The sequence below is a fragment of the Papaver somniferum genome, unplaced genomic scaffold (assembly GCF_003573695.1).
Source record: "Papaver somniferum cultivar HN1 unplaced genomic scaffold, ASM357369v1 unplaced-scaffold_158, whole genome shotgun sequence".
Lineage (NCBI taxonomy): Eukaryota > Viridiplantae > Streptophyta > Magnoliopsida > Ranunculales > Papaveraceae > Papaver > Papaver somniferum.
The window spans coordinates 1,454,580-1,526,668 of NW_020625264.1; the positions used below are offsets into that span (position 1 = coordinate 1,454,580).

At 36.8% G+C, this 72,089-nt stretch overlaps 5 protein-coding genes across 5 annotated transcripts; all 5 read right to left on the reverse strand.

Moving 5' to 3' along the window:
- Positions 1-8,762: 8,762 nt before the first annotated feature.
- Positions 8,763-13,363, reverse strand: LOC113337083 (receptor-like protein 52). Its single transcript, XM_026582771.1, has 5 exons — positions 13,250-13,363; positions 12,913-13,110; positions 12,430-12,829; positions 10,958-11,085; positions 8,763-10,496 (listed from the first exon to the last, which is right to left on the reverse strand). The coding sequence occupies exons 1-5, from the start codon at positions 13,361-13,363 to the stop codon at positions 8,763-8,765; spliced, it is 2,574 nt and encodes an 857-aa protein (XP_026438556.1).
- A 3,862-nt stretch (positions 13,364-17,225) lies between these two features.
- Positions 17,226-19,235, reverse strand: LOC113337084 (receptor-like protein 52). Its single transcript, XM_026582772.1, has one exon. It carries the CDS (start codon positions 19,233-19,235, stop codon positions 17,226-17,228), a length of 2,010 nt encoding a protein of 669 aa, XP_026438557.1.
- Positions 19,236-26,486: 7,251 nt separating this feature from the next.
- LOC113337085 (receptor-like protein 52) lies at positions 26,487-28,802 on the reverse strand. The gene has a single exon (XM_026582773.1). The coding sequence runs from the start codon at positions 28,800-28,802 to the stop codon at positions 26,487-26,489; it is 2,316 nt and encodes a 771-aa protein (XP_026438558.1).
- A 12,152-nt stretch (positions 28,803-40,954) lies between these two features.
- On the reverse strand, positions 40,955-45,192 carry LOC113337086 (receptor-like protein kinase 5). The gene is made up of 3 exons (XM_026582774.1): positions 44,230-45,192; positions 41,241-41,437; positions 40,955-41,111 (listed from the first exon to the last, which is right to left on the reverse strand). The coding sequence occupies exons 1-3, from the start codon at positions 45,190-45,192 to the stop codon at positions 40,955-40,957; spliced, it is 1,317 nt and encodes a 438-aa protein (XP_026438559.1).
- Positions 45,193-67,722: 22,530 nt separating this feature from the next.
- Positions 67,723-70,083, reverse strand: LOC113337088 (receptor-like protein 35). The gene has a single exon (XM_026582775.1). The coding sequence runs from the start codon at positions 70,081-70,083 to the stop codon at positions 67,723-67,725; it is 2,361 nt and encodes a 786-aa protein (XP_026438560.1).
- Positions 70,084-72,089: the final 2,006 nt, after the last annotated feature.

Genomic DNA, 72,089 nt, shown 5'->3' on the forward strand with positions numbered 1-72,089 from the left:
AAGACTCGTACGCAATACAAGCAACAGTCGGCCTGCCCGAGCAGAGAGCGCTTCAGCCTTGTTATGTTGCGACCAAAATGCCTTGCCCCAGCCGCAAGCACACACTACATTCTACTCAAGACTCGACTATCTCTCGAGCATCACCAGACCACTACGTGGAAAAAGTCTTGCCTTGCACATGAGAAAATTTTTTGTAGGTCATTATAGCTGGGGGCGTCTTTCTAATGTTTCTACTCACGCTTGGGGGCGAGTTACGTCATAGACGATCGACGCGAAGGAAAAAAAATTCTTAACCCCCAACAAGTTGGAGGTTAAGAGGGGGCGATGTTTTTACCGTCAATAAATTGACGGGAAACCTGTTAATCAAGACCCGGTTAGCCCGTAAAGGAAGATTCCATAAGCCTTGTATCTCAAGTTGCTTGCATATTAAGTTCCCACCATAATTAGGGTTACAAAAACTCTATAAATATATGTACCCTAAACCCAAAAGAGATATACAATTTTAGGTTAGCTAACCTGGAAAAAAACCTTGTATTCCAGAACCACGTTAAATTCTTGTTTCTCTATCATTTTTATCTCTTTTAGAATCTAATATCCATTGTCATCATCAAATCATCGTGTTTATTGTCTAAAAATAATTTTGGGTACAAACAATAGTCTCACACCTTAATAAGGAAACTCTAAACTTGGAGAAAACTCCTCCAAACTGCCATACAAGGTTTTTTAAACCAAACAAACCTTTTAGACAATCTATTCCCGAAATAGCCTTTTAACCACGGTTTCTGCACCATAGATCACTGTTTTTTGCTGCAAAACTGTTACTAAAATTCTCTTTTCAGCCATATAGTTTTGTATACGGAACAAAACCCCAACAACCACCACCTTTTGTGACGTGAAAAAAACAACCATCTTCACTCCAACAAAGCTTGAATGTTTCCCACATTATACAAGGCCATCCTCGCGGACATCATCATAAGAACGAATCAAAATTGTCTTATACTTTGAGTTTGAACACCACCTAAGACAAATTTCTTATTTGCACTTGCACCATGGGAATCGCTATTTGTCTATCTTCTAACATCAACACAAACAACTTCTTGATATAATTTATACAAGTTTCTGCATGAATTGTATCAAACTACTTCGTCGCCATGATCACTCATTATTCCACTTTCGTAGAATACTTCTTCTTCGACACATGTCTAACACTTGATATTTTTGATCTGAGCCACCAAACAATTCCAGACGGACTTTACCAACTCCAAGAACCAACAATCTTGAGTCATCCTCCATGTAGACAAAACATGCTACAATCTTCATATGTCGTATATGAACGATTGTCACTTATCATCACCATGATTCAAAACATTCTCCTAACAATAATTTTGCAGACGCCATTTGAACCCACGATCGATCTTCTCTTGCAAAGAAAACACTTTCAGCATGAATCATAGTCACATCAAGCAAAGGTGTCGAGTCTTTCTTCATGTCTTCATGTTCTTTATTCGACCTTGATTTACTCAGTATCTTCATGATCTATATCCTTCTGCTATGAACTAAGACTTTATCTTCTTTGAAACCTTTTGTTCTAATTACCGAATCACAACTATGTTTATCCACCTGCACGCACCACTTGTCGGGAAACCGAGGTTGCGTTCATCTCGAACCGTCACGTTTCCATTGAAGTAAATTCCATGAAACTTCCTACTTTAGATAACTTAGCTCGAATCCTTATCTTACATATTTAGATTAGCATGACTGGATGATGCTCGCACAAATATATGATCAATATAATAATGTACAATCACACACGACACAAAGATTACGTGGTTCACCTACCCTTTTTAGGCTACATCCACGGCCAAAACTACCCCGAGAATCTTTCATTATCATAACAAGTTATTACATCGGCAGACATCATATAATCAACTAGTTATGTAATCAACTAGCGCTAAATGTTAGAAACAACAAGACATATTACGAAAAGTTTACCTCTTCCTTTGTCCTTCTTATTCCATAAACCTCCACCGCCATGGTTGCTTCGACTTTAGACAAGAATATGAAGAACATCATGAATTCTAGCTTCTCCCATATGAACCCTAGAAACCCTATATTTCTCCCATTTTCAATCTTTCTACAAGTCTCTCTTCTCACATAGATTTAGCCCCATCACCAACCATGTTAGGATACAACGGTTGTGACCCGATCTCTCTCATAAATAGAGGATTCTACAAGAGAATGATTTCTCCTCACCTTATAACTCCTCTTATATAATAGTTACATCCTTGCTCCCCAAATCTTAGAGAACTTATAAGAATAGTCTCACACCTTAATTAGGAAACCCTAAACTTGGAAAACACTCCTCCAAACTGTCATACAAGTTTTCTAAACCAAATAAACCTTATAGACAATCTTTTCCCGAAATATCCTTTTAGCCACGGTTTCTGAACCATAGATCAATGTTTTCTGCTGCAAAACTGTTACCAAAAGTTTCTTTCTAGCCATATAGTTTTGTATACGTAACAAAACCCCAACAGATTCAACCAATAAGAAAACAAGGAAGATGAGAAACTTACTACTACTAGGATTTGAACAATCCCTAAAATCCCTTTGAAGAGATATAGGATGCGGTGGATAAATCTTCGCCAACCAAACCAGTTCTTAGCTAGAACACCCTTCTTCTTCAAGTTTACAAAATCTTCACCAAGCTCCTCTAATGGTGGAAACTTCTTTTCTTTTCTCTTTCCCATTGTTTTTCTCACGTCAGCAAACTTTGTTTTGCTCGCCGCACCTTCCTTTTCCACGAACAAGAGATATATACTTATCTCTGTTTCCTTTTCCTAACATAACTAGGTAGATGCTAGGAAGCTCCCCCTAATGGTTAAGGGGCTCAACTGAATTGTTGGGTCCATAAGGCGTGAAAACCCAAAAATCTCCCCCTCACGAATTATGGAGAGGTACATGTTACCATCGAATCTTCATTATTGTTGAAACGTACATGCTTGTACTTCGATAGTGACTTTGTCATCATATCAGAATCGTTTTCATCTATATGGATCTTCTCAACTAACTCCTCCTGCTTACCAAATTTCATCAGCTTCACCTGGCTTGGCTCACCCATCTTTTCTCTCTTGTTTTCACTAACAAGGATATGAAAAGAAAAACTCTTTTTCTCTCTCAACGGAGATTATACACTCTTCATCAAAGAAACTCTAATGGTGGTTTCCCTCTCAATCATCACCAAGCACTCTCATGGTGGCTCACTTACTATCCCAAAGGAGGTTACACTCTTTTCTCTTGTTCGACCAAGAGAAGCTTATCTTCTTCACTATAAACTGTTATCAGCCGCGCCATACTTAGACTGTTACACTTAACACGTGTTATAAATTTATGTTACAAGATTTCTGTCACAAACTGTGACTGTTCATTGGTAGCCTCGGTCACGCTTCTGTCTATCCGTTGTTGTGAATTAGTGACGCTTCTGTCACAACTATAACATCCTTCAGTCACGCTTTTTGTAACAGTTTTTTAGCAACTGCGATTGTTCTTCTGTAGCACTTCTATACACTAAGATAGATTCTTCTCTCTCGTAATTGGATTAGCGTAAACATGTCATGGATGTTGCATCGAAGTAGCTCCGGTTGCTTATTAATGTCGTTTGCTGAAAAAATTTTGGTTAAAAACTTTGTTTAAATTGGAAATAATAGTCTGAGTGAACGTGTTTCGAATAGGTTACTGGGCCATTTGAGTATCAAGGGGTGCAGATTTTCAAGTCTTCGAACAACTCCACTCAAATCTCATCTCATGTTAATACTCCTATATTAATTTTTACCATGTTTAGTGGACTGAACTTGTATTTATACCCCATTCCCTTTCTAAGCAAGAGGAGGTGGATGCAATAAGCTAATTACTATGAAAATAATTTTCCAACTGAATCAAGAATGCAGCAAGATACAAGTTTCGCGGAACAGATTTTTTGCCGCAAAGGGACTTAAATTAAAAAAAAAACAGTGAAATTCTGTGTAACACCCCAAGGTACGCGGAAATTCAAAAATAGGTAAGTGTTAGTAAAAGAGGAAAAAAAATGAACATAAAAATACCCTTATATCTGGAATGAAGACGTACGGGACTACACAATATAGTAAGAACACCTTTTGGAATGCACTAATAGTACCTTCGAAATATTAACTAATTATCTATACTCATTTTCACTAGTCAACACTATCCAATTAACACTCAGCAGTGCATTTTTGAGTGCCCAGTGGGAGTTCTCTCCCATCCTTGACTGGTCAATAGTAGGCAGTCGACCATTAACAACATGATGTGGTCAGTCATATGGATTCTATGAGTCATCGTCAAACTAAAACCGTTGTCAAAAACCTATTGCGGAGGGTAAAAATAATATAATACCCTTACCAAAAATCCAACAATATCATTTTTGGATTTTTGACCCGGAACAGCATCGTGCCCAGAATATCACCCATTTTTTAGTCGTTTCCTGACCAACGGCTCTGCACGAACGAATCCCATAATCAAATCTGAATTACATACATAAACAAATTAAGATTCACAAGTGTCTGCTCGTGAATTTTTGTCCATGTCGGGTTTTGACTGCCCCTCATTTGACTGATACAAATCCTAATTAACCTACTATTAATACTAAGAATAATAATAATATCGGAAATTGGGTCAAATGTTCAATTATTCTTAAAACATAATTCAAATGGATGTGTAAAAAATTAATATGGTGACACCAAAAAAATTAATATGGATGAAACTGGTTTCATCCTGGTTTAAACTTAAAAAATAGTGAGGATAAAACTGGATGCATCCTGATGTAAAGTAAAAATAAGAAAAAATATTTGAAAATAGGTAGGATGATACTGTTTGTATCCTGGATATTTTTACAATTTCGTCCATTTAAATAGTATCAAATCTTAAATTGTTGTAAACTAAAATGAGACTTAAAAAATAGAGAGAAAGAAGAAGAAGAATTCTCATTAGTTGTGTGTATTAGATTACAATAGAATGCTCTCTATTTGTAGGGAAAAGAATATGAGCATTTACAATGACATTAAGGCATGCACCCATTTACTACCTATTACTACTAGTGGTGGTGGCAGTGGCGGTGGTTACAAAGTAAAGAGGGAAGAGAGGAGGTGAAAGGTTGATGGTGTAGGTGTGGTGTAAATACACAAATATGTTATTCCATAACACTCCCCCTTGGATGACACCGCACTACTTAGATTGTCGCGTTAAAACCTTGCTAGAAAAACCCGGTGGGAAAAACCTATGCGCAGGAAAAAGAGTACGAAAGTGATGTGGACAAGCATATGTTGCCTCGTTAAAACCTTGACAAGGAAAACCCAGTGGGAAAAAACCTTGACGAAAGAAAAAGAGTACAACGCTATAAGTCCAATAAAATACCTATTGAAAAGACGCTCCCCCTGATGGATACTTCGGAAAATCTTGCTTACAAATTTTTAAGACGACGGATTCCAATCTTGTGAAACAATTTCTTGAATGTTGAAGTAGGTAATGCTTTGGTGAATAAGTCTACTAGATTGTTACTTGAACATACTTGTTTAATATCAATCTCATCATTCTTCTGTAGATCATGTGTGGAGAAAAATTTCGGAGAAATATGCTTCCTTCTATCACCTTTAATGAAACCTTCCTTTAGTTGTGCAATGCAAGCAGTGTTGTCTTCGTATAATACTGTTGGTAAGTCTTTAATTGAACTAAGTCCACATGATTCTTGAATGTGATGTATTACTGACCTTAACCAAACGCATTCATGACTTGCTTCATGGATTGCAAATTTCTTGGAGACGATTTGTATAAATAGTTGATGTAGTTTCTTCAACAAAGTGACAAGATATGAATACCTTATCATACGTGAAAAAAATCGTATTTGTGAGAAGGAAATCCAAATGCTTAGGAGATGATTAAATTGATTTGGTTTAATTAAATGTGGGCATCCACTAAACAACCAAAATTGATACAACTCCCCTTCGGATGACCATCATGTTGAATTAAATTGCTTTACTAAAACCTTGCCAGTAAAACCCGATGGGAAAAATTTGGGAAGGAGTTTAAGTTGATACAACTCCCCTTCGGATGACCATCATGTTGAATTAAATTGCTTTACTAAAACCTTGCCAGTAAAACCCAATGGGAAAAATTTGGGCGAAGGAAAAAAAGAGCATAAATATCAACATTTTGAAAGAAAATTAAACGTCAATGAGATGTTGCCTCGTTAAAACCTTGTTAGGAAAACCACATGGGATAAAACCTGAAACGAAGGGAAAAGAGTACAAATTTTGACGTAAATATGGATGCTTACTCAACTATATGAGTTTTACAAAAGAAAAGCATCAAAATAATAACTCTAGTATATTTCAAAGACGAGTTTAAGCTAGCATAATTCTAACTGCAGATTGATGAAAATAAAAATGAAATAGAACTTATGCTGCTAAAGGGTGGATTTTAATGTTAAAGTTGATAGCATCAACTAATCCGGATTTTTGGTTTTGTACCAAATTTCTAAAAACACAAAGGCTTGTTAAACCAGATATAATCGAGTCAGGTGGCTGCCTGGATATAATTTGTATCCTACAAGGATTAGAAATTAGAACATATTCTCCGAATGCAATACGAGTCATTTAAAGACTACCACTCCAAATGCATTGTTCAGGGAGAAAAGAATATTATTGAATCAATCGTATGGTTTGAGTAAAAATAAAATCCTCAAATCCTTTTTAATACGATTAATTTCTCTTAATAACGCATCACGACTACACCAACCTGTAATTTTAAGAATTCGGGCTTGCACGTTTATGGTGTTAAATCTTGGATCCATAAATTGCGTTATTCAAGAGATTTCAATTTAACATAATTTGAATTTTGTGCATACCAATCCCATATGTCGATATTTCTCTGCAAAAGGGTTGACAAACAACCATCATTTCTTATTTCAGTAGCTACTATGAATAATCGACAATCATATTAACTTACTGTGATCCCACATAATTATCAAATTAATGTATATATTCAAAAATTCAAATAATTACTGGTACCAGCCAGTGGGAATTACAATCTCCCCGTCTTCCAATGAGGAAATATGAACTAAGAGAATGTGGATCATAATTTGATAGACTCATTTTGAGCACTATTTGTAGTCTCTTGTAGAGCGTTACCTATCGGTTAGATGTGACTGGACATTCCTCTTCAAGAGGCAAAAGCTTATACAAAAAGCTATAAGACATATTTTCGCGCCTATTTAATAGCATCCTTTTTCAATTTGATCATAATGGGATAGAAACGTCTGGCAATGTATAGTCTCCCCCTGATTATGGCGAAATATGATCATCTCATATACGAAAACAAGTTCGCAGAGTATTGTCCGTTTAAATCGAGGACATATACTCCTTATGAAATATGTTGTTCGACATTTAAAAAAAATGTAGTCTTAATAGACATACATATTTATCATCAACTATGGATTTTTATGATTACAACCAAAAACATATAACATATGCAAATAAAATCTCCAAAAATTTCGTAACCTTAAGGTCCAACGAAATAATGATTTAGAAGGAAATTATGGACATATTCTTTATCAAAAGAAAATCATACCAAGATCAATATAGTCTCCAAAAAGACTAATAATATAAGTTAACTAGCCGGGTGCGCACCCTTTGTTCTTTCATGTCCAACCATATTCCATTTACAAGTGGAATGGTTTCCTTATTTATTGGTACTTGAAACTGTTTATATACCATAGTAACGATATATCATTTCTGGAATCGATAAGGAAAACCAATTTTGTTTGGCTTAAAATGTTTCTTTAAAAAATAAAAATAAAGAAACATCATCGTTATATTCTTTGAAAAAAAAATAATCCATTATGTGGTCGAAATTTTTTTTATTAAATATGCCAATTTATTTTTCCATCTTATAAGAATGATGGAGAAAATTATCACCAATTGGTTTATACGATCTATCAATCTCTCATATCGACAAAATAAAAAACAATTGTCATTTTAATTATCGCTAAGTCAAAATCCACTTTGTGGTTAGACGAATGGTTTTTTATAGGTGACTAGAAACCAAAATGTCAAATGATCTTCCACCAATGAGCGAAGATACCGAAAAAAAATGGTCGTAGATTTTTCAACCATGCACGTGATTAGTTACCGGATAGGTTTGCGATAACACCAAATTTTGGTGCTTACAGTTTTATAGCAACTGTGCACCATCTTTCGATGGATTTTTATTTTTTCTTTCTCTTTATAAAAAATACAGAAGAAAAGAAACCATGTCTCTTTAGAATTAATCAATAAATTTAATACAATTGCACCCAAAAATTAAAATTTGGTGCGGCGAAGATATGAAATCCATAATTCACTAGTTATATGAATGATAATTACACGTTCTCTTGATCCCTGTGTGAAATGTTAATGCCTTGGTCAAATGTTTAACATTGGCTGTTTGTATAAATGCCTGAATGAAAAATTACTATTTACTGAATTCTCTTTTACTTTCGTTGTGTACGTTTATCTTGTTATGGTCGCCATCATTCCGTATAGTGGAAAATGGATGGAGAATCAGTCCAGTAGAAATCAAATATTTTACCGTCAAGCCAACATAATTATAGATTTTTGAAGCAGAATGTACCAAATTCATTTAACAATTTACTATTAGACCTCAATATTGGAAGTTAAAACTTGAGAAGAAAAGAGATCATATTATTATTACCACTAGGAAGAGGCAAAAACTATTATCCAAACAGCAACAGAATCAATAAATCTCCAATATGGAAACCACCACCTCTCTTTCTTCATAAGCAAAATAAAGAACAGACTCCAAAATCCAACTACAAATCCCAAGGCAACAATAGCATACAACAACAAGCTGTCTTTTACATCTTCTACACCATTGGCATCCCTGGTACTATTATCTTGATCACCTTCGCAAACCTTTACTAGTGGAGATCCACACAATAAATCATTTCCAGTGAAAGCCGAACCATCCAAACTCAATGTATCAAAGTGATTTTGTTCAGGAATTCTACCACTCAGGTTATTGTAAAATAAGTTTATAACTTCGAGAAGGTCGATTGTTACCAAAGATTGTGGTATATTTCCGGACAGTTTATTAGAACTCAAATCTAAAGACTCTAACATCGACATGTTTCCAATACTTTCTGGGATGTAATCAGATAAATGATTATAGGACAAATTAAGAGAAGTAAGCACTCTTAACAAGCCAATATTTTCAGGAATATTTCCATCTAGGTTATTGCAAGATAAATCGATACTTTTCCTATCTTTATATAGTTTCTCAATTTGTATCATCACCCCTTTGATTACCATCTTCAATCCAGCATTACGATCATCATCTTTGTCGTACTCTGAATTCGTTGTTAATCCGCTGTGATACCCAAAAATTTTAGGAATATTACCCGAGAACTTGTTAAGAGATAAGTGTAATATTTTAAGATCTTGTAAATTAAAAATACTTTCAGGGATTGACCCATTGAATTTGTTTGACCTTAGAAAAAGGATCCGAAGGGTCTGGAGTGAACCAAGAGCTGATATATTACCTATGAAGTTGTTGTTGGCTAAGTTGAGAAGTCTTAACTGCTTACTCCCCATATTAGGAAGTTCCCCCGAAAATGAATTATCGTTTAGCCCAACAACAAGCAAAAATGGACAATTCGTAAATGTTTTTGGAAGTTCTCCCGTAAATTTATTTAAAAACCCAGAAATTTGAAATAGATTACCGCTAAAGCATAAATTATCTGGTAAATTTCCAGAAAGTTTGTTCTCAGACACAAAAAGATACTTAAGATTGGAATGTAAGCCAAGTTCCTGGGGAAGTACACCAGATAAGTTGTTCTGAGACAATCGAATATCATCAAGTAATGGAAGTAAAGCAATACCTGTTGGTATTTCTCCTGTTAATAGATTCGAAGACATGTATAAGTGTTTCAAATTCTTCAATTTACCAATGCCTTCCGGAATGGAACCTGTTAACTTATTATTCGAAAGGTTGAATTCTTCCATATTTAAACATTCGATTTCTCTCGGAATTTTACCAGATAATTTGTTAGCAGATAAATTCAAATACGTCAAGTTCTTTACCAAAAACAAATTCTCGGGAATTTTTCCAGTCAAATTGTTCTCCCCAAGATGCAGAAAATTCAGATTTGGAAAGTCGCCGATCCAATGCGGAATTTCGCCATATAAATTCATCTTGAACATTGACAATGTATTCAACATAATCAATTTATTTAATTCAGTCGGAATTTTTGACCGCAAAAAATCGTTAGAAGACATTAGAAGAGCTTCCAGATTTGATAAGTTTCCGATTTCTGTTGGGAAACCACCATTACATAGATTATCTGAAAGATCTAACTCCCGTAAGAACTGTAAACATCCAATTTCTGGTGGGATACCACCCTTAAATAGATTATCTGAAAGATCTAACTCCTGTAAACAGGGACGGACCCAGAAATCATCGTAGAGTAGGGCTAGAATATTAGTTGTTAATGTCGGCCACGGCAAATTTTTTTGAACAAGTTAAATAAACAATGGGTTTAAATTTGTCTATAAAATACTAGATATATGGACAAATATAAAATTAAAATCCGTCAATTTTAATTACAAAAAGTGATTGTAGAAAGAAATTTATGGTTTAGAAGAAAAATGAGAAAATATATGGATGCGATAAAGAAATTTTTATGTTTTAAACAAGATTTTTGGACTAAAAATTGATTGTACTACAACTACAAGGATTAAATATAAATAGAGGAGGGCAAATTATTAATATGGGAGGGTTAATTACTAATTATAGAAAAAATTACTTATACAAAAAGAAATTTCAACCTAAATATAGGGACGGGCTATAGCCCGGGTTAGCCCCTTACTAGGCCCGTCCCTGGTTGTCAAACCATACATAGAGTTGTTTTCTGAGAGGAGAAACCATAATGCGCATTTACAATCGTCAACCAATTGTAACCAGCTTCCGGATACTTCTTGAATGGGAATAAATGCAATTCACAAATTTTCCTGTTCAATCCTGCAGCATTTGATTTCCAACGCAACTATATTATCAGTATCACAGATATGTAGTATTAGTAGAATACAAGTAGGCTAATATGCTCATGTAGGCAGAATATTAATGACAGTTGTAGAAATAACCAAATGAAAGGCCACTCAAACACCAATCAGGTGTTACATTCAAATAGCTAAAAGAAAAGTTAGATAGATGAAAATAACATCAAGAGATTGGCATTAGCAGATGGAAAAGATAAACAAACATCATTTTTCTAACATCAAGAGATTGGCATTAGCAGAAATCCTCTTAGGGTTTTCAAGGAAGAAGAATGAGGCCCTAAAACGACTACTCTTTTGCTTACACCTCTTTTACATCGGACTGTATTGGAAGTTGGAACTAAATGGGTTATGAGGGATGGATATTGTTATGAATAGGGGAGAAATTCTTATTCATGTGGGCATAAAATTAAATGTATAAGCCTAAACTTGGTGTTCAAGATATGGAAACCCTAAACTTAAACACGAAGGACATCTTAGTAAATAAATTTGGTTAAGTCATTAAAAACATATCAGGAAAACTCAAAAGAAAAAAACCTGAAATTTCATAAGCATGTAAAGACTCAGACAGTGTTGGACACACATATGCTGTCTCGTTAAAACCTTGATATGGAAAACCCAGTGGGACAAAACCTTAACGATGCAACCGATCTTTATTCACGTGAGGAATGCCACTCTCTTGCTGTTTAACTATGCTGATTTGTATCACAAAACGAGGCCAAGAGATTTATTTTGAGTGTCTATAAGCGTGTAATAACATCTTCACATCAATATGTCATTTCAGATTTAACGTCTAATATCCTTCAAACCTTGTGCTAAATTTTTCTTATGATCGTGCATTTCAATTATGTAAAATTTTGCTGACTGCGCCTGCTTATTTTAGTCGGTAATCTAGCATGGGATCCAAGTTTAATTATGAACCAACATAATTCTGAGTCTTCAATGTAGAATCTGGTAATCCCTCATAACTACTTGGATGGATTTAATGTCATTCCTCAACTCTGGGCTTAGCCTTTAGATAAGTTGCTCGAAACTCTGCATGAATTGATAAAGTCTTAACTAAAACTTCTTTGGAAATGAGCATACATACTTCCATAGAGTTAACACTAGGAATAGATAAAATCCAACCTAAATGAGCTTCAAAAAGACTTACAATAGTATCAGACTTGACAAAAAGAGGAGACTACATGTATAATTATAATCAGTTATTTCAGAAAATGATTGGTTATTTTATAAGCAACAGAATCAACGAATCTCCAATACTAAGACCACCATTTTTTCCTTTTTATAAGCAAAATAATAAACAAACCCCAAAATCCAAATCCAACACCAATTGCAACAACACCATAGATCAGTAATTTCTCTTTTGCTTCTTCTTGATTGTCTTCGTCAACTTCGTCTAAAGGATTGGTATTACGGTGATCATCCTCACATTCATTCTCTGTAGGAAATCCACATAATAAATTGTTCCCGACAAAAGCAGAACCATCCAAACTTAATATATCAAAATGTATTTTTCTTGGAATCTTTCCACTCAAGTTGTTGTAAGATAAGTCAAGAACCCCAAGAGAGTCGATTGTTGTCAAAGATTGTGGGATATCATTGGAGAAACGATTATGCGACAAATTAAGCGAGAAAATTGTTGATAATAATCCAATCTGTCTAGGAATATTTCCTTCAAATTGTTGCATGATAAATCGATCGCAGAGCTGTTGTCGTATATATTCTTAATTTTCATGTTCATCCCTTTGTTTGTTATCTGCAATCTAACACCACCATACTCAACTCTTACCATCAACCGTGCAATTACCATCTCCAGATGAATGTTAACATCGTCTGACTTGCTTATTAATCTCCTCCGGTTTCCTATATTCTTCGGAATATGGCCTGAGAAGTTGTTGAGCGATAAATCTAATATTTGCAGTTTTTGTAAATCAAAAATGTCATCCGGAATTGAACCACTCAACTTATTTGACCTTATTGAAAGGATCTGAAGAGAAAGAAGATTCGGACCAGGACAGGAGATTCACAGTAATAACAAGTTAATTCTGCCCACACTTTTGCAGTCCGAGGTGGAAGATCCGGCTTTTTCCTCCTGTTGGATGGTATTACTTGGAAAAAACAGGTACTTGAGAGGAGATATCATAATGCTCATTGATTGAACTGAAAGTAAGTTCAGTTCTCTTCTTCCATCCACCAGATTCCCATACAAAACAGCTTTTAGATCCATAAGAAGAAGCCATTATTTGTGGACTTTGTTGTTTCCTTCCCACTGATTGATTAAATAAGCTGATCTTTAGCTCCTTTTGTTCAGCAGACTCAAAAACCTTTTTGTTCCTTTTTGTTCCTTATAGCGAAAAAGATAAGAGATTTAAATACAAGAAGAAAACTTAATTCCCCTTGATTCGAGTTCAGATCTAAGAAGAAGAAAAAGTAGAAGGGCGGCTAGAAACCCTCTTCTTAGAGCAACTGCAATGGTGCGATCAAACCCAAAGATCAAAGAGTAAAAAAAAAAAAAAATTTGGGTTTAGTCTGTCGTGTTACGCAGTGGTAGACGACTAAATTTGGTGGAGCGGAGGTATAAAATCTGCCCGATGAAACGAGATCGAATAAAAAAAAAATTATGGGGCGGAGGTATAAAATCCGCCCCACTAAAGAGGATTTTTTTTTTGTATGGGGCGGAGGTTTTTGAGTCCGCCCCACTCAAAACAAATTATAAACAAATTATGGGTCGAGGCATCAGCTCTCAGACACATCCGAGACCACGATATCTTTAAATTTCTATTTGAGAGCATCATACGTCGCTTTGGAATCCCGGTTGCTATTGTCTCAAATAATGGAGCACAATTCCGAGGAAGAAACATTGATACCATCTTTAATTGCTTCAAGATAAGAAAGAACAAATCCACCCCCATCTACCCTGAAAGCAATGGTCAGGCCGAGGCCACTAACACGACCATTGCAAACATGCTGAAAAAGAAGCTAGATGGACATGGGGCAATCTGGTGCGAACAATTACATAATGTTTTATGGGTCTGTCGGACCACTCGAAGGGGAGGCCACAGGAATGACTCCTTCGCATTAACATATGGAGCAGAAGCAATCATACTAACCAAGGCAATGATCCCAACCACAAAAACTGAATCATGGGAAAATAACTTGACCTCAGATATGATACTTGTCAAGCTAGATGACCTCGAAGAAAATCGAGAAATGGCTTTACAGAGGATAGAAAATTATCATCGGTGACTCGCCCGAGAATATAACAAGCATTTCCACAAAAGACACTTCAATCAAGGCGATAAAGTCTGGCACGAAATCCCACTATACCAACGAGAATCGGGAAAATTCGCAGCTGTATGGGAAGGGCCACTTACAATCCCCAACAAAGCAGGGGATGGAGCATACAAATTTCTCAAAGCTAATGGATAAGAACTCGAACTCCCCTGGAATGTAAAATAAATCAAGCAGTACCATGAATGAGTCCATCACATACATGACTCGCAAAGGGACCTGGATTCCTATTTGTAAAGGTCAAGAAACCTTATCAACGTGTACTAAGGGCTTATAAAACCCTGTTTTGAGAATAATAAAATTTCTTTTATATGATCTTAATTTTTCGTTGTTTTTTATGTTTACTCTTATTATTATTATTATTATTTTTTATGACCTAGCGTAATGCCATCACGATCACGATATCAGATGATGTCCTCCCATAATAGGAGATATCCAGAATTGGGACACTTACTATTGGCTAAGGAAATAATTACCCAACCGAGGTATCGCCCTCCAAGAAAAAGGTTAACAATCAAGTGATTCAAACATCTGGTTACTTAACCTAGGGGCAAAGCGTAACCTATACAAGACACTATTAAAACTTTAGCCCACTAAGGCACGAATTTAAGACAAGAAGGGGGAAACTCGCCACACTCGGATTCTTCCCTATAAGATATGCCTTTTCCATCCAAGGAACTGATCACTCCTTGGCCTTGGCACCCTTGATCGGATCGACAGTAGGCACAAAAACAACCCTCGGAGTCATCAACACATAAATATCACATACTAAAATGTTAAGGCTACGACGCTTATTACTTCAAAATTGTATTGATCACCTCCCACGTTGAGGACTTTAAAACATATTTTCATTAGAATAAGTATTTCCTAAAAATTCATACATGGTCTCGCAACGAGCATAAGTATTTCCTAAAAATTACAACGTTGGCATCAAACATAGCCCGAGACACATAATACTAAGGTACAAAACGCGGGCGAGATTCGGACGGGATCGGAGAAGTCGCACTACCAACAGTAATAGTAGATCCATGCACTAGGCTGGGGCATACACGATTTCGATCTCGGATAACCAAATTCGCAACAAGTAGGAGCAATTTCGAATAACACTTCATCATCATCCATAAATACAACTGTCTTTCCCTGTTATCTTAAAATCGGTGTAAGCATACCAACACCGCCCCCTAAAAACATTGGGTGGCCAAAAACCGTCCTGCGCTGCGACGCACGGGTGCTCTCAGAAGCTGACCTATAAAATAGGGGCAAGGTATATATACCTTAAAACATTAAAATAATATTTTATACCTCAGCATCCTCGGCAGCTCGGACGAGTCGTATTCACCACATATAAAAAGAAGCAACGACTCATACAAACCATGGCACAAGATTCAACCACAAATCAGAGATCCTTGAAGGACACATCTCACAGCAGGTTAGCCAAAAACGCGATGAACCCCCATCACCTATCAAACAACAACCCATGCAATGATGAAAAGTGTTTATAAGCTAAACCACGCGAGGAAACACATAGCGGAAAGTGTTCCAAGCTAAACCGTGCGAGGAAACACATGGCAGAAAGCGTTTCTTACATTTGATGAAGGATCAAAAGAGGCGTGGATGAAAGTACATCTTGTCAGAAGACTCGGGCGATCCATATTACAACCCGAAGTTGGTACCAAAGGACAATGTGATAGAGCATTAGGCGAGATAACTCGAAAGCAGACCGTGCAAGGCGCCAACAAGGGAAGACATAGATTTTGTCCGAGGAAACATAAATATGTACATCGGACCCAATAACTCGGCGAGATCATACCACATGTTCACGAGTCCATTCTGTCTATAAATACCGGTCCATGTAGAAGGAAATGAACATGTAATCTTAGATGGTCTTTCTACATAGAATTATAGAGAGAGATTTAGAGAAAAAGAGAGTAAGAAGTCTAAGTGATATTTGTAACTCTTCTAAGGGTAAGATCTTTGATAATAAGAAAAGATAATTTCTTCTCTATGGATGTAGGTCTACAAGGCCGAACCACATTATATGCTTGTGTTCATCTTTATTTTGAATCATTTTACATCTTGTTCATATTTGATCTTGAATGTTAGTATCTTCTTAGTCGTTAGATTTACTTGGGTGTAGTCATCATAAAATATGCAACTACATTTGCACTGCATCAGCGACTTGAATCCATTCAATGAATGGTTGAAATTTGATAGTAACCCAAAAGGTCATCAATCAATTAGTATTTTAGTACCGCTTTCGAGTTACTCCATTCAATCAGTTTCGGTCACCACTCAAAGATTTTACCATTGTACTACAATGACACCGGATAACTAAATGGTTAAAATTTGTTAAAAATCTTTGTCAACCTAATTTTGAAAATCTGTTTGGAAGGTGAGGGTTTTTTGAAGTTATAAATTTCATGACTACAGAAAAATCGGACGACATGGAACGTAACAATTTTCAGTATTGAAGTTGGTCTCTGATACGCCTGTTAAACCTAGCATTTTGAAGCAAATTATTATATGCAAGACTAAGTTTTTGAAGATTCGAAAGTTGGTCTCCGATACGCCTGTTAAACCTAGCATTTTAAACAAAATTGAATTAATTTTGAGATGAGTCACCGTACTGCTGGCTTACTTAAAAAACTTTCACAGTAGTTGAAGAAGCAGATGGGCATACTCTCAAGTTTCAACCAATTGTCATATACTAGCTAGGTATCTAGAATCATCGAGTTTGTTTTATTTATTTACTGTTAACAACAATCCGATACTGAAAAGTTACAATCACAGAAAAAGAGTGCAGTTCTACAATCAATTGTTATGAACATAATTTGCTATTCTAACTGCAACAGAATTAACAGATCTCCGGTATGGAAACCACAATTTCTCTTTCTCCACAAGTAAAAAAAAGAAAAAACCCCAAAATCCAACTCCAAACCCCAAAGCAATAACAGCATACAAAATGAATTTCTCGTTTACATCCTCTCTATCGTCTTCATCTGTATCATTTGTAGGATTTGCATCATTGATACTAGTATTGTGATCACCTGCGCAAAGTTTCTTTATAGGATCTCCACACAATAATTTGTTACCTGAAAACGCGGAACCATCCACACTCAGGGTATCAAAATGAGCTCCTCTTGGAATCCTTCCGCTTAACTCATTGTAAGAAAGGTTTAAAACCGCAATAGTGTCGATAGTTGTCAAAGATTGTGGAATATGTCCTGACAGTCTATTAGAACTTAAGTCCAACGACTCTAGCGAAGACAAGTTCCCTATACTTTCTGGTATATCATTTGTGAGATGATTATGTGACAAGTTAAGTGAATAAAGTTGTTTTAGTAATCCTATATCCTCCGGAATGTTTCCCCCAAGAAAGTTGCACGATAAGTCGAGTGTTGAACTGTAGTTGTACTGATTCTTAATTTGTATCATGATCCCGTTTGTTACAAATTGAATTCCAAAACCACTCGTAGGCGCTGCATTATTTATAAATCCACTCAAATTTCCTAATCCGTTAGGAATATGACCGGAGAGATTGTTTAGTGATAGGTCTAATATTTGGAGGTCTTGCAAATGAATAATATTTTCTGGTATTGACCCACTGAATTTGTTTGACCTTATAGAAAGGATCTGGAGAGAACCAAGACCCGTTGGTATACTCCCTCCAAAGTTGTTATCTGCTAAATTGAGAATTATTAAATTCGAACTCAACTCCTCTGGAAGTTCCCCGAAAAACATATTATCGTTTATTAATACAACCGCTAAATTCAGATTTGACCAAAAACCTGCTGGAATCTCACCACTTAACATGTTACTGTAAAGTGTAACTTCCGACAAACTAGAACAATTTGCAAATGTTTTTGATAATTTTCCAGTAAAATTATTTGAAAACCCACTAATCACGGAGAATTCACCACCAAAACATAAATTTTCTGGTAGATTTCCTGAGAGTTTGTTCTCCGACACATCAAAATAGTTAAGCTTAGAATGCAAACCTAGTTCTTTGGGCAGTTTACCTGATAAGTTGTTTCGGCATAATCGAAATGCAAACAGTGATGGAAGTGAACCGATACTAGCAGGAATTTCTCCAGTTAATTGATTGGAACACAAATCTAAACTTGTTAAACTTTTCAACTTACCAATACCTTTAGGAATGGAACCCGTTATCAAGTTCATCGAAAGATCAAGAGTTTCCATATTCAAGCACTCGATTTTTTTAGGAATTTCACCGGATAATTTGTTATCATTTAGAATCATATCTGTTAAGTTCTTTAACGAAAACAAATTCTCCGGAATTTTCCCGCTCAAATTGTTATTCCCAAGTTGCAGAAAATTCAGACTTGAAAAATGACCAAACCAATCGGGAATTTCCCCATATAACTTTGTATGATCCATAGAAATAGACTTCAAATTTATCAATTTACTGAATTCATTCGGAATTTTTGACGCCAAAAACTCATTAGAAGATATGTAAAGAGTTTCAAGATTTGACAAGTTTCCGATTTCTGGCGGGAGACTACCATTCAAAAGATTTTTGCTAAGATCTAATTTCTGTAAAAACTGAAAGTTTCCAATTGAAGAAGGAAGAACACCGGAGAAATTATTATACCCCAGATCAAGTTCCTGAAGACTCGAGAGTCTATTGATTTCATCTGGAACTTTACCGGCACAGTAATTCATAGAAAGATCCAAGTATTGAAGCTTTGAACAATTCAAGATAGAAATTGGGAACTCCAGAATATGATTCCGAGAAAGATCAATTTCTATTAAATTTTTCAAATCACAAATAATATTTGGAACTTTTTCGGTAATGTTCATATCTGAAAGTAAAATTCTAAAAACAAAACCATGCGTATCACATTTAATACCTTCCCAATTGCAGTTATGAGACTTGTCTGAACTCCACGATTTCGATAAATCTGGATATCCAAATTGTTTCTCGAGTTTTAGAAGGATACTATTAGATTTTAGGAGACAGAGTTTAATGAATTCACAACTGTGAATATTTTGTTTATTCTTATTGATATATATAGTGAATTAGATTACATAGGAATTAACTAAGAAGTTACAACAAATAGAGATATTCTAGGAATATGACTATATTTACGTAAGACTAAAACTAGGAAAGAACTAGTAAACTGGGAAACCTAGTAGACTACAGATATATCGCTAACACCCCCCCTCAAGTTGGAGGAGTCGATCCACATCGAATACCCAACTTGCTAACCAAATGCTGAAATTGCTTGACACCTAAAGGTTTTGTGAATAAATCTGCAAGCTGTTCAGAAGACTGTAGATGTTGTGGTTTGATTAAGCCGTTGAGCAGTTTTTCGCGGACAAAATAACAATCAATTTCGATGTGCTTCGTCCGCTCGTGGAACACTGGATTTTGAGCAATGTGAATAGCTGCTTGACTGTCACAGGAAACAATTATTGGAAGAATGCAAGGAATTCTTAAATCCTGAAACAAATAACGAAGCCATTGTAGTTCTGCAGTTAAATGTGCAAGGGCCCGATATTCAGCCTCAGCAGAGGAACGAGCAACAGTTGGTTGCTTTTTAGATTTCCAGGAAACTGGGCTGTTACCTATAGTAACAAGATAGCCAGTAGTGGATCGTCGGGTCATTGGACATCCTGCCCAATCAGAGTCGGTATATCCTTTGAGTATCAAAGGAGTGGAAGAGGCCAAAAAAATTCCATGACCAATAGTACCTTTAAGGTATCGTAAAACATGATTAGCAGCATCCAGATGAGAAGAATGGGGACGTTGCATAAATTGACTTAAATAATTCACTGCATAAGTGATATCCGGTCGTGTGACTGTAAGATATAATAGACGACCAATTAAGCGCCGATAAATACTAGGATCTGGCAAAGGTGTACCAGCCTCGGATGTCAATTTCAGGTGCGTATCCATAGGGAACGAAGAGGTGCGCGATCCAGTGAGTCCAGAATCCTTTAGGATATCCAGAATGTACTTCCTTTGACAGAGGAAAATTCCTTTGGAAGAACGAGAAACTTCTATGCCCAAGAAGTATTGTAATTTTCCTAAATCTTTGATTGAGAAATAGGACGCAAGTCTTGATTTGAGAGAAGTGATGAAAATATTATCAGTACCAGTGATAATTATATCATCTACATAAATAAGGACAAAAATGGATGTGTTGCCTTTATGATATGTGAAGAGAGAATTATCACATAATGATTTTTGAAAACCTTCAGCAAGTAACACCGAAGAAAATTTGGCAAACCATTGCCTAGAAGCTTGCTTCAGCCCATATAAAGATTTTTTTAATCGAAGAACTTTGGAGTGGCCCTCAGAACCTAAACCAGGTGGTAATTTCATGTAAATTTCTTCATCAAGATCTCCTTGGAGAAACGCATTATTGACATCAAGTTGATGGAGAGACCAGCCTCGAATGGCAGCAATGGATAATAGCACACGCATTGTGACGAGTTTAGCAACAGGAGCAAAAGTATCATAAAAATCAATTCCTTCTTGTTGGGTATATCCTTTTGCCACTAAGCGAGCTTTATATCGTTCTATTGAACCATCTGCATTAAATTTAATTTTAAACACCCATTTACAGCCTATTGCCACTTTACCCGGTGGAAGATCAACCTGAATCCAAGTGTCATTGGCTTGTAGAGTAAGAATTTCTTTGGCCATAGCTGCTCTCCATTTAGGGCATAGCTTGGCCTGTGAGTATGTTTTGGGTTCCTCCGTAAGAATTACATTAGCGAGGAAAGCTTTATGAGTAGGAGAAAATTTATCAAATGACAAATATTCAGTCATTGGATAAACTGAAGTGGAATTGCATTTTGGAATAGTGCAGTGATAATCCTTCAAGTACGAAGGAGCGGACTTTGTGCGAATTGGCCGTGATGATGATATATCCGTAGCAGGGGAAAGGTCAGAAGAATTATTTCCAGTTTGCAAACGAGAGGATGTCATCTCGGCATTAGTGAAGATAGGCCGAGGATTTATAGAAGAATCCTGTGCCATTGGGACAGGTGACGGCGGTGAAATAACAGATTTTTGTGTAGAGTTATCTCCATGTGGAAGTAAAATGGAGTCATAGAAAGCAATATCAGAGTCGCGATCATGGGGAGTGATAGTTGATTGCGGAAGAGAACTGATATCATGAAATGGAAAAATAGTTTCATGAAATACAACATCTCTGGATGTGTAAATTGTCTTGGATTCAAGGTCATATATTTTATAGCCTTTCTGATTATAAGGATAGCCAACAAAAATGCCCGATCTAGCACGAGCGTCAAATTTGTGAGATGGACGTGGGTTGCGTCCAAAACAAAGACAACCAAAAATCCGTAAATGAGAATAAGACGGTAAGGTGGATAATAACATTTCATGAGGAGATTTATGTGATAAAACTGGGGTTGGCATTTTGTTGATTAAATATGCCGCAGTTAATATGCATTCACCCCAAAAATTCAAAGGAACATTAGACTGAAAACGTAAGGCACGAGCTACATTGAGAAGATGTCTATGTTTACGTTCGACAATGCCATTTTGTTGGGGCGTGTAGACACAACTTGTTTGATGCAAAATACCATTCTGATGAAACCAAGATTGTAGTGTTTTAGATTTAAATTCAGAACCATTATCCGAACGAAAAGTTTGAAGTTGAGGAATGAATTTAGTATGATTCCCAGAAGTTATGGTAGCAATCTTGTGTCCATATTGTCGGATTCCAAATTGGAAAAAATTTTGTAGACATGTGAGAGTCTCGGATTTTACAACCATGAGATAAACCCAAGTGCATCGAGTGTAATCATCAACTAAAGTGAGAAAATATCTGGCACCCGTAGAAGATGCTACGGAAAATGGCCCCCAAATATCAGCATGAATTAGCTGGAAAGCATAAGAAGATGTGGAACTACTTTTATTAAATGGTAACCTTGTTTGTTTAGACAAGGGACACACAATACAAGAGTGAGTATTTTTAGAATCAATGCAATCAAAAGTACGAGATAAGAAACGAAAACAATCCTCGCTGGGATGGCCTAATCGGCAATGCCATATATCCATTGGCTTCTTATTTGCAATAAAAGAGAAAACAGAAGGCCGTAAGCTAAAATGATATAGGCCCGCAATGCGCCTACTCCATCCAATCTCCTTGTTCGTTTGAAGGTCCTGGAAGACACATGAGTCATGAGAAAATTTAATACAACACTTGGTTGTTTTGGTTAGTTGACTAACCGATATGAGATTGAATTTAAAACTGGGAACATGAAGAACATCAATTAATTTGATTGCTGGGGATAAATCAATATTTCCAATATGGCTCACAGAGGTAAACGATCCATCTGGCAATTGTACTTCAATTGGTTTATCAACCACCTCATAAGTGGTGAAAGATGATATAGAAGAGCATATATGGTGCGTAGCACCACTGTCGACAATCCAGGTAGACAAAGAACAAGTAAATACATATGGGAAGGAAGGCAACAGGGCAGTAGAGACCGTACCTGCACAGGTTGCTGCTGGAGAAGACACATCACTGTTGTTGTTCGGGTGCAGTAGGTGAAGCAGCTGAGCGTACTGCTCAGGAGTGATCGATGGGGCCATTGGAGCAGCAGGTACAGCAACGAAGGCTAGAGCATTGGGAGCAGCAGTGTGGACAGCAGCAGCAACGTGAGAGTTGTGGGCAGCAGCGTTGGAAGAGCCATTGGGATAGCCGTGAAGCTTCCAACAGACCTGGCGTGTGTGACCATGTCGATTACAGTGATCACAAAAGGGTCGAGGTCGTTTGTTGCCATAGGATGGATTCCCAGGGACTGGACGGAAGTGCGAGGAATGACGCTGTGGTCTTGCGTATGTGTGAGAAGCATTCAAAGCAGCCGATTCAATTAGTGGAACAGCAGCGGAATTTATTCCTTGTTGCTCTTCTTCTTGGCGTACGAGGTTGTACAACTTAGCAGCCGATGGCAATGGTTCAGTGACTAGGAGTTGGCTTCGCAAGGCAGAGAATCGATCTTGAAGCCCCTGTAAAAACTCCATAGCACGATCTTGATTATGGTGTTCAATAATAGACTTACCAGCATGGCAAATACATGGTGTTGGAGGCCGAAAAGAATCCAATTGATCCCAAAGAGTTTTGAGCTGGGTGTAGTATTGAGCAACCGAATGATGCTCCAGTTTCAAGGTGGAAATCGATTGCTTGATTGTATATAATTTTGTGGCATTGGACTGAGCAAAACGACTCTTCAAGTCCATCCACATCTCATGAGCAGTGTCGAAGGACATTACACTACGACCAATTTCTGGTTCACAGGAATTACAAACCCAACTGCCAACAAGATCATCACAGCGTTGCCAGTACGGTATATCAGCTGGAATGTCTGGCTTAACAATTGTGCCATCGATGTATCCTAGTTTGGCCTTGGCACTCAAAGCCTTACGGAAACCACGAACCCAAGTGGCATAGTTTTCACTTGTGAGAACTGGTTGATAGAGAATAGTAGTAGGATTGTCTGCCGGATGAACATAGTAAGGGCTAGAAGGATGAAGGTGAGGGTTAGAATCAACAATACCAGTGTTTGTGCTGTTGGTGTTTACAGTTGGATCAGAGATATCACCCATTGGAAGCGATGAAGAGAGAAAATCAATTGCTGTTATTGAAGCAAGATTGGCTTGGATGACAGCTGATGCCGGGAGAGTCTTAGCCCTGGAGAAGAAATTTCACGGCAGTTGTGAAGAGAACTTGTTGCTGGAAAGAAAAAAACTCGTTTTTTTTCTTTTTTTTTTTTTTTTGTTTTGAGAGAAATACCTAGCACGAAGATACCATATTAGATTTTAGGAGACAGAGTTTAATGAATTCACAACTGTGAATATTTTGTTTATTCTTATTGATATATATAGTGAATTAGATTACATAGGAATTAACTAAGAAGTTACAACAAATAGAGATATTCTAGGAATATGACTATATTTACGTAAGACTAAAACTAGGAAAGAACTAGTAAACTGGGAAACCTAGTAGACTACATATATATATATCGCTAACAGATACCTCGTTCTTCATCATGCTTCTGAAATTTCAGTGAGTTTACTGCAAGAAAAAGCAGAGAAGGAAAAAATAGGAGATAGAAAAGGGAACTTTTAGGAGTTGAGTGGGTTTTCTTCGACATTTTTGGGAGAAACTGAATTATGATCTTACAACTCCCAAGTTGTTGAATAATTATATAGATAGAGAAATTTTGAATTTTCAAAACATAAATGGACAGTATGAATCTACCAATCATGCTAATAAACCCTAGATTACGGCAACGCTAGGCTCCAAATGATTTAGGTGTGTACAAGTGAAGCTGTACATTGAAATAGAACCTGAACAGAAAATGATATCTCGACATTATCTACAGATGGAGACAGTTAACAAGCCTTCATCTTCACCAAGAATCACAAAATAAAGAATCATAAATATCTAGGATAAGACAGAAAGAGTAATTAGACATTGCACTGTGTTTGCGGCCTAGCACTTCAACTTGGTTTCCTAATTGAACACGTTTTTATTTTGGGGTTGATTCTGGTTATCTCTTGATTCAAATTTTCTTTATTGTCTTCAAAGTTTTGCAGCTTATTTTTAACTCAATTTTTTTACTTCTTCGGTCTCTGTGGGTGCTACTTCATGAAGATCCGTTAATAAAAGAGATATCCGTGAAACGTTCCCGCTATTCTCTATTTCCTTGAAAAAGGCGCTCAACCCACAGGAAGTGGGGGGGAGATGTGAAGCCGATCCACGTCAAATCAAATCGTGACAGGGACGGGTCGAGGGGGGTCGAGGCGAAGTCGAAGCCGAGCTTTACCAAAATAAAAATACAGAACTAGTTATAAAAATCCAAGGTGACCAAACTTGTGGTATAAAAACCTCATTCAAATGTTAGGATCCATTAAAACTCTATCTTAAACAAAATTAATACAAAAACCCCAAATTTTTAAAATTAATACAATATACCCAAATTTCAAATTTGGTTTCATCAAATTTTATTCATCAAATTCTATGATGTTTCATCAAATTTTATGATGAAACCAAAATTGGTTTCATAAAATTCTCTGGTATTTTTGCGTTACTTTTTGTTTTGGATTTTTTTGTTATTTTTGTTTTGATGGGTTTTTTATACATGGATAGTGACACCTTTGGGGTTATAACTCGCGGACTGTTAAAAATATGGTTAAAAAAAAGATGGTGGATGGTTTTGGCGTCCCGCCCGGTGCGTAGTGCGGGCACAAAATCTAGTTAACTAGTATGTATCCATAAAAATGCACAAAAGAATATAAATATGTTCGGGAAGATGGACGTGTTTGAAGGAGCGACTCAATCAAAATCTCAGGCTTTAAAGGGGAAACTTGGGTCAAGTCATTTTAAACCCGTTAAATGGATGGTTGAAAATTTGCAACTTCGCATCAATAGATAAAAGGACATCATGTATTTACAAGTCATTTTTTATTTAGAAGCAGCACAACAGAGTGCATTTTTTATTACTTAAGAAAAAGTAAGTTCTAGCTAAGAAAAAGGAAGTTCTAGCTAAGCTCCAAACCGTCTAATTTCTTAGAAGCAGCACAACAGAGTGCATTTTTTATTTGTTGCCTACGTTGCAATATAAGGACATCACATCGCATTCATATCCTGTTAACTAGTTGAAAAGTCATATGAAATTTTGAAGCAGAGAAAATTATATGCAAAGCCTAAGGGCAATTATAATCAAGACAGTTACCGTGGGTTTGGGCTAGGGCAATCCGAACAATCCAGTATATGCACCATGATGACTGATCAGCAGAGTGAGACGGAGACTAAAACTTATTACTTTATTAGGTTCAGTTTGAATTGAGTCTGATGGGAACAACAAAAACTTAATTAAAAACAAGACTAGCTACATCAATTGGCTTCCCTTATTTATACCCTATGCCTTGTTATCTGTAACCCATTTTAACTTTGGTTAGTAGATTTTGGGAAACAATCACCAAATTCATTATCAATATACGTGAAAAGAAAAATATATCACCAATACTAACGTTACAACCCAATAAAAGAGTACATTATACTATTAATTATTATTACAGATACAATCAACTATCCTAACAGCTACCAAATCAACAATTCTCCAATACCAAAACCACCATTTCTGTTTCCTTACAAGTAACATAAAGAAAAGACTCCAAAATCCAACAGCAAAACCCAAGGCAACAATAGAATACAACAACAACCTCTCTTTTGTATCATCTCCATCAGCTTCATCAAATTCATTTGTAGGATGCGCATCACTAGTACTAGTATTGCGATCACCCTTGCAACTTCTACCTATTGACGATCCACAGAGTAAATTGTTCCCAGCGAAAGCTGAACCATCCAAACTGAGTGTATCAAAGTGAGTTCCACTTGGAATCTTGCCACTCAGCTTATTATAAGACAAGTTCAGAACTCCGAGAGAATCTATTGTTGTTAAAGACTGTGGAATAAGTCCAGACAATTCATTAGAACTTAGATCCAGAGATTCTAGCGCAGACAAATTTCCAATACTTTCTGGAATATGATCGGAGAAATGATTATGGGACAAATTAAGAGAAGTGAGTAGTGTTAACAAGCCTATCTCCTTTGGAATGTTTCCGTCAAGATTATTGCATGATAAATCGATGCTTGTGCTATATTTATTTAATTCCTTAATTTGTATCATAACTCCTTTGATTACCATCTGCAGTCCAAAATGAGGATTATTGAAGAACCCGTGTGGATTCGAATTCCTTGTTACACCGCTCCAGTTCCCTAACATCATAGGAATATGGTCCGAGAGATCGTTATGTGACAAGTCTAAGATTTGGAGAGTCTGCGAATGAAAAATATCTTTGGGGATCGACCCGCTGAAGCTGTTTGACCTTAACGAAAGGATCTCAAGTTGCTTGAGTGAACCAAGACCAGTTGGTATCCTACCTCCAAACTTGTTATTTGCTAAGTTGAGAATCATTAAATCTGAACTCAACTTATCTGGAAGTTCCCCAGAAAACAAATTATCATTCATGATAACAACTGATTTCATTTTAGACCAGAAACTAACTGGAATGTCACCACTTAGCATGTTCTTCTCAAGTGAAACATACCACAAATCAGGACAATTCCCAAACGTTTTCGGTAATTCTCCGGTAAAGTTATTCGACCAAGCAGAAACAATTAGCAAATTACCATTAACACATAAATTTTCTGGAATATTCCCTGAAAGTTTATTTTCTGATACGTTGAAAGTCTGAAGGTAAGAATGTAAACCTAGTTCTTGGGGTAGTTCACCTGATAAGTTGTTGTTAGAAAAATGAATACCAGTAAGAGATGGAAGTAAACCAATACTCGCCGGAATTTCTCCTGTTAGTTGATTTTCGGCAACACTTAAAACTTGCAAATTCTTCAATTTACCAATACCTTCAGGAATCGAACCAGTTAACTCATTTCTATCAAGAACAAAGTAATACATATTTAAACATTCGATGGCTATTGGAATTTCCCCCGATAATTTGTTTTTGCTCAAGCCCAGAGACGTTAAGTTCTTCAACAAAAATAAATTCTCCGGGATATTCCCACTCAAATTGTTGGACTCAAGAAATAGAGTTACCAGATTTGAAAAACTACCAACCCAATCTGGAATTTTTCCATATAAATTCGCATTCGTCATGGACAAATATTTCAGCTTTATCAATTTAGTGAATTGATCGGGAATTTTCGACGACAAAAATTTTGACGGGAAAAAGGCATTATAGCCTATCCTAAGATACTCGAGATTCGATAAGTTTCCAATCTCTTGCGGGATAATACCACCAAAAAGATTCATATTAAGATCTAATTTCTGTAAGAACTGTAAATTTCCAATTGAAGAAGGAATATCACCCGAGAAATTATTCCACAACAGAGCAAGTAACTGAAGATTTGCAAGTCTATCGATATCGTTAGGAATTCTGCCAACAAACTGATTATATGAAAGGTCTAAAGATTCAAGTTTTGAACAATTCAATATATGTACCGGGAATTCTCCAGTAATATAATTCCCAAAAAGATCAATTTCTCTTAAATTTTTCAAATCACAGATGAAATTCGGAACTTTGTCTGTAATATTCATATGTGCAAGTAAAATACCGGAAACAGAATGACGGGGATCACATTTTATACCTGTCCAATTGCAGTGGTGAGCCTTATTAGAAATATTCCATGATTCCAATGATGACGGATTTCCAAATTCTTTCTTAAGTTTTAGAAGAAAACTTCGTTCTTGTTCGTTTTGTGGAAGTTTGTGTGAATCTACTACACAAAAGAGTAGAGGAAGAATGAAAAGAAGATGGAAAATGGTTTCTTTAGGATTATTAGAGTGGATTTTGCTCGACATTTTTGAAAAAAATTGAGTTATGAATATATGATATCCAAGAAAATCCAAATTGTTTAATTATATAGATTGATATTAATTGAATTCTCAGAAGGGAAGTCGATATTAGCCATTGACTCGATGGTCTCCATGCAAGACTTATCTCCATCATTTGTCACGTGCACACAAAAGTTATATGACAAGAAGTTTCTACCAGTCAGTCTATCCTTAGGAGTACGGCAGTGCTATATATAGTCAAGCTGACCTCATTGAAATACTACATAAACAGTTAGTGAAACATTATGTAAACAGGAATACAATTATCATGATATCATCCTTACGAAGAATTAATTACAAAATACGCAAGATTCCTGCAATTTTGGTACAGTCATTTAGAACCCGTTAAGGGGATAGTTGAAAAGGCATATACGGTATTGAAGTCAGTCCATCTCTCATTTGTTCCTAACTTCAAATTTGGGTAACTTGCACTTGCACATAGGAGGAACCCGTTTTAGCAGTTCCTCCTCCGAAATAAAAGGATGGTTGTCATTGACCATCGCAAGGACTGTTATGACTTGGCTTCAAAAGATTCGCCAAGAATTTTTGCATCATCAAGTTGTAGTGTAACCGCACGAAATACCACAGCACACCCAAATGATGACTTTTATCAAAATCTAAGATATGATGAACACACCTAACCTTTATCGAAATCTAAGATATGATGAACACACCAAATGAATGTTTTATTAAGTGGAGTATATAATTTGATGTAAGCTCTCTACAAACCCTAATATGAACACACCAAATGAAAGTTTTATTAAGTGTTGTAAATAATTTGATGTAAGCTCTCTACAAACCCTAATCTCTTTTCTCTCCAACTCTCTTACAGTGTAACCTCACCAATCAGAAAATCCAAACCCCTTACAATGTCTCAAGGTTCTCTTTTACAGGAAAATGAGAAAGTGGAGTACAACTATTTTTCACTTCGTGGATGGTCACACAATACATGTGATCTCTATTTCACTTCATCAATATAATATTCCAAAAAGTTTCCCCTTCTCTTTCGACGATAATCCGGTTTCTTATCGGTACAACTTTCCATATTTCTTGTTCAACAATTTATTTTCCCCCCTTATTTCCTTCTACTTCGTATTTGTCATCTCTTTTTAGCCGGATCTGACGAATTAAAATCTTTTATCGGATCTTCATTTACTTCATTATCACCTTTGGCAAGTTTTCCCTTAGGTATATCTTGGCAGATCTGATTTCACGAATGTTTTCTCTTCTCCGCAGATCCAATTTTCATTAAAGTTTTTCTGACAACTGATTTAATCCCTAATAAATGCTTTGTCTGCTGTGTTGGTGATAATATCTTCTCACGAGGTACATTTTTCCGACTTCGTGACTTCTCGTTAATACACGTGGCGAGTGTGCTTTTCTGTACCAATACTTTCCCTTTTACTTTTCTCTCGAAAGAAGCGAGAGAGGAAAGACAATCCTAATCGGTTTTGATACCGCTAAGTCTCCGAAAATTCCACTTCCTTTTATTCCACGTATTCCTTTTCCTTCCTCTGTAGTTGTCTAGCACCGTTTCCTATTCTTTCTTTAAATTTTCCGACCTGCCTTAGCAGGTCATCCTTCCTTACACTAGATACACCCGTTGATGGAAGACGAACATTTTTAGTTTCTCATCCTTTTACTTTCTTTATGCTATTGTTCTCTTCTCCTCTGCTAGTGTTTTCTCCTCCCTTGCTTTCAACAGAAACATTACCAACCCCTTTTATTCATCCTTGTTTAGTATTTTTAACTTTAAATCACCATGGCTCCAAAGAGAAATCCTTCACCATCAACATCATGGATTCTGGAAGAGTTTTAGAGAGAATGGGGTGAAAGAGGGCTCACTATTTCTTCGGGCGTAGACTCTTCTATTGAGCATCCGATCACCTCTGATAAGAACATGGAGTTGAATTACAGATGGATTTTGATGGGAACCTGGTCGTCTTCTAGGGTCATCATCTCCATTGGGAAGTTGTGGGATGGATTATCCTTTCCTATGTACGATCCAACTAACCCTTTTTTCTACGAAACTCTGACTAGAATTCAACGAGGAGTCTTTCAGCTAAGTGGAAACCCTATTCTTAGTATGAACGAGTTAGTACGTCTTTCAAGGACAAAGGTCTCTCTTTAATTCCACATTTGGAGAAGGCGTATAGGCCTGTTGATTACTCAGTTGACTCTTTCACGGAGAACTACAGCGTCAAGACTCTGAATACTCAGAAGTTTTAAGAATGGGTTATTCGCTTTTCGCAAAATACTTTGGAGGATTCCTCCAAGGCCTGGATCCTCCTAGGTACACGACGAATGATCATCTTCATCGGTATAACGATGAGGAATTGATGATGTTCCCCTAAGTTCTCGAAGTTCCATGGTTTTCGGGCATGGATTTCGAAGGTCAAGCTCGTACTGGTCCCCTCTCGAAGCATAGTCATTTCGCCGATTATAAACCCAGGAGATTGGTTTGGTCCGAAATTCCTCTCATGATAATCTTCGTATTTAACTTGGTTCCTTTTTTATCGTCACTATAGTGTAATAATCATGCTTCTTTATTTGTAGTATCCCACTCCTGCTCCTGGTCTTCTAAAGTCTCTCCCAAAGAAGCGTGAGGACACTCCTATGTAACCAAAAATCAGGGTAAATATAACTCCCTTCACCTCCCAGTTATTCCTCTCTTGCCTTTTACTAACTGTATATTTTGCAGAATGACTTTGCGAACCCTCATATTATTCCTCCTCCGAAGCGTGATGACAGGGTATTGAACTTGATCGAGCTAACCAAAGTTAAAGAAACTACGACGCCTTCGTGAAAGTCAGATCTTCTACGAAGCCATCTTCGAGCGTGAACAAGGATCCAGTCGTGAAGGACACCATCCTCACCTCTGTTAAGCCTTCTGTCGTTGAAGTTGTGGAGTCTCCCGAGAAGCCTCCTGTGGATTCTCGTGTTGAGGATCCGAAGAAGAATGATAAGGGCAAGAAAAAAACTCTTCGGGGATGAGGATCTTTCTTATGTTCCTGATCCCGACTTCTTGAGGGAGGATGATTCTCGGAAGTGTGAGGCTGTTGATTCCCTCGCTCTTGATTCGTTGGTTTCATTCAGCTCCCACTACATCATGTCTATCAGTCAGTCTTTTATGGAGGATGCTTCATTATCTCTTTATCTTCTCTAACACGCGGCTATGATGGCTCTGGTAAATTATGATTCTTTCTTTTGTATTGGCCTTAATTTCGTAATTCTTCTCACCTTTACTTCGTAATCTTAGTAGGAGTTCAATCGTCACTTTGCAAATCTGTTGAAGACGAGGGATTCTTGTGAGAGAATGGTTAGCGCTAAGGCTCGCATTCAAGAGCTTGAGAAGAAGCTTGTTGAGGAAAATAGTCATTCTGCCAAATTGGAGACGAAGATGAGTGAACTTCGTGGTGAGATCTCTCGCCGTTGTCTTTCTTCTTGCATTAGTTTATTTCTCTCGTTATTTTCTTAATTTATTCTTCGTCAAGTTCGGGGCGTGATGCGTCAAATGGATACTGAAGAGTCTAAAATTTTAGTCGAAGAAACACAAGCAGAAAATTTTAACTTCACTACCCATGTTGGTATTTTTGGTACTAAGAACGATATTTTGAAGAAGAAGATAGAGTCCCTGTATTCACATATTGACTGGATAGCTCCTAATCTCATGAATACCGATGAGTTGAATCTTCATCTACACAAAAAGAATGAATATTTGAAATTTGAATATAGTAAATCCGAGCGTATCCTTATATCTTTAACGATGCTTTATTCTAAATCCAAGACTTTGGTTACTCAACTGAAAGAAGACATGGCTTAGGTAATGAAGATGAAAGATAAAGCTGAGGCTAAACTTCGCAAAGCTCATGCCGAAGTTTATGATGAGAGGGCTTAAAACTTTCATTTGATAGAGGAGGCCAAGTTTCTTCATTCTCGATTGGAGGGGTTATAAGAGAAAATACTAATTAGCCCACCCTGCCCGAGCAAGGTGCTCCTGGTGGTAGTATACCCGAGAAAGAAAGCCAGGTAGATGCTGAGCGGTCCTGAAGTCCGATCCCTCATGGGGAATGTTGGTGGTAGTTTTTTGTGTTCTCGTAGTGCTTGTGAGATGTAATTAGTATGTCCTCGTGCTCACACTGAGGCAATGTTTAATGTTTTTAGAACAATTTCTTTTTGGGAAGTCCTCATGTATGGGAGGCAGTGAACAATTTCACCTTTATTGTTGCTTTTAACCTTTTGGTAATTACACTTGGTATGCTATATTTTCTACTTAGTATTGATAGTAGTTTTTCTATGTATACCTTTCATCTAACCATGAGTTGTAAGGCCAAGGAGTGATCAGTTCCTTGCGTGGACGAGTCACTTTTTACGGTGTTGGATTTTGGTTATAACATATTTTCCTACTTAGATTTATTGTGAGACTGCTTGGTTTTTTTTGTTTAATGGTGTCCTGTATAGGTTACATTTTCCCCCTAGGTTAAGTAATCATATGTTTGAATTATTGCACTTGCTAACCTGTACATTGGAGGGCGATATCTCGGTTGGATGATTCTTTCCTTAGCCAAAGATAAGTACCCCAATTCTGGATATCTCCTGTTATGGGAGGACATCATCCGATATTATGATCGTGATGGCATTATCCTAGGTCTTTGCCTGTTCAGGTAGCTTAGGTATCTTTCCTTCATCATCTTGCTCGCGGTGGCTAGATGGCATTGCCGTAGGTCCATATTTCCTTTTCAGGCAGCTTGGGTTGTATCATTCTTATACAGAATGGAAGGTGTGGCTAGAACCGTGCCATAGTCTGGATGGGCTCTGTTATGAAATTGTTTTGAGATTATTACTCTATATGCAGATGATATAAAGTACAGCAAAAAAACAAAAGCTAAGATAAAGAAAAATAAAAAGGAAACGTAAAAGACCACAAAAATTAAGAGCAAAAGGAATTTTATTAATCTCAAAAAAGGGTTTTATAAACCCTTAGTACATGTTGGTGAGGTTCTATGACCTGTATATATGGAAATCCAAGTCCTTTCTGGAGTCAATTTTGTAATGAACTCATTCATGATTGTCTTTGTCAGTGTAAGTTCTAGAAATTATGGTCGAAATAAACTTGCCTAGACATAGGTTTTAAAAGGGAAGCAATACATACATGTAAGTCGAATGGTTGTTGTCACTGCAGATAATTGCTGTCATAATATGCAGCGACAAAGTTAAGCATGCAAACTTTAATTCAATTCAATTCAATTCAATTGGGAGATCTGCCAAAATCAAAGCACCGCCAAATACTTCGAGTGAAATTTAGTTCAAATTCAATAGGTTTTAACCGGGTCTTCTGCCTGATTTCCTTCTCCTCTGTCACCTCAAAACTTGAATTTCAGATCCGAATTCTAAATTCATTTGTAGTTGCGAAAAATCCCACAACTACACCCAAGTAAGAAATCTCACTAAGTACTAAGAAATCATCATGAACAACTCAAATCTTATTATTATTACTTAGAAATCAATACAAAATATGGTACGAGAACCCTAACTTGAAGAACAAATAAATTTCTCTCTCCTAAGTTTCTTAGCAGAGCGCTCCAAAATCTCTCTCCAAATACAAAGGAATTAGGCCCCTTTTATAGGGTTTACATTAGTGGATGACAACTAAAGCCCTTATTTTCAGATTTGGTGTGCGATAATCTTGCTCGTTCCTTACTATATTGCCGCGCCATTCTTCTAATTACCGCATATATATTCATGATTTCCATGTGACTAAGTGACGTCATCCGGTGTGTCATTCATATTATAAAGGGTGCGTGATACTCGCCTGCTGCCAAATGCATATCTTCGTACTTTTATTGATTGTGTGGTATTTTACCCCTACATTTGACCTCTTATCGCATAATTCTTTTTAAAAAAAGAGTCATTCGAGAAATTATTTTTTTCTTTTATGAATTTCGCACCAGTTCGCCCTTTTCATATTCCTTTACTTCGCACGCTTTCATTTGTTTCCTCGACATCTCTCGGGATTTTCGCGAAACCGCCTACACGTGTCTTTCTTCTCTCCTTTTTAACGGGCACGTCTTTACTAACTGGTCATCTTCATCTCCTATTTATAGCCTGCAGTGATGAAAGAGGAAATTTTACTTCTTTTTCTTCGTAAACCTTCTTCATCTTCTTCCCTTACTTCTTTTCTCTGCAACTTTGTTCTCTGGCTTGCTCCCTCATCATCGTTTAGTGCCCGTCCTCTTAAACTTCCATGGATTCTCAACCAGAGTTAGTTTATTCATTTGTTTTTGACTTATTTGTTTCCTTTCTTGTCTAATTTTGATTGTTATTCTGCTGCTGTGTTCTGCTACTGTTGTTCTTATTGTTGTTGTTCTTCCTAAACCCATACTGTGCTTTTGTTGCAGAAAAACTCGCGTATCAAAACCTAATGTCACACCCGGCTCCAAAAGCCATGACTCCAACAATGGGAAGCCTTCGCTCGGGAAGGTAGTGATAAATACCTGTTTCTCATGTTGAAGACAATATTGTTGTCTTTATTTCTCACTTATCCTGTTTGTGGAAGGATTATGAGAGCGATCTTAACCGCGCCACTAAGAAATCCAAGAAGTCTAGCTCCATTCCTCCTCCAAAGATTGTCTTACCAAAGGTCAACATCTCGCGTCCGCGACAGCCTAAACCATCATCTTCAGACAAGCCCGCCGAAGTTACCGCATCTCAAGTCTCATTAAAGCCTCAGATTACCCCTTCTAATGAGACTGCCAACATTCCTGCCACGGATGCTCCTGCGTCCAATGCCGTAGGTGTGTCTATTTCACATATAGATATAGTGTCTACTCCTGAAATTACTAATCCCTCTCCTGGAGGTGCCTCTGCCCCCCTTACAAAGGATACTGGTGCATCACATATGTCATCAAGCCTTCTCTTCCTCTCACCATATTTGGGAAACACTTCTTCTGGTGCAACTGCTTCTTCCTTCAATACTCCTGTTACTGAATCGGTCATTGAAGTTGTTAGTGTTGCTTTCCAGCTGAGTAGCAATTCTTCGCAGACTGGTCTTAGAGAGGCTCTTATTAAGTTGACATCTGAGTATCCTATGTATGAATCTTCTTGGGGCGAGATATTCGTGCAGATAGATCCAAGTATCCATGTTACCCTTGACCGCCTGGTAATCATATTTATATCTCTTGTTGGTCTTATACTTACCCATTATCGTTTGCTTCTTTAGGAGTCTCGTCGTCGCTTGATTCAGACTAATGGGTTCATTCATTCTAGTTCTACCATTAGGGAGCTTTCTCGTTAGGTTTCTGAGTTGCAGGAAGATTTCTTGAAAAAGTCCCTTGCGAACAAGACTCTTCGTTCCCAAGTCAAGGAACTTAAAAGTATGTGTTTCTTTATTGTAGTTACTGCTTTTTGTCGAGCTATAGTATTTCTCTTCATTTGATTTTTTTCGCACACCTTTAAAGATTTAAACCACAAGCGTGTTATGGAAAGATATACTTATCAATTTTCTGCTGAGGATTCCCGCGCGGAGAATGAGAGGTTACAAAATCAATTAGACCAACTAGTTAGCACTCATTCTTCTCTTTTTGATCAAATTGACCATATTAAGAGCGTAAATATTCATTAAGCGCCCAATATAGTTTCCTGGGTCCAAAATATCCGCCCTCTCAGGATCACTATATAGTTATGATTTAAGGAATAAAACTTTATCGGATGAAAATCAAGTTCTTGGTGAAGAGAGGTGGTCTCTTTCAAGTGGTCGTACTATGCTCGCGTGCCAATATCTTGATCTTCAAAAGTTTTGCTCTGACCATGAGGATGCTCTTCGCGTCTTAAGAAAAAAGTATGATGAGGGTGTTTAATAAACTGCGAGATGATCATAACAACTGCAAGAGTCTTATGATCACTTAGCGAAAAAGAACGCGTCCTTTCCTCGAGATGAGAATAAAATTCGGCTACAGGGGAAAATGGGCGATGACTTTGATAAATGTATAGAGAGTATGAAAAATAATAATGTAGCTTTGTCCCACCAGTTTCGCTTTAAGGAAGGTAGCCGCATAGGGTTGACTGTCTTTGTTTTCACTTAACTGTTCTTCTTTTGCGCGTATATTCTCATGTTGATTCTAACTTCCATTCCTTTATTTTCGCAGTCACTGATGCTTCTAACCATGCCGTTATTCAAAAGCTGAGAACTGATTTATCAAAGTATGGAAAGTCGCGCGACAAGCTTTCAAATTCCCGAGATAGGGTGAACAGGAGGTGCCAGTAACTCGAGAATTACCATCATGCGTGTATCAGGAATCTTACCAAGAGTGTTGAGCGTCAAATTAACACTCCAAGGAAGTTGCTGATGAGATATGCACCCTGTATTCATTGACTCTCTTAAAACTTGACCCTCTTGAAGTTTCTGCTGATAAGGAGCTTTTTAAACCCGATTCAGACTATGATCACCAGAGTGATGATGATGAATACATCCCTCTTAGAGGGAATATGTCTGCAGAAGGTGAAGCCCGCGGTGAATCTCGCACGTCTCTAAAACCTGTTGCTGAAGCTGAGTCTGGTGCTCTAGTTGAGGTTCAAGTTACTGAGACTTATACTCGTGCGAACCTTGAGGCAGATACACAAGATGTTTCTCAAGAAGAATCTTAGATTTTTCCTTTTCTCCATTATGCAACCATGTGTCTGTAAATTTGCTATGCTTTGGATTATGTCCCGGTGGAATCCTTCTTTATCTTTTGGATTTTAGTTATGCCCTCCTGGGTCCCTTCTTTATCTTTTGCGAAATATTGTTCATGAAGACGAGGATAACATCTTTTATTCGCTTCTGAATGATGATAAATTTCTCCTCTGAATGACGATACATTTCGCTTATGTTATTATTTCCTTCACGCATCCTGACATAAAATGGTTAATATAATATTCAGTCATTAGTCTCAATGTTTTTGTGGAGGTCTTATTGTGCCTCCTTAGGTAGAGGTCTTAATCAGCCTCACCCTGTTAGTGGGACTTATCTTTGCTCAGGATTTTTATTTTGGTCGTGCAGCAAAATCGCAGGCAGTTGATATCCTTTTAGGTAATAACCCATTGATATTGCCTTACCATCTTTCATATTTTTTCCTTTGCAGCATAATTTTTGCGTCAATATGACAGGTCTAATTATTCCCGTGAGTAAAAGTCATGTGACATTGACGTCTTTCACACAATTCACCTCCCTAATGGAGGGTGTCGTCCTTATATTCCCCCTGATTTCCCTTTCAAGGAGGCTCACCCCTACCGGGTTAGGGTGGTCTCCTCCCAGCCAGTGATACCAACAACCAATTGTTTTTGCGGCCTCTTGTCCCTCTTCCGATATGGCTTATGATTACAAGACCGCACCCTAAGTGGGGTTTCTTGAGGAATGAGTGTATCAAAGCCAAGACTTATCAAGGATGGACGGGTACGCTACAGACGTCCCAGGAACCCTTGACTCAACCTTGTACTGCGGCGCCTTGATCGATTTTCTACACTCCTTAGGAGAGATCTTATTACTTACGCCTTTCAACGCAGGAATCTCTGCCGGATAGGCTTTTGTTTCTCCCCAAGTTCTCCATGACTCGGGTTCCAGGGCGGTATAGGTTTCTCCTGAGACATGCTTACCAGGTTTTTTCCAATTATGATGCGCGTTAGGGATTATTTATCTTGCCACTTGCACTTAAGAGAACTAGGGTGCACGCCACAATTGGATTCCTAGCCTCTGTATTTAGAGGTTTTTGTCTTTTATATTCTCGTGAGGTCTTATTTTTATTTATTCTTTGATCATCTATTGGTTTCAAAATTTTCATCTTTTATTCAATTCTTTTTCTTTTACATTGTTCACATCTTCTTATCGTGCACATGCTTTCGTTAACTCGCCTTTGATATACTGCTGGTCTAATTTTGGTAATATCACACGGCTTCGTGGGTAATATTTTTTCAAGTACGTGTGGTAACATGGATGATCGAGCTTGCGTCCTACATCCCTTCCTTCACTATCCATCAGTTCGTATGCTCTATTTCCAAAAATTCTCTTTATTATATACGGCTCGTCCCAAGTTTTCTCCAGTTTTTCATCTCCTCCTCTCTGATAGGGCGGGATTTTTCTTAATTCCCCCGGTTGAAACCCTCTTTTTTTGACGCCCATGTCAAATTCTCACGCTAGCCATCAAAGATAATTCTCCATGTGTTGTAACGCGGCTTCTCTGTTTTCTTCCAAGTCATCTAATTTTCCCAAGATCAGGTTTATGTTTAAATTATTTTCCCATGCCTCTCTTTTTGTTGTTGGAATTATGACTTCAGTTGGTAACACGCCTTCTACTCCATATGTCAGGCACGTTCCCATTGCTTCTCTCCTCGTTGTTCTGTATGCCCATAGAACATTTGGAAATTGTTTCCACCATCCCTTATTATGACCCTCAATTTTCTTCTTCAATATATCCGCAAGCGTTTTGTTTGTCTCTTTGCCTGCCCATTGCTCTGGGGGTATATGGGTGTTAATTTCCAACTTTGAATTTTGTATGCGTTAAATAACATCTCTATGTTTTCTTCTTTAAAATGCTTCCCATTATCTAATACTATTTGAACCGGGATTCCAAATCTGCAGATGATGTTCTCAAATATGAAAGTAAAGATATCACGATCTCGTATGTGTTGGGCTGCTTTCGCCTCTACCTATTTCGTAAAATAATCTGTTGCCACAATTAAGAATATTTTTTTAGACGGATCCTGGTATGAATGGTCCTACAATGTCCAAGACCTATTTTCCAAATGGCCAGATACTTGTCGACGAGCTTAGTTCCGCACCTGGTGCATGTATTCTCTTGCAATATATTTTGAAGAAGCCGCAATATATTGCAACTCACCACAAGAACATAAATTGTCTGGTAAATTACCTGAAAGATTGTTCTTTGAGATATCAAGAAAATGTAGCGTGGAATGTAAACCTAGTTCTATGGGAAGTTCACCTGATAACTTATTTTCAGAAAGATCAAGATATTGAAGCGACGGAAGGTAACCTAGTTCTTTAGGGATATAAACAAATGCCCTACAACCAAACACTCTCAAGTGATCATAAGCAGGATCTTTGTCTCTCCATACCTTCTTTGTTACTTCTCCATCTAGAGGTATTGAAGGTGATCGATTGATCAAGTAGACAGCAGCATGCATTGCTTCACCACAAAAATGTTTGGGCAACTTGGAACGCGATACTATGCACCTAACTCTCTCAAGAATAGTGTGGTTTATCCTCTCTGCAACAACATTATGTTGTGGAGTCTTCGGTACTGATTTTTCATGACGTATACCCATGTTGTTGCAATACACTTCAAGTAGTCCAATGTACTCTCCTCCATTGTCAGAACGAATGCACTTCAAGGTTCTACATGTTTCTCTTTCCACGATGCTGTAAAACATCTTGAACATAGGAACAACATCATCTTTGGTCTTGATTGCATATGACCAAACCTTCCTTGAAGCATCATCTATGAAAGTAACAAAAAAAAAGGAACCACCAAGTGTTTTGACCCTTAAAGGTCCACAAACGCTAGAATTAACAAGATAGATTTTACCCGAATTGCGCTTGAGTGAAGCTTTATGAAATAAACTCTAGTTTGTTTACCAACTAAACAATGAGTGCACTTACCCAATTGCGTACCTTTGGCTTTTGGAAATACTTGTCTTTTGGTGAGGATTTGAATTCCCTTCTCAATGAGATGACCATGTCTTCTATGCCACGGCTCGGAGGTTGAATCTTTGTCAACAACATTCAACTCACCTTTCAATACCTTCACTTGTGTCTTATATAATGTGCCACATTTCTTGCCTCTTGTAATAACCATGGAGCCCTTGATTATCTTACATTTTCCATCACCCAAGTGATTATTGTACCCTTCATCATCTAACACTCCCGGTGACATTAGATTCAAACGAAGATCTGGTACATGTCGCACATTTCTGAGAACCAACGTGCAGCCAACAATGGTCTCGACCTTCAAATCACCCATTCCTACAATCTTCGAAACATCATTGTTTCCCATTCTGACTGAACCAAAATAACCATCCTTATAGGAGATAAACACATCTTCTCGAGGAGTAGCATGATAGGATGCACCTCAATCTACTATCCACTCTGAATCAGAAACTGCAGCACTCACACATACATAATTACAATCATATAATAAAGTAATATCACTACTTTTTACCACAACTGTAACATAATTGACTTGTCTGTCAGTTACATTCCCTTTCCTTGGTTCTTTCTCCAGCTTCCTGCATTCATTTGAATAATGATCATTCTTACAACAATCCACGTCTTCACTAGACTTTAATTTACTTCTTGACTAGCCACGGTCAAGAGCTTTGCCACAAGCAGATTTCTTATCATATAACTCCTCTAACTTTGTCCACAAAGAATATGCTAGTTTCTCACTAGCCACATGATGAAAAATATAATCATCAACCCATTGCAGAATGAAACTAATAACTTTATGATTAGCAACACTCCACACTTTGTCTTCTATCTTCTTAGGATTTACTCCCTTGCTCTCTATTGGACCATAGAGATCTTCACAATATAACCAATCTTCCATCTTAGCCTTCCATATCACATAGTTCTCACCGGTCAAAATAACCATTATATTACTAGTGCTAGCTTCCATCATTGCACGGGATTAGCTCAACCCAAAAGCTCTGATACCACTTGTTGGGGGAGACTTAGAAATCCGAGCCGCTATGCGCAATACGAAAAACTACACAAGGTAAAAATACCCAACTACGAGGATATAGAAAACAATCACACAACACCGGCAATTACGTGGAAAACCCCTCCACGGTGAAGGGTAAAAAAAAACACGGGTAAATCTTCCACTATAATAAACAATGGATTACACACAAATCTCCCAATTTGGGGATACACTCTTCTTGAAGGTACATATATCACTTGGATAACAATTTTTCTAAATTACACTTACCCTAAGGATGGATCAACAATTCATTCACCAATAAGATGAGATTCACTATCAATTTGCGAAATAGCAAGAGTAAGAGATACTTGTTACTAAGGTTTGAACAAACCCTAGATTTTTCACCTTTTGAAGAGACGTGAAAATTGATCAATCAATCTTCACCACAACAAACCAAACGGACCCTTAACAAGAACCTTTTCTTTTTCTTTAAAAATTAGCTCAAATCATCACCAAAAATTAACTCTAATGGTGGCTACTCACTTTCTCTTACTTTCTCTCACTGCGTCCCTTTTCTATTCTTCACGATTTTAAAGAAGATAACCCCAAAAGGAGAAAACATCTCCCGATGCCTTGTTATAACCTAACATGGCATGTGCTACTTAGCACCCCCACTGGATAAGGGGACACCTAGACCAGGCCTTACAGGAACAGGGAATTCCCCAATTGCAATCCATGACTTTAAGAATGATGGACCAACTCCAAACTCTTTCTTTAGTATAAGAAGAATACTCATTCTTCTTCTTCGTATTCTTGTATTTTCAGCGAGTTTATAACACAAAAGAGTAGAGGAAGAAAAAAAATGAGATGGGAAATTGTTTCTTTAGGAGGATTTGAGTGAATTTTGTTAAACATGTTTGAGAAGAAATTGAATTACGCTATCTAAGAACTCCAAGTTGTTAAATTATATAGATAGATTGAATTTTTATAAATGCCATTGATATTAATTAGTCATTTACTCCATCCGCTCACCATACAAGACTTAGCAACGTCATTGCACAGTTAAACAATAAATGGACTGTTTATCTACCAGTCAGGCTAATGACCCATGAAATACAGCAATGCTAGGTAGGTTCCAAATGATTAAGTATGTAGAAGTCAAGCTGACCCACTTACATTGAATTGGAAAGTTGATATCTCGACATTATGTAATGAAGGAGACAGTTAGCACTTAGCAAGACTTTGATTTTTAGTTTCCAAATGTATTGCTTGACTCGGCTAATTCTGAATTACATGATTGCCAGGGTAAAATGGACCACCATTCGTATTTTAGTCATTAATGTATCTAGATGCAACCATTGCTGTCACAGGCAGATCTTATTTTGTTAGCTAAACAGTAGACTAAATACTCGCCCACTGTCCCTTTATAGCAGAATCGTGTGCTTTGCTTTGAACCATGGGCATTATTAGCCATTTAGCCGATTTCTAACGTAGGAAGTGTCATACATAGGTAAGGTACGCTAATAAAGAAGAACCCAATTCAGCAGCATATCTCCAAAATAAAGCCAATAAGCATTTCGTGATAGCAGATTGTTTATCCAGTGCAATACAAGGCGAGAGTTAACTCATGAACATGAACATACCAAAAAATGCACTATTTTTTTAAGAAATACATAAATTCCCATACATTCAAAACAACAGTTACATCCGTGAGAAACCACCTGATCTCGAGCTTCTTTTCCTTTGTTGTTTCTGTTGGTTCTAATCATTTCTTAGTTGGGAGATACAAATGGCTTAAGAATAATATGAATGAAATAGAAATCGCATATTGTGCCATCAATCTAACAATATTAAGGATTTGAAGCAGAATTCGTCAAATTCATATATCAATTTACTATCATATCGAACCTTCAACATCCAAGTTACATGTATGGGGAAAAACAAGGTACATTCATTAATACAATCGTCTATTCTGAATAAAACTTGTTGTCTTAATTGTAACAAATTCAATAAATCTCCAATATGGGAACCACCATTTTTCTTTCTTTATAAGTAAAACACCAAAAATGCCCCAAAATCCAACTATAAACCCCAAAGCAATAATAGCGGACATCAATAATTTCTCTTTTGCATCCTCTAGATCGACTTCATCAACTTCAATTGCAGGATGTCATTACCGGTACTAGTATTGTGATCACCCTCGTAAACTTTCTCTGTTGGAAATACACACAACAAATCGTTCCCTACGAAAGTTAAACCATCCACACAAAGTGTATCAAAGTGATTCCCTTGTGGAATTCTTCCGCTTAAATTATTGTAAGAAAGGTTTAAGACCCCAAGAGTGTCGATAGTTGCCAAAGATTGTGGAATACGTCCTTACACTTTCAATTGATCAATTGAAAGTTGTATCCCTTGTAATTTTTTATTTGAGTCTGATTGTAACAATTATTATCTCTTCTATATAATCTCTTTTCACGATCAAAAAAAAAATTATTGGAACTTATTAAATCTAGAGATTCTAACACAGACAAATTTCCGATATTTGCAGAAATATCACTAGAGAAATGATTGTGAGACAAATTAAGTGAAGAGAGTCTGGATAGCATGCGTATCTCTTTAGGAATTTTTCCGTTAAGATTATTGCATGACAAATCTATGCTATATGAATATAAATCTGGAATTTGTATCAAGACGCCCTTGTTTACCATCTGAAATCCATAAACATAGCCGTGCATATGTGAATTCCTTGTAAACCCAGTCCAGCTTCCTATACTGTTAGGAATATTCCCAGAGAGATTGTTTAGCGATAAGTCTAATATTTGGAGTTCCTGCAGATGACAAATCTCTTCGGGGATTAACCCATTGAAATTGTTTGACCTTAAAGAAAGTAACATCAAGCCATTAAGTGAACCAATATTATTTGGTATATTGCCTCCAAAATTGTTGTTTGCTAAGTCCAGAAAGACTAAATTTGGACTCAACTTTTTGGGAAGTTCGCCAAAAAACTTATTATCGTTTATGTATACCACCGATAAATTCATGGATGACCAAAAAGTAGCCGGGATCTCACCCGTTAACATGTTATTGCCAAGTGAAAAGAACGACAAACTAGAACAATTCAAAAGCGATTTTGATAATTTTCCTGCAAAATTGTTTGAAGAAGCCGTAATTTTTTGCAACTCACCACCAGAACATAAATTTTCTGGTAAATTACCTGAAAGATTGTTCTTTGAGACACCAAGAAAATGTAGCGTGGAATGTAAACCTAGTTCTTTGGGCAGTTCACCTGATAATCCATTGTCACGCAGATATAAGTATGTCAAATTCTTCAATAGACCAATACCTTCAGGAATCGAACCCGTTAACTCGTTAACCGAAAGATAGATTTCTTCCATTGCCAAGCATTTGATTTCTTTCGGAATTTCACCTGACAATTTGTTAAAAGATAACATCAAAAACCTCAAGTTCTTTAACAAAAACAAGTTCTCCGGAATTTTCCCTCTGAAATTATTCCACGCAAGCTTCAGGGATTCCAAATTTGAAAAATTACCAATCCAGTCCGGAATTTCTCCATATAAATTCATCTCCGACATCGACAGATCCTTCAACTTTATCAAACTACTGTATTCATTAGGAATTTTCGACGACAAAAAATTATTAGAGCCCATTTTAATGTTGGCGCAATGCGGAAGTGTGATGGGATTTATGGAAATGATTTGAGAAATGGGTATAGGAAAAGAGGTTGGTTAATTGAAAATTATTGGTTTAAGAAAAGTGAGGCTTTGATTAATTTTTGAAATGGAAAATGTTTACAAGGAAATTTAGTGTAGCTCTTTGGCTCACTATGTTTACAAAAGGCTCTTTGGCTCTTAGTAACTCTAGCTCTCACTCTACTCACTTCTTCACTCACTTGAGTTTTTGATTGTTGTTGGATGATCAAAATGAACCCATTGATTGCCTATTTATAGGATCAATGGAACACTCTAGAAATAAAACATTCTAGAGAACACTTGATCAATCTAAGATTAGTCTAGAGATTGAATATTCTAGACCATGACCAAGGGACCTAGAGACATGGAATATTCTAGAGTCTACAATTGAATTTCTAACTAAAAATGAGAAGAGTCTAGATATCTCTAGACTGGGCCCAATCAATGGAGATAAGCCCATGGGTGTTTTAGCTAATCTAGACCATCACAAATTATCTAATATCTTTAACACCCCCTCTTAATTTGTGATGTTAAGCTTTTCTCTAAAATGGTTGAACTTATCCGCCGTGACTGCTTTTGTGAATATGTCCGCATTTTGTTCTTGTGTTGGACAAAATTGGAGCTCAATTTCCTTGTTTTCTACCATCCCTCTGATGAAGTGGTGTCGTAGCTCTATATGCTTCGTTCGTCCGTGGAAGACTGGATTTTTTGTCATAGCAATTGTAGACATATTGTCACAGTAGATAGTCGTCGGCTGATTTTGCCTTTGTTGTATGTCGGCCATTAATCTTCTCAACCATACTGCTTCACATGCTGCACTTGTTGATGCTATGTACTCTGCTTCGGCTGACGATAGTGCCACCGTACTTTGTTTTTTGGAACTCCAAGAGATAACTTTTGTTCCCATACAGAAAACATAGCCTGATGTGCTCTTTCGGTCTTCAATAGAACCTGCCCAATCGCTATCTGTGAAGCCAATTAAATCATTATCTTTTTCTCTTGTATACTTGATGCCAAAATTCTTTGTTCCCTTGATATATCGAAGAATTCTTTTGCGGCCGTAGTGTAACTTGCTTGGCTCGCTCATAAACCGAGAAACAATGCTGGTTGCATTGACGATGTCTGGCCTTGTATTTGTTAAGTAGATCAGTGAGCCGACTAGACTTCTGAATAAGGTTGGATCTACTTTTGGCGCTCCATCATTTTTTATCAACTTCTCATTAGTACCCATTGGAGTTGAAATTGGTTTGCAATCCATCATGTTGAACCTTTTCAGTAAGTCTTCCGCATATTTTTCTTGAGAAATGAATATTTCTTCTGGAGATTGTTTTACTTGAATCCCAAGAAAATATCGCATAAGTCCTAAGTCTGTCATCTCATATTCTTTCATCATCTCCTTCTTAAAATTTTCTGCCATCTCTTGTTTTGTGCTGGCGTAAATTAAATCATCAACGTAGAGACAGACAATTAGGAAATCCGTACCTTGTTTTTTAATGTAGAGGGATGGCTCACTTGGACTTTTCTGAAATCCATTATCTCGGAAATACTTGTCGATTTTGCTGTTCCATGCACGCGGTGCTTGCTTCAGCCATATAGTGCTTTCCGTAGACGATAAACCATTTTTTTTTCCTTTTCGGACATATCCTTGTGGTTGTTCAACGTACACCTCTTCTTCAAGTTCTCCGTTCAGGAACGCTGACTTTACGTCCAATTGGTGGACTTTCATTTTGAGTTGAGCTGCCAAGGCTAACACCATTCGGATTGTTTCCATGCGAGCGACTGGGGCGAATGTCTCGTTGTAGTCGATTCCTGGTTGCTGGGAATATCCTTTTGCAACTAGCCTTGCCTTGTGCTTTGAATCGAACCATCTTCGTTGTATTTTGTCTTGTAGACCCATTTCAGACCAATTATTTCTTTGTCAATTGGCTGATTAACAAGCTCCCATGTTTTTTTCTCGATTACTCGCATTTCTTCGTCCATGGCTTCTCCATTTTTCTTCTTTTGCCGCTTCCTCATATTTTGAGGCTCTAGTGCTATAAATGCACAATTAGATTTCATAAATATCTCTTAGGGAACGCACCTTTCTAGGTGGGGCACTTGCTTCCGATGAACTTGGACTTTGTTGTGTTGGACTAGGAGACCTCGGGCTTGCTGGTGGAGTACTTTCTTCCTGACGTGGCTGATCTGGCTCTTCTTCGATGACTAGTGGAGACTCGTGGTTATCTGGTTCATCATTCCAATCCCAAGCTTTGAATTCATCAAAGATAACGTCTCTTGATATTACCAGTTCATTTGTATCTGGCTTTAGAAGTCTATAGGCTTTAGACTCCTCGCTATATCCGATGAATATTAGCTTTTCTCCTTTTTCATCAAACTTTTCTCTGTGTTGAGATGGAATATGTGATATGAATAGCAACGCAACCAAAAATTCTGAAAGAAGTTACCTCGGGCTTTTTCTTATGCCAAGCTTCATATGGAGTCTTGTTGAGAACTGCCTTTGTTGGAGAACGGTTAAGGATGTAAACCGCCGTGTTGACTGCTTCTGCCCAGTAGCTATTAGGTAGCTTCCTTGCTTTTAGCATACTCCGAGCCATTTCCACGATCGTACGATTTTTTCTTTCCGCGACGCCGTTTTGTTGTGGAGTGTATCGACGGTAGCTCCTTTTAATTCCATTTTCTTTGCAGTAGTTGATAAACTCTTTTGAAGTAAATTCTCCACCACGGTCTGTACGGAAAATTTCAATTGATGGCCACTTTGCTTCTCTGCCAGCGCCTTGAATTCTAGGAATTTAGTGAATGCCTCGGACTTTTGCTCGAGAATACACCCACATCATCCTGGTATAATCATCCACGAATAAGAGAAAATATCTTCTGTTGTTGAGTGAGTTGTTCTTGTCGGACCGCAATATCGGCGTGCACCAATTCGAGGGGCTTCTTGCTCTCCACGATGTTGTAAATGGAAGTCTATGAAACTTCCCAAGAATACACCTTCACATATTTTATCTCCACCGTCGATATTGGGAAGACCAATTACCATGTTTTGATTTAAGAACCTTAAGGATCTGTAGTTAGATGCCCGTATCTCAAATGCCATAGCTTTCCTTCGTCAATATGGTTGGTACTCATTGCACAATTTTCAATTGATGCATAGATAGGGGAAAGACAAAATTTCCTGACATTTTTACTTTTGCCACCAATTGATTATTAATTTTATCATAAATTGTGCATTCTCCGTCTTCGAAATGTAGTGAGTACCCTTTTCTTATAAGTTGTCCAACACTTAATAAATTTTGAGCTAGGCCAGGAACATAAAGAACATCAGATATGTATCGAGTTTTACCTGACCTTGTACGTACGGATATGACTCCTCTTCCTTCAACATTCTGGAACTTTCCATCTCCAAGTTTGACTGGCGGAATCTCTTGTTCCTCCAATTTTACGAAATATTCTTTGTTTCCTGTCATATGGCTGCTGCATCCGCTGTCGACGTACCATATACCTTGCTTCTTGTTGCGAGGTGAGGCAGGAATAAATACTTGATTTGAGAATTTTTTCTCGGAATAGTTTGCTTCATTAAGCCAACAATCTTTTTCCATGTGATTTAAGTTATCACATTTGGTGCACTTGTACTTGCAATTTTCAGTTGCATGGCCAAACTTTTTGCAAACACTGCGTCGGAGATTTGAGGAGTAATTTTTTCCGTACCTTTGGTTGTTGTTTCTATAACCTCCTTTTCCTCTTCCTCGTCCGCGGTAGAAATTTCTGGGTCCTTGAGTTGACGTCGACCCTTTCTCGTACTGCGAGTTGGATGACGATCCCCCTCTGGAGCTTTCTTTTCTGGCTTCTGTATTTTTCTTCTCACTGAAATTTATTTTTGATTGAAATGCCTGCTCCAATGGTTGCTCCGCGAACCTATTTATCCTTTTCTCGTGCGCCTCGAGTGAACCCATTAATTCGTGTACCGAGAGAGTCGATAAATTTTTGGACTCTTCAATGGCAGCGACGATGTGATCAAATTTGAACGGTAAGCTCCTTAAAATCTTTTGTACAACTCTTTTATTTTCTATGGTATCTCCATAACTACTAATTTGATTTACTATACCAGTAACTCTTGAAAAGAAATTCTGGATAGTTTCATTTTCTTTCATAAGTAGATTATCAAAGTCTCGCCATAAGTTTTGTAGTTTAATGGAGATTACCTTTTCTGATCCTTGGAATGCTACTTTGAGAATATTCCAGGCCTCCTTCGAAGTTTTCGCCACCGAAATTCGAGGAAAAATAGTTTTGCTTACCCCTTGTTGTAGAAATAGTAGTGCTTTAGCATCCTTCTTCTTGTTTTCTTTGTACTCCTTTTTCTCTGCATCCGTCCATGACGATAGAGCTTCTGCCGACTCGGGTACCTTATAACCATCTTCTACAAAATCCCATAAGTCTTGTGAAATGAATAATGTTTTCATTTGTAAACTCCAATAATCATAACTCTCACCATCAAAAATTGGAATTAGACTTTGGGCATAATTGAAACCTTGAATACTTTGGTTAATTGCCATGGGTAGAGTTTTAGGATTACTGGGTTAGGTTTGCTCTGATACCAAATTTGTTGGCGCAATGCGGAAGTGTGATGGGATTTATGGAAATGATTTGAGAAATGGGTATAGGAAAAGAGGTTGGTTAATTGAAAATTATTGGTTTAAGAAAAGTGAGGCTTTGATTAATTTTTGAAATGGAAAATGTTTACAAGGAAATTTAGTGTAGCTCTTTGGCTCACTATGTTTACAAAACGCTCTTTGGCTCTTACTAACTCTAGCTCTCACTCTACTCACTTCTTCACTCACTTGAGTTTTTGATTGTTGTTGGATGATCAAAATGAACCCATTGATTGCCTATTTATAGGATCAATGGAACACTCTAGAAATAAAACATTCTAGAGAACACTTGATCAATCTAAGATTAGTCTAGAGATTGAATATTCTAGACCATGACCAAGGGACCTAGAGACATGGAATATTCTAGAGTCTACAATTGAATTTCTAACTAAAAATGAGAAGAGTCTAGATATCTCTAGACTGGGCCCAATCAATGGAGATAAGCCCATGGGTGTTTTAGCTAATCTAGACCATCACAAATTATCTAATATCTTTAACATTTAAGAACTTCGAGATTGGATAAATTTCCGATTTCTCTCGGGAAACTACCATGAAAGAAATTATAAGAAAGGTCTAAACTCTGTAAGAATGGAAAGTTTCCGAATGAAGAAGGAATATCGCTCGAGAAATTGTTCCATCTCAGATCAAGTAACCGAAGATTCGATAATCTATCAATATCTTTCGGAATTCTGCCAGCAAACTGATTCACAGAAAGATCTAAATGTTGAAGCTTTGAACAATTCAGTATAGAAATTGGAAATTCACCAGGAATGATATTTTTAGAAAGATCAATTTCTGTTAAATTTTTCAGATCACAAATAAAATTTGGAACCTTCTCTTTAATATCCATATCTCCAAGTAAAATTCTGGAAACAGAATCATGGTTATCACATTTTATACCATTCCATCTGCAGTGTTGAGTCTTATCTGAAATATTCCATGATTCCAGTGCCGATGGATTTCCAAATTCGTTCTTGAGTTTTAGAAGAATACTTCGCTCTTCTTTATTTTCATGAGCTTCCAGTGATCTTACTACTAGAAGAAAGAGTAGAGGAAGAGAGAAAATGAGATGGAAAATGGTTCCTTTAGGAGGCTTTGAGTGGGTTTTCTTCAACATTTGTGCTAGAAGTGTGAACGAATTTTAGATAGAAGAAATAAAGAAGTGAATATAGTGATAGATTTTATAACTGGGGTTGAGTTCCAAAGTTTTAACCAGGGTAAGGTGACTTTAATGCATTAGTTATCCTAGCTGATGATGGAAGGGTACAGGCTACCAGAGTACCAGGTCCAATAATTCACCAGCTGCCTTTGGAGAGTTTGCAAACTTTTTCGGTAATTAACCTCATAAGTTGTTTTGTGACAATTAAATAACATGATGAAGTAATGAAAATAAACCTAGAATCCTAGATATTTCTCATGTTAATTGATTTGAGACATACTTAAATTTGTCAGATTTTCCCATTTAACAATACCTTCCGGAATCGAACTTGTCATTCAACTTTATCAGTTTGCAGAACACACATTCGGAATTTTCTTCTGATTTCACCGACCAACAGCACAATGTTAGCCTGACTTGACAAAACCGCACAGGTTTCGACTAAGTCTGCGAATTACTGAAAACTTCATTCGAATCTCATCTAATAGTTAGCAAATATCTACTAACATCTAATGGTCTGTAAGGAAGTTTTCGATGCAAATTTGGAGCATATATTTCATAGTAATTTTTAGATGCATTACGGCTTGACTTGTTTCTTTTGTCAGTAGGGCCTGTATAGAGAAATAAATATGTTAATCAATTTGAATGGGCACCCAGGATTAATAACAATACATGAAATTAACAAGATTAATTTTGAAGACTACTTCATAGTTGACTGCTTAGGAAACCTTCCTAAACGATTTAGAGGCATTTGGTGAACTTCTATCAAAATCTAATTTGAGAGGGAATATCATATTAATGCTTCTTGATTCAGGTTTTTTACATTCACATACAAAACCCCTTTCCGATCCAAGTCTCGTTAGTTTGTTTTTCTTATAATTTGCACATCAATTCCATTAGCGTGAGTGCAGGACTATCTATGTGTGGCACAGAGGATGCTCATTGAAGACTACATACATAACAAATCATTAATTAGGTACGACAGCAATCAGTTACCAATCAAAGGCATCCAAATCAACTAAAAACATGTCAATAAACGTACATGGAACGCGTATTCAAAAACAAATGACACACGTAACAGATGATTATTTGGGAAGTTTCTTTAAAAATTCACAATTCAACTATTCAAACAGAATTTTTGATTTTATTATTCCATACTGATCACTTACATGGAAACATATGAGTTTTAACCAGGGTAAATTTACTTTAGTACATGAGTTAAATGTAAAACCTTAATAGTTAATATGTACTATGTACCATTGGCTAGAAACGTTTTTCTTGTTTGTAAGCTGGCCTAGCAGATGGTAAAGAGCACTAGTACTTCTAGGTCCACCAGTTCACAAGTTATAATTGCATTATTGCACGTTATGCAGGACTGACTATGCTTCTTGAAGGTTTTCAATCAAGACAAATAACTCCACATAATTGTTTCAATTCCACGGCCAAATTAACAAGATTATTGAGGTTATCAAAGTTGCGTGGGAGTATACAAAAAGCCATATAAAATAAAAGAATAAAATCATTAAGCATTGAATTGTTTCCCATATTACTTTCACGTCTATGAGAATGAGCCATTTGTTGTTGCCCTATAATAAACTGATCTTGATTTTTTTCCAGAAGATCTGGAGACTTCAAAACTCATAGAATAGGAAAACTAAAATCCCCTTAATTGTATAGAGTTCAGATCCAAGATGATGAAGATGAAGAAGTAGACAGGCGGCATAGAAAACCCTTTTAAAGTAAATCAAGTGAAGACCGAAAACCTAAACGAGAGACTGTCATTTTATATAGTACAACTTTTACTTACGCCTCTTATACACTCACACTTCTTTTACATCAGTTTTTCATTGTGCCAGTCAAAATAAAGAGATATCTCACACCTCTAGTTACTGCAGTGCCAGACCTCATGCTTAAAAAATGTTTGGGATAATGCAGAGTGAAACCGCTTGATTTATATCAAATTTTATGAATACAAATTGTTATTTCAATAGCAATGGAATCAATAAATCTCCGATAGGGAAACCACCACTTTTGTTTCTTTAGAAGCAGAACAAAGAACAAACCCTAAAATCCAACTATAAATCCCAAAGACACGCTAACACAAAGCAATAACAAATCGTTTTTGTCACCTTTATCCGAAAGACTAATAACTTCTCCTTTTTCTTCACAAACTTTCTCCGTTGGGAATCCACACAATAAATCATTCCCGGTGAAAGCTGAACCATCCAAACTCAACGTATCAAAATGACTATCTCTTGGAATCCTGCCGCTCAACATATTGGACGATAAATCTTGAACCCCTAGGGAGTCTATTGTTGTCAAAGATTGCGGTATGTGTCATGATAATCTATTAGAACTTAAATCCAAAGAACCTAACGTTGACAAACTTCCGATGGTTGATGGAATGTTTCCCGAGAAATTATTATGAGACAAATTAAGCGAAGAAAGTATTTTCAATAAGCTTATGTCTCCTGGAATTGTTCCATCAAAAATGTTGCACGACAGATCAATTGATGTGCTATATTTGTTTATCCTCTGAAGTTGTGTTAAGACCCCTTTGTTCACCATCTCCAATCCAAACCCAGTAACATAACCTTCCGACTGTTGAGAATTCCTTATTAATCCATCCAAATTTCCTAATTCTTTAGGAATATTACCCGAAAGATCATTTTTCAAATGAATAATATCTTTGGGTATCGATCCATTTAATATGTTCGACCTTAAAAAAATATTTCAAGGCTTTTGAGAGAACCAATGCCAGCTGGAATACTCCCTCCAAAATTGTTATTCGCTAAATTGAGAATAATTAAATTCGAACTCAACTCATCTGGAAGTAACCCGGAAAACAGATTATCGTTTATCATTAAGTTTGATAAACTAGGACATTTTGCGAGTTCTTTCGGTAACTCCCCTGTTAATTTATTCAAAAACGCTGAAATCCCACGAAATTCACCACCAAAGCATAAATTCTCTGGTAAATTTCCTGAAAGTTTGTTATTGAATACTTCAAGGACCCCAAGCTTGGAATATAAACCGAGTTCTTTGGGCAGTTCACCTGATAAGTTGTTTGTAAACAATTAAATGTTGGTAAGTAATGGAAATAAACTGATACTTTCTGGTATTTCTCCTGTTAATCGATTCTGGTACATAGCCAATCTTGTCAAATTCTTCCATTTACCAATACCTTCCGGAATCGAGCCCGTTAACTCATTCATCGAAAGATCAATTCCTTCCATATTAGAACCTTCAATTTCTCTTGGAATTTCACTTGACAATTTGTTTTCATATAAATCCATAATTTTTGAATTTTTCAACAAAAAACAAAATTCTCTGGAATTTTCCCGCTCAAGTTATTGGTTGCCAGACTTAAACGATCCAAATTTGAAAATTTACCAATTCAATGTGGATTTTTTCCGAATAAATTTGTTTCTTGCATCCAAAAAATTTTCACCTTTATCATTATACTGAATTCATCATGGTTTTCCAATTAAACCAGTTATGTTTTTATAATAAACGAATTGGGTTTCAATAATAAGCCAGTGGGTTTCCCAAATAAACCAGTTGTGTTTCCATAATAAACGATGGACTTTAATAATAAATTGAATAATATTTTAGGGGCTAACTTGAGTTGAACGTGTGTGTTTTGACTTCATGGTGCCACGTAATCTTTTTCTTCATTTCTGCCTCGTACACATCAGGGAGGGAGCTAGAATTTCTTTTCCAATGAGGCTAATTTACAAAACATATATTTTAGGGGGCTGTTTAAGGGATTTTTTTTCAAATAACAAAAACATCAAGGGATCTTTAATGAATTAACAAAAAATAGGGGGTGCGGGGGCCACTCCAAAGGTGCACTTAGGCTAAGTCCTATGGGAGAGATAATTAGCTGCTAGATTGGCCATCCACGTCAGCCTGGTCGACCTCCTAAGTCCTATTGGATCCATACAGTTAAGGTTTTCTTAAGCTATAATTTCTATTTTACAACACGCACACCAAACAAAATAGGTGTACAGTCAAATTATCAATATTAAGAATTTGGTGCTTGCGAGTTTCTATTTTACATATACTATAGTGATACCAGTATAACACCATGAAGAAGCACCCGTAGAACACACAAAGTGCCATTATTATTTTTTTATCAGAAGGAAGAAGATTTATTAAGCAAGAAGAATGTACTATAAAAAAGTTCTACCAGTGGTAGAAAAACAGAAAACAAAACAAAAGAAGCTGAGTAATTATAGGAAAACTGTATCCCAGTTGCAGACTGTGCTTGCGAAATTCAAATGAACTTTATGCCCGCTAACTGCCGCCCAAGTGAGAATTAGAATTTTTGCATTGTCACAAAGCTCCAAGTCAGTCTTGCAAGTGTATGTTTCCTCAAAAACACGGCAATTCATCTCCCTCCAAATTGTCCAAAAGACTGCTGCAGGGATGAGATCCCAAACTACTGACCCTGAATGAGAAAGCTTACTGTTATTTGGCCATGAATTGGCCACGGCCATCACAGTAGCTCGAAACACCCATGTCCAATTATCAGAAGGCGTTACAGCTGACCAAATTTTCCAAGCAATCTTACAATGCAGAAGTAAGTGTTCTTGTGATTCAGGGTTGTCACCACAAAGAGCGCATGCACTATAAAGATCCATGCCTTTGTATTGTAACATATCTAGAGAATTAAGCTTACCGTGGACGACTTCTCCATTATAAAGGAAGTGAACAGCTTCTCCACCGCGAGCCTTTCCAGCATTTTTCAAAATTGGCTCCATGAACTTGTACGTATCTACAACTTGTACATACTGTTTACGGTTTACTGAAATGTAAAAGTTAATAGTGAGAAATTTTACAGCGTTTCTTACATGGAGTGATTGTTTTCACTTTTCTTGAATGTGTATCTTTTACCTGTGAAATGAAGACAGATTTTTGCTTACAAAGACAATTACTGTGTTCATCATTGTTTGCAAAAATTTTATTTCTGTGCGTGTAGAAGGCAAAAAACAACCATATAATGTACTACTTTTTTGAAGCACACTGGGTACGAGGTTAATTTCCCAGTGGAGTTCGCCATTTGCAAATTTGACTGGGCCCAGTTTTAATTTGCGGCTTTTGTTTGCCATTATAATTTACAAGTATGAAGTCCCACGATAGATCATGAACCGTTTTTTGGGATCATGGTTTTTTTTTTGGGATCATGGTTCTATTTTGTGTAAAGATATTGGAAGTAATTCTAGGTCACCCGATATCTAGTTATTTATTTAATATCTAATCTACCCTCCTAATTAATTTAGGTTATGATTAGTAAAATATTTTAGTTAAAAACAATTACTGAGATTAAATTAAAAGACGGGTTTATAATTAGTTGAGTAAATTATTATGAGTAGAATTTTTGTGAGAATAGAGTTAGAGAAGAGTATTTGGGTAGAAAAACATGGAAAATAAAAAATAATTGTTAATCATAACCGGAGGATGAGTATTTGGGTAAACAGGTATGATGCAAACTTAGATAATGTATGTTTAATTGATAAAAATTCCCCAAAAATGTAAGATTTGGAACTGGATTTTGAACAGTTCGGTTAGTTTATATGAAGACAAGTAACCGAACTCATCTGAAGGTGTAGTTCGGTTTCCTTGTGAGGATGAACAAGTAACCGAACTCATTTGAAGGTGCTATTCGGTTTCCTTGTGAGATGAACAAGTAACCGAACTAGTTTGAAGATGTAGTTCGGTTACTTGATCCAAACACGCAGGTTACTGAACTCCATATCAATGGAAGTTCTGGCATGGAACGTCATGTTCACTTGGTAACCGAACTGTTGAAATAGTTTGTTCGGTATGCTCCCAAAAAAATTTCTCGTAACCGAACTCTATTTTTCCTTTGAAAGAATGAGTTCGGTTTTGTCGATAATTTCACTGGGTAACCGAACTGTTGAAATAACTGTAAACAAGGATTGTTCAGATGTTTTGGCCCCAACCGCATAATCTGATGTAGCCATTTCTCTTCACCTGAACAACCTTGTTTACAATAACTCAAGAGTTCGGTTGGATCGTAAATTGCATGCTTCTGCGATCCAACCGAACTCAGATTAGTAAGTTCGGTTGTTTCTTAAACTTGAATTTAGAGCATAGCCAACCGAACCTAACAAGCAAAAAAAATCTTTCTATGTTTTTAACCCTACAGTTCGGTTACATGGAGGTTTTAAAATGTTTGCGATCGAACCGAACTAATAGGTCAGTGTTCGGTTCTTACAGTACTAAAAATAATGGGAATAACAGTAAGGTTCGGTACATAAAAAAAATTATTTATATGTGTTTAACCCTACAGTTCGGTTATATGGAGGTTTTAAAATGTTTGTGATCGAACCGAACTCATATGTCAGTGTTCGGTTCTTACAGTACTAAAAATAATGGGAATAACAGTAAGGTTCGGTTACAGAAAAAAAATTCTTTCTATGTTTTTAACCCTACAGTTCGGTTACATGGAGGTTTTAAAAATTTTGCGATCGAACCGAACTCATAGGCCAGAGTTCGGTTTTAAGACTAATAAAACCAATGGGAAAAGTGGTAACGTTCGGTTACATCCTCAAAATTGCTTTTTATTTTTTTTAACCCTACAGTTCGGTTACATGGAAATTTTACAATTTCTTGGCGAAACAACTGATCTCTACAGTTCGGTAACTAAGTTCTGAATCACATAGAACCGAACTGTTCTTCGTGTTCATCAGTTCAGTGAGTTCGGTTAGGAACCTAGGGCAAATAGAAAACACGTTCTAATCGAACTCAACACTGTAACTACCATTTCAAGCCTATTTTGATGATTTCTATTAAATTGAATCGATGAAAAACAAATTAAAATGAATGGGTTTGTCGAGAAATACCCGCGAATCGATGAAAAACAAAATTTTATGAATCGACGATGAATCGATGATGAAGACGAGTTTGAAATGAAGATGAAGAAGAAGAAGAAGAAGAAGAAGAAGAAGAAGAAGAGGAGGAAGACGAGTAGGGAATGGGTGAGTGGGTGCGGCAGTTTTTTTGTTTTTTAGATTAGGGTTAATGTATCACGGTTAGGATTAGTATTAGGGTTAATGTTAATTAGGTTAATGAAAAATTAGTAAACTTGCTAAGTAGGATTATTGTTAGGACATCCCTTATCATTGTAGGGTAGGTGGCCTAATAAGACCATAATCCCCATAAAAACCATGGTCCCCGAAAAATGGTTCTAGATTATTGAATGAACTATAGTGGTATATTAAAGAGATTGGGGCATGTTGCTCTTCAAATCAAGCTCCCCAGATGGAAAACCGAGGTCTATAGCACATCTTCGATTTTTTTTTAGCGTTTTGCGCGAACCAAAGCTTCAAGATCAAAGCATATAACGGTTTAACATACAAAAGTTTACTTTTACCTTAACCATGGGCAGGAGGTTAATTTGCCAGTGGAGTTCGCCATTTGCAAAATTTGACTAGGCCCAGTTTTAATTTGGGCCCTTTGTTCATCATTTAAGTAGGAAGTAGGGGTGAGTAAAAAGTCCAGAACCGCGGATTTCACCCGTATCCATCGATAAAATTACGGGTGAAATCCAATCCACGAGATCTATGGACCGGATACTAATGAGATTCTCAAATCCACATTTTTAACGGTTCGGTTGCGGTTGGATTTTTTGAAATGCGCGCATTCACCCGCAGCATGAGATAAGAAGAAAGATAAGGAAAGAGCAACCGAGACAAGTGATCTTTTTGAGTTTGCACACGGCACTTATCTTCTTCCGGTGTTTGAAGCAATGAGATGATAAGTATATACTACCCTTTTCTGGCCCAACCTATATGCTCTGCTTATAGCTTGCTTGTATACTTACGGGCTCCGGACAACATCTAGCAGAATAATTCTTGAACACCGGTTAGACATATACCCTCTCCACAAGCCTTTATGGATACAAGCATCACCTTAGCTCGACTACTGGGATCATTAGCGACTGTCTTTTATTAATATCAAGTGTCCCATCCATCCGAAGTATCTCTTCCCCCACTCTCCAACCCAAAGCTGAGTAGAGATGATTGCAAATAAGGGAATTGGGATCAATGAGATGACTGAATACCATAACTTTCTCATTCATAGCTTCACTGAGCTTTATGGATGCATATAACACCAATAAGCTTATGTAAGCTTCTTTACTTCATGAACTGGAAGAAATAGCAGATGAATAATTTTTTATTTATTTATTTTTCTTTTGACTTAATCTGCGGTTAATACGCATCTGGCCCGTATCATCCGCTGATCCGCGGATGTCAAATCCGTGGGTGATTGGGCCGGACATGGTTGGAATTTTCAAATCCGCAACTTTGATGAATTGAACGCGGATGCCCCTAATCCGCATCCGTCCGTCGGTTGCACACCCCAGTAGAAAGTAACATGATAGATTTATTTGAATGAACTATAGTGGTATTAAGAGATTGGGGCGTGTTGAGCCTCTTCCAATCAAGCTTCCAGGATGGAAAACCGTCGCCTATGGTACATCTGCAACGTTTTTCTTAGCGTATTGCTCGAATCAAAGATTGAAGACCAAAGCATAAAACGATTTAGCTTACAAAAAATTAATTTTACCTTAACCCTTAAGTGTAAGTTACAAAACCATAAGACTTGGCTCCTGTTCAACTCGGTGTCGATCTTGTCATCATGTCATTTTGGTTTTGGAGGACCCTAACTAATAAATATATGCTGCACTATGTTTTCATCGGAATTGAATAATTAAGAATTACCGAGGCCTAGTCTTGAGTTGTTGGGTATTCTCGGTTGTCTCAAAAGAGTTGAACAAATTTATAAACACTGTGTTTTCATTCATCAGCACCTCTTAAATCAACTTATGATGATTTTAAATTTTGAATCACATGAGTAAAATTGAGAACAGCTGAACAGGAGAAGTACTTTAAGTTATATGGCAATTTTAAGTTGCATGATCCCAAAATTTGGTCATATATGTGCACTTTTGCGTGGCGATGTGATTCTGGTCATAATCTGCAATTATAGACAGTTAGATCTAACGAACGGCCTTGACTAAATAAAGATTTGACCTGAGATCTCTAGAGAACCCTAAATAATGTAAACCCTAGTGCTAAATAAATGTCGCTATGAAACCGACAGCGCCACCTTTGATCAAACTTCATTTAACTCTTGCGTTTTGTATGCTTGTTGTTGGTGAGATTAACAGATGGTGGAAGGAGATGGAATATGTGGAGATGAATTCTCGGTTAGCATTTCACAGTGTTTATTCTCCAAACAGGTTCAAATTTTGATAGTATTTTTTTATTTTTTTATTTCTTACTTTACATTTGATGGTGTTTTTCAATTTGTGATCTTTCGAAAATTTCATCTCTAATATTATTATTTGGTTTTATTTTGTACAGGAACCATCAATCTGTTGTCATAATGACTTATCCTGTCAAATTGTATTGATCGTAGGTATTGAATTGAAGTCTTTCTTTTATCATATGTAACTATGGTCTGTATAATAATAAAGAAACTGTATGAAGACTGACTTTTCTATGTGAATATCTCCTTCGGTGAACCTCCAGCAATGTAAAAATGTGTATTGGATTTTTCAGTATTAATTGAAAAGATAATGACCATGTAACTTGAAATTTCTCAGTATCAAATCACTTCAATTTTGGTGGTTATCCTTGTCTCTTTAATCAACAAATAATTGCTCCAAGCTTGATGACCAATGGTTCCAAACCCCCTCTTAGCTTTAGGCAAGATTTGTTGTTTATTATTGGCTGCATTTCTTTTTTATTGCAGAAGGCTACAACTATGTAATCAATCTTCGTAATAGAATCTGTTTTACTTTGTTTTCTAGCAAATATATGTGGAACTTCCCAGTATCAATTGAAAATAAATGTGTTGCCATGGGAGCTTGTAATTTCTCATGCTCAATTGTCAATTGTACGGAGTTCAGATCCAAGATGGTGAAGAAGAAGTTCAGAGGCGGCGTTTTTATGTTTGACAACACTACTTAAATTGAATGAAGTGGAGACTGAAAACCTAAAACTCTCATTTTATACACTACAACTTTTATTTACACCTCTTTTACATGAGATTTTCATTGTGCCAGTTGAAATAAAGAGATATCTGATTCTGATCTCCTTCAGCTGAGGAAGGATTAACGTATTTTCATTGTCCCAGACCGTCTCATTTCATGCTTAGAAAATGTTTGGGATGATGGGGCTTTTGGTTCCAGTGCAAGGGTGTTTAGTATGGTAATATTTACTTGGTGAGGTTATACGACTTGACTGCCGCTCTGGATTATCTACGACAAACCGGAAATTCAAAGGTGTCCTCCCATCAAGTTGGAGCATCACGGTTAGAAAGCCATCTCCAGTCCTTCCAGTTACTAGGACGACTAATGTTGTCAAGTAATATATGATTAGTCCCTATTTCTTTCAGCTTCATGGATCCGACTAATATATACGACACAATAAATTGTTTAAGCAGATTACCAAGTGCAAACTAAAATGTTTACTCAAATACAGATTTGTTTCAGCATTCAAACAAGAACCGAAAAATTGTCAAAGTACATGAACTAAAGATGCAATTACCTAGAGTAAAAGATGTACAGTTCACACAAAATGACTCAACCCAGATTAAAGATCGGAGATGAATCATTGTGCGTCGCAGTCATATACCAAACTCTCGTCCAGAGTTTCCAGCCCCACACAAGATCTTGAGACGATTCAAGCAGCTTTTCAATCTTGGGTGTACATCTCGTGAAGGAGCAAGTCCAGAAGTTATTTCTAGGATTCTTAATCAGCTCTATAAACATAGTATTTATTTCCGGTCTCATGACATTCTCTACTTCTTACGCATGAAATTTAAATTTGATGAAACATAAGCTGGGCTCCATATTGGCATTCCCTAAAAACTGCTAAATTTTTAGTTTATCTTGCAAAATGAACTGCGAAATTAAGTACTTTATCTAGCAAAATGACATCTCGACATTGTGTATGCTGGTTGTCTCCTTACAAAATACCGAGGACGAGACAGAAATATAAAGACATTGTACTCTATTTACGTCCTAGTTAATAGGCTAAACGTTGAAAAACGATAAATATGTTTTAATGGATGTGTTCCAAGGAGCTATTCTAACAAATTACAGGCTTTGTTTTAGAGTGCAACTTGGATCAAGTCATTTAAAACCTATGAAAGGGATCATTGAAAATTCAAATACTGTTACCGAATACAGAAGAACAAATGGATATTATGTATCTAAAATGCTAACCCAAAGAACAGGCAGTGCCAGCTAAACCAATTATGAGTCAAGCTGACACACATAGAAGCAGAGCAATGGAGTGCATCTTTTCTTGATGTGTATGTTGCCGTGTAAGGATATCACATTACATTTTTCCTGCCTGTGACTGTGCAGAAGCTAAATAAGATGCTAAGTGAATGTCGCAATGCCCAAACATTTGCCAAAACATATCCTTGGATATAATGAGTCAATTCATAATTCCTTTTTAAAAAAATGGGTAAATTCAATCGAAAAGGTGTAGTTAAGAGTTCAAACAATTTTATTTAAGAGTTGTAGTTCTATATATTGTTGCGCCAAAGCCTGCGGAAGCGTTAGGTTTGCACTAGTACGAGGTATCTCAATATCGCCAAGAACACAATGACATACACAAGAAGAACAAGTATTTAACGAGGTTTAATCCTCGGGAAGGAATAAGCAATTTTATATATCACCGTATAGGTTGGAATATACAAAGCCTTTAGACGAGAAGAAGAGAACTCTTACTTAGTTCTGGTGTGTTTTCTCTAGTTCTCTCTATTACACATCAATAGGAGTGGACACATTCCCTAACAAGGAATATTTTCCTATAAGTATAGGGTTTCCTAACTTAGATCTAAGAACAAACCTCTTAAGCTTCTATACTTAGGACACAATTACTTGGTTTCCTTAACCAACTAGATTTCCTAATCTAGTCCTTGACCATCCTACCAACAATTCTCCACCTCGGATCATGCATTCATGCATGAGACGATCAATAGACAAAATCACCTCCATATTTCAACGTTGATTGAACCATCATTGGCTTCCTAAGTATCCTCAATAGGAATCAAATTCAACCGTAGTTCTCTTAAATGACCTTGCTAGAAGACCTCCACCAGGTTCATAAGAACCTTTACCCCAAAAAGGGCCTTTCCCCAAACTGGAAGGATGTGGAACCTTTAAATGACATTTACTTCATATTTTCACACATGTGTACGGCTTTGCTCCTTTCTCTAAATTTTGGATCCCATACGGTTAAGGTTTTTCTTAAGCTATGATTTCTATTTTACAACACGCACACCAAACAAGATTGGTGCCGGCGAGTTTCTATTTTACATGTACTATAGTGATACCAGTAGAACACCATGAAGAAGCACCCGTAGAACACACAAAGTGCCATTATAAAGGAAGTGAATAGCTTCTCCACCGCGAGCCTTTCCAGCATTTCTCAAAATTGGCTCCATGAACTTGTACGTATCTACAACTTGTACATACTGTTTACGGTTTATTGAAATGTAAAAATTGGCTCCGAACTGTATTGTTTTCCCCCCTATGTTGAGTTCTCATATAACCGAACTTATCCAACAAAGTTCGGTTGTTTCGCAAAAGTTATGAAAACTACAATGTAACCGAACTCTACTCTTATTACGAAAATAAAAAACAACAAATCCAATCTAACCAAACTGTGTTTTTTTGGCCACTATGTTGAGTTCATAATAACCGAACTTTTCCAACACAGTTCGGTTGGTTCCAAAAAAATTTAAATAAGGGAAAGTAATCGTACTATACCTTTATTACGAAAATAAAAAACAATAAATCCAATCTAACAGAACTGTGTTATTTTGGCCACTATGTTGAGTTCATAAATAACCGAACTTTGCCAACACAGTTCGGTTGGTTCGCAAAAAATTTTAAATAAGGAAAAGTAACCGAACTCCTCCCTTATTCCGAAAAAAAACAACAAATCCAATCTAACCGAACTGTGTTGTTTTGGCCACTATGTTTTCGCAAAAGATAACCGAACTTTGCCAACACAGTTCGGTTGGTTCACAAAAAATTTTAAATAAGGGAAAGTAACTGAATGCCACCCTTATAGTTCTAGACTTTTACTTGGCTCAATGATTAATTCATCCATTTATCTTATCTTATCTTATACATTTACTCTTGTTATATGTGAGTTTAGGCGAGCTAACAAAGAGCCTAAAGAAGGTGATGAGTATAATGAGTTTGAGGAAGACCGCATGTACAAGAAGAAGTTGAAAAAGATCAAGCTCAAAACCTTGTTTGATGAGTTTTCAGGGACGAAAGATTTGGTTACTAAAGGAAAGTTGGTGATGACAGAGGAGAATATTAAGCACCATGTGACTGCTTATTTGTTATATCAACTTGGAACCATCTTCTTCCCTGACACTTCAGGCCACGTGGTAAATGCTCATTACCTCCAGCTATTGGACCCCTTGGATGAGGTGAACAACTATTCTTGGGGCCTTGCGGTTCTTTCATTCGTTCAAGCGGAACTCAGAAAATCTTCGAGGCTTAGGTGTCTATATTTTGGAGGCTTATACATCCTTGTTCAGGTACCCCGTTAAATTATCGTCAGTGTGTTTGAATATATAAGTGAATGAATGTGTATTGTTACTAATCATATTGCCTATGTATTATTTTTTGCCTCTTCTGATAGGTTTGGGTGTATGACCACTTCCCTAAACTGCAATTAGCTCATGCTCACTCTCCTTGGCTTTATGGGAAACCCACGGCTGGTAAATCTGAATTTTTCTACACACAAGAAAAGAAAAAGGAAAAAAAGGTGAGTTGAGGGAGACATTGGATAAGTTAACAGTGCAAGATGTGGTTTTCCATCCTTACAGACTTGCATCAGATGATGAGGTGGAGGATGCTGATGTTATTCATTTCTCAGCTATTGCGGGCTATAATGGACCGTTGTTTTATCCAGGGGGTTGTACGATGTATAATCCTCAAAGAGTACTTAGAGAATTTTCTTGTGTCCAAAGTGTCCCACAAGTGGAAAGATTCAACTTCACGGTGAAGAAGGTCGGAACTAAGAACACCGAGAAGAATTTCACCCCCAAATACGATCCTGCTCCATCAGTGGACCACTGGAACAATTTTGGGGATTATCTTGTTCCAGTCGAAGAGATAGAAGATTCGTTTGATGAGCCAAATACCGCTGACGATGGATATATGGAATGGTTATTCTCCTACTGCACATTCAATCCATTCGAAAAACTTGATTAATCGATTTTGAATTGGTTTGCAACTTATGAAAACTGTTTTTTGAGGTTCTGAAAAACTGATTTTATTTGGGTACCACTTAAATTCATTTTTTGAGAAGAAAGTATGATTCGATGAGTTGGGTAATAATTGATTTCAGTATGAAGATGAATTTGGGGTTGTTCTCGCTATCTGGTGTTGTCTATTTTGATAGAGTTTCTAGTAATTGTGGAATTGAAGCTGAAGTGGTGCAGATGGTGTTCACTGACCACTTCTTTCTTTGAAGTGGATATTTACTTGTTTCTACCGTGCACTTGTACTGGACTTGTAGTGCAAAAAAGATATTAAGATATAGCAATGTTCGTTTGATCGATGATCATATGAAAAAAGGCAAGGAGGAACTGCAAATGTATATCTAAACTAAATGCCCTAATTAGAAGGATTTCATTCTATGTGTTTGACTTGCAGTGCGAATTTTTTCTTTGTAGATTCTCTATATTCTTTCTTTTATAATTTGTGTGTATTGCGCATTTTCTTCGTGTCTGTCAATTGATTATAAATGGTATGGTATAAATATGGCACCAGCGTGTATGCATCACTAGCCCCTAGTTTGGATATTCACCTGGCATAGTCCAAATTATGTTATTCCAACACTACTTGCACTGTTTGAACCTTAATGCTCAGGTGGCATAATGTTGAATTAAAATATCATCCTGCATATATAGTTACAAGATATTGTTTCATTGCGATTGGTATATCCATTAAATTAGGAGAAGTGAGTGGGATACTTAAGCCTACTAGTTGAGTTGGTTGACTAAGACTCACAAATATAATTTTTTTCATATAGTCATCGAGAGAATGGCAAAGAGAAGGAGAGATGGCTGTTGAGATGGTGGAATGTATATGGATTAGAAGGAGATGGCTGTTGACAAAATGGGAATTGCAGTTGCAGTTTGTTAGTGGCAGAGAGAATGGCAGAGAGAAGGTAGTGGGGATGCTGATACATCCGTCAACAGTAATGGAGAAACAAGGTTTGAAGCGCCTGTGATGTCAAGAGAACAAGAAGAAGTGGTGTTTGCTTAATAGGAAATTCGTGACAGATTTTAAAGACAATTCGTGAGTGACATGTGTCTAACAGATGGTCACTTTGATGACACGTGGCCACTCTGATGACGTGTTCAAAGTACACGTACGTTACCAATCCACAACCGAGTTATAAACTCATCGAGTTAAATGGGTGTTCGGAGAGTTGAAGGATTTGAAGGACTTAAAAGTACTTTCACCTTACAGTGATAAAAAGGTGGATAACCACCTTTAACTGTTTCAAGAGTGGAACGATTCTTTCATAGTATATTTAAATTAATTAAGAGAATTTTCAAAATCTTCCTCAAAAAGTTTGTTTGGCGGAAAGCAGAAACGATACTCGAGTTGGAGAAAATTACAGTGTCTTAGAGTCTCAAGGGGTGCAAAATTTCAAATCTTCCAACAACTCCACTCAGATCTCTCATCCAATGATAGCATAGAAGGTGCATGAATTTGTATTGTTTGCTATGAATCAAAAAAAAAATGCATTGGCTAAGTTGAAGTAGAGTCATGGCTAGTACTTTTCTGGAAATGAGCATCAACAATTCTTAATTTGCCACCCAAATAAACAGATCATATTTTTTTCTAATGGGCAGTAAAGTAAAAAGATTTTACAACTGGGGTAAGTCCCAAAGATCTATCCAGGGTAAGGTTACTGTGACGACCCTGCAAGGCATTGACAAGGAACTTTTTTCTCGTGCTGTCTCGAATCTTAAAAAACTTTTTTCTGCAATATGCATGGATTGAACCACCTCATAGTTTAAAAAACGAAAATCCTTTGTGTTCGGTAAGCCCGGAACACTTGCATTTCAAATCTGTTGCTGTGTCCTACCAATTACAAAAACTCAATGCAGCACGCGACCAAAAGATGTTAATCGACGTTTGTAGTATAAGAATGAAACTGAAATATGACACAGAGGGATACAAGCCTTTGGTGTATTTTCTACATAGCTGAAACTTATAGCAATTGATTCGAAGGAAACCGAACAAAAGAATATGCAAGAATTCACAAGGAAGAATATCAAAACATAAACTGGAATAAGTACTGATTCGATCTACCAGAATACAAACCTCTCGGTGCTAGGTGCCCGAATGTGATGGAAGAAGAACAACCCTTCTAGGCCAAAAAAAAATTGATGTGTGCTTTGTCTTTTTTATTTGTCGCGGTCATTTCGTAGGGTTGGAAATTGAAAATCATATGAATAAAGCAGAAATCACATGACTTACTACCAAACCAACATAATATGAGTTTTTGAAGTTCAAATTGTCAAATTTATTTATCAACTTACTATCAATAAACTTCTAATATTCCATGATACAACTAAAAATAAAATACATTATTTTAATCGTTTATTCTGAATATAATCATTTATTCCAACGGCAACTGAGTCAATAAACCGCCAATATGGAAACCACCATTTCTCTTTCTTCGAGAAAAGAACAATGAAGAGACCCCAAAATCCAACTATAAACCCCAAGATAACTATAGCATATAATAACAGTTTATCTTTTGCATCCTCTTGCTCGACTTTATCATCTTCATTTACTGTATTAGTTTCCCTAGTGCTACTATTGCCTTTTGCATCCTCTTGCTTGACTTTATCATCTTCATTTACTAGATTAGGTTCCTCGATGCTAGTATTTCGATCACTTTCGCAAGCTTTCTTTATTGGAGATCCACACAACAAATTATTCCCAGCAAATGAGGAACCATCCACACTCAGTGTATCAAAGTGACTCTCCGTTGGAATTCGGCCGCTAAACTCATTGTAAGAAAGGTTGAAGAACCCAAGAGTGTTGATTGTTGCCAAAGATCCTGGAATATGTCCAGATAATTTATTGGAACTTAAATCTAGGGATTCCAGCGAAGACATATTTCCGATATTAATTGGGATATCACCAGAAAAATGATTATGAGATAAATTAAGCAACGAGAGTCGCGATAACAAGGTAATCTCTTTTGGGATGTTTCCGGTAAGAATATTCCATGATAAATCGATATTTGAGCTGAATGCATATAATTTCGGAATTTGTACCATGACGCCTTTGATTACCATCTCCAATCCTAGACCACCATAAGTTGCAAGCCCCTCTGAATTATGTCTAAGGGCAGTCCAGCTCCCTATATTTTCTGGAATATGGCCGGAGAGATTGTTTAATGATAAATCTAATATCTGGAGCTCCTGCAATTGACAAATCTCTTTGGGGATGGACCCGTTGAATCTATTTGACCTTAAGGAAAGAATCTTAAGGCGCTCAAGTGAACCAACACCAATTGGTATACTACCACAAAAATTGTTATTGGCTAAGTCAAGAATCACTAAATTCGGACCCAATTTTTCTGGAAGTTCCCCAGAAAATAGATTATCCCTCAAGTATACCATTTTTAAATTTATAGGTGACCAAAAATTAGCTGGAATCTCACCACTTAACATATTCTCTTCAAATAAAACTTGCATTAGATAAGGACAATTGGCGAGTGTCTTAGGCAATTCTCCTGTAAAATAATTTGATGACCCAAATACCGCGGTCAACTCTCCCCCAAAACATAAATTTTCGGGTAGATTTCCTGAAAGTTTGTTATTTGATACATAAAGAAATCCAAGTTTAGAATGTAAACCGAGTTCTTGGGGCAGTTCACCTGACAAGTTGTTATCACCAAATAAAATATCGGTAAGCAATGGAAGCAAACCAATACCCACCGGTATTTTTCCCGTTAATCGATTCCGAGATAAAGCTAAATTTGTTAGTTTCTTCAATTTAACAATACCTTCCGGAATAAAACCAGTTAACTCATTACTCGAAAGATAGATTCCTTCCATATTCAAACATTCGATTTTTCTCGGAATTTCACTTGACAGTTTGTTTTTTGCTAACCCCACATATTTTAATTTCTTAGATAGAAACAAACTCTCTGGAATTTTCCCGCTTAAATTGTTCTTCGTGAGGTCCAGAAATTCTAGATTTGAAAAATTACCGATCCAATCCGGAATTTTTCCATATAAACTTGTATCTGACATCGATAAGCTCTTCAGTTTTATCAATTTACGAATCACATCCGGAATTTTTGACGGGAAAAAATAATTATTATTACTCAAATCAAGAATATTAAGGTTTGATAAATTCCCGATTTCCAGCGGGAAACTACCTGTTAAAAGATTGCTATTAAGAGTCAAATTCTGTAGAAACTTCAAGCTTCCGATAGAAGAAGGTATACCACCCAAGAAATTATTATATCCCAGATTAATATCCCGAACATTTGGAAGTCTATCGATATCATCCGGAATTATTCCAAAAAATCCATTATCAGAAAGATCTAAAACCCGAAGCTTTGAACAGTTTAAGATAGAAATTGGGAATTCACCGCCAATATTATTGATACTAAGATCAATTTCTGTTAAGTATTTCAAATCACATAAAGAATTTGGAATTTTCTCTGTGATATTCATATTTCGAAGTAAAACTCCAGAAACAGAATGATGGATATCACAGTGAATACCTTCCCAATTACAGTGATGAGACTTATTTGAATTCCATGATTTTAAGAATAATGATGGATCGATTCCAAATTCTTTCTTGAGTTTTAGAAGAATACTTGGTTCCTCTTCATTATCCCGGATTTTGAGTGAGTTTACTACAAGAATGAATAGAGGAAGAAAGAAAAGGAGAGAAACAATAACTTGTTTAGAAATCAACATGTTTGAGAAGTCTAGAAAATTATGATCTAATTGCAACTCCTAATTTGGTCAATTATATAGATAGATTGATTGTGCATAACTCATTAATATCTCCATCAATTCTGCCACTCTCTCCAGTCCACCCCAGCGTAAAATATACGTTCCCCTGCATTGATATTGTGTTTGAAATTTGACTCTAGTCATCGAATTTCCAAATTCTAAATTCTACCGACCATCATGTTCAAGGCCCCATTGGCACTTTTATATGGTAAAGCTCAACTTATCCGTTTCACGTTAGCTAGCTATGGTGGGAGTAATTGAATGAGGCGGTAGAATTTTCTCAAGTAATTCAATCAAACAAAGTGACAATGGTGCAGGTACTTTTAAACTGCTGATTAACCAAAACTTAATCAGTGATTATTAAATTAATCTCCTCGTCACAAATTTCTTACCTGATTGATGAAACAGTTCTACTGGTTTTTTGGGACCCGTTGTTTAAAGATTATATTCTCCAATTCAGTTAATATGAATGCAATTTCCATTGTTATCTCCCTTTTGTTAAGGTTTCACTTATTTTTCGCCCAAATTTTTCCTATTTATCATTCAAAATTTCTAAAATAATTTTACTTTTCAATTTTATTTTATCTTATTTACCATCTACAAAAGTCAAATTAAATTTAACAAACTGTTACCATTTTTATTTGTCTTCTTCTCCATTAGTCTCCTTTTTATTCAAAACCATCAAAGAACTGTTAACCCTAGGTCAGAATTTTGTGAAATTATACTACACCAAAAATTTATGATTTATTTATTTTCTATCATTTAATCGGTTGAGAAATAAAAAAAACAATCCGGCACCATTATTACGGAAGATTCCACTGTTCCAAATCTAAGGCCAAAATTATGCGTTAGTGGAGAATATGTGGTGTGTTAATGAATTATGGGTATACGAAATTGATTGATGAAATGAAGTTTAGATAACATAATGAAAACTCTGAAGTGGGAAAACAATTGATATATGAAACTGTCCGTAGCATTCGTAAACGTTCAGGATTGGACGACTCCAAATCTCTGGTCTTTGCCTGCTTGGAAAGTTTCTTAATCTCAGTCCGCCAAAAATGAAACTGTCCATACTTATTCGTCCACAATTTGACAACAATTGCTTGTACCGTGTTGGGTATATATTTAAAAACATAGTTTTGTAGTTTTATGTCAAATATGGAGAGGTAGTGTGGTGGCATTTTTTTGGGCTCCCACACTATAGATTTGGGTTCAAGTCTCATCCCATGTATTTGACTAGGTATATTTATATATCTATATGTATTTAATAAAATCCGGGAGAGCGGGGTTTTGGGAGGTCTGTGATTCAAAAAATTATTTTTTGCACATTTAACTTTTGGTTTTGAAAAATGTTTTAAGGTAATTATTCTCTAATAAATTGTCTTTAATTTTGACAATATAATCTGCGTGTTTTCTGACTGTTACGGAAGGTTAATGAGGGATGTTATTCAGACTTTTTTTTTGGAGAGGATGAAAACAGGTTGTTTTACATCTATTGAATTCTGAACAAGTGATAGAAAGAGTAAGAGTTGGTTCGATTTGTCAAGGTGCAGAGAAATCAAACAAAGAGAGTATCAGCTGTTTTATCCCATAAGTTTTCGACAATATTGACTGCTAGCACAATCAAGAGGCAGAGTCGCGAAATACCTTAAAGATAGCGACCTAGTCCGCGACTCAACTGTTTGAGATTCGGTTGCATTATTGTACTTCATTATTGTTCATTGTTTCCAACAATTTTAAGGTGTTTGATTTTGTTATGGAGGTTGAAAAGAAGCGCGTTGATGATACCAACAAGCCTTTCAAATTTGGAGGGTTGCATTTCAGAAGATGGAAGCTGAAGATGTTCTTTTATCTCAAACTGATGAAGCTGCATATGATTGTGTTGAGTGTTCATCCCGGAACCCTGGAACCTGTTGCTGATAAGACTGCTGTTGCTGGTGCTGGTGGTGCTGCTACAGATCCACCGC

Excerpts from the sequence above, each read along its gene's own strand:
- LOC113337083 (XM_026582771.1), bottom strand. The coding sequence starts at position 13,363 with ATGGCTTCTTCTTATGGATCTAAAAGCTGTTTTGTATGGGAATCTGGT. Across the intron at positions 12,830-12,912 it reads TGGTAATTGCACGGTTGATG|CTCTGCGATCGATTTATCAT; the intron begins GTAAGAGTTGAG and ends ATACGACAACAG. Across the intron at positions 11,086-12,429 it reads TGTTGGATTTGGATTTTGGG|GATTGAACAGGAAAATTTGT; the intron begins GTTTGTTTATTA and ends CAAATGCTGCAG.
- LOC113337086 (XM_026582774.1), bottom strand. The coding sequence starts at position 45,192 with ATGGGCTCTAATAATTTTTTGTCGTCGAAAATTCCTAATGAATACAGT. Across the intron at positions 41,438-44,229 it reads ATGTTTATGGATTTCAGATG|GCTAAGATGGAAGATTGGTT; the intron begins GTAAACAAGGGC and ends GTGATATGGAAG. Across the intron at positions 41,112-41,240 it reads GCATATTCTTTGTGGACAAA|GAAGCTGGAGAAAGAACCAA; the intron begins GTTAGAGGAGTT and ends AAATGAATGCAG.
- LOC113337088 (XM_026582775.1), bottom strand. The coding sequence starts at position 70,083 with ATGTTGATTTCTAAACAAGTTATTGTTTCTCTCCTTTTCTTTCTTCCT.
- LOC113337084 (XM_026582772.1), bottom strand. The coding sequence starts at position 19,235 with ATGAACATTACCGAAAAAGTTCCAAATATTATTTGTGATTTGAAAAAT.
- LOC113337085 (XM_026582773.1), bottom strand. The coding sequence starts at position 28,802 with ATGTCGAGCAAAATCCACTCTAATAATCCTAAAGAAACCATTTTCCAT.